The sequence below is a fragment of the Schistocerca gregaria genome, chromosome 7, assembly GCF_023897955.1.
Source record: "Schistocerca gregaria isolate iqSchGreg1 chromosome 7, iqSchGreg1.2, whole genome shotgun sequence".
Lineage (NCBI taxonomy): Eukaryota > Metazoa > Arthropoda > Insecta > Orthoptera > Acrididae > Schistocerca > Schistocerca gregaria.
The window spans coordinates 373,127,979-373,200,067 of NC_064926.1; positions in this window are offsets into that span (position 1 = coordinate 373,127,979).

A 72,089-nucleotide genomic window follows, 5' to 3' on the forward strand; every position below is an offset into this window, starting at 1 on the left:
ACCACTTCGTAGCAAGTCGATATGGCGCCTTCTAATATAATTTTCATGGCTGAATTTTCTCACAAGATTTTCCAGTTGCGTTGTAATAACCGAGGTGCCCGTTTGTTAGGAACTGGAATTCTTTCGAAAGCTATGGCCATTCTACGAACTATTCCTTTCTTCATGATGTCTGCTGGACTGTAGCTATTCTTGATACGATAATTTCGGGCGAAGTTTAATGAGTGTGAGATGCTGATAATATTAACGGTCGCTAGTTATGATGTCGGGAAATACTGTGTAACAGTGCAGCAACTGGCTATAAAGAGAGTACTAGCAGTTACTAGAATCTCCAGAATAAATTTGTTCATACTTTTGCAAATAGCCCTGTTTAATTCAATATAACATTGAAGTGTCTCCACACAGTATCATTTATTCTTATTTTTTTTTCTTTTCTCGAATAAAAATTGGCCAATTACGACTAGGGCTAGCGCTCATAGGGTTCCGTGCAAACTTAATTATGTATATAGGTAGTTCATCCATAAAGTGAATCGAAAATCTCGACTATTTTTGACTGTTATCAGTGTTGATATTGGCAAGATAAAGGTCCAGGTAACTCCAAGAATTTAGACTACGTTTGAATTTCAATTTTAATTTTTCTATAATTGCGCATTTACAATTGTGATTTTTCTTTTGCTCTCCTAATTCCAGGTATATATTAACATCGTATGCTAATCAGCAACACCAATTATTTTTTCCTTTACTCAAACTGGAAAAATTTGCTTTTCGCGAAATTTAATGACTCTAGGCCACCGGGAGATTCCATGTAGATTTTTATGAGTGAGTTCGAGAGTATGAAAATGTGTGACACAAATTGCTGTATATTTTGATTGCATTGAATGAGAAGCATAAATTTATTACACCACCAAGAGTCTATACACATTCAGTAATCGCGAAAGCGTTACGGAGATAATAGATAAACTTCAGTGGAAGACTATGTAGGAGAGACGCTCCGTAGCTCGGTACGGGCCTTTGTTGAAGTTTCGAGAACATTCCTTCACCGAGGAGTCAAGCAATATATTTCTCCCTCCTACTTATATCTCGCGAAGAGACCATGAGGATAAAATCAGAGAGATTAGAGCCCACACACAGGCATACCGACAATCCTTCTTTCCACGAACAATACGAGACTTGAATAGAAGGGAGAACCGATAGAGGTACTCAAGGTACCCTCCACCACACACCGTCAAGTGGCTTGGGGAGTATGGATGTCGATGTAGATGTACATATACACATTATTACGTGAAATAAATTTTAACTGGATACGTCTATACCATTCCTGACAACACACACAAAAAATTTAAAAAAATACCTTTCCTCATTCGATATAATTACAGATAATCATTTTATTTTTTTCTGTGTACGTCAATTTTTGTAAAATTTCGTGATTCTAGGTCAACAGGAGATACCCTACAATTTTCGATGAGTGAGCCTGCAAGATTAGATTAGATTAGATTATATTAATACTTGTTCCATAGATCATGAATACCACACTTCGTAATGATGTGGAACGTGTCAGGTTAATGAAAGATGTCTGTACAAGATATTACATTACACAAAATATTGCATGACACTAATGCTTAAGATAGTTTTTTTCCCTCCCTTGATTTATATTTAAAAATTCAGCCAATGAGTAGAAGGAGTTGTCATCTAGAAATTCTTTTAATTTATTTTTAAATGTTGGTTGACTATCTGTCAGGCTTTTGATGCTGTTTGGTAAGTGACCAAAGACTTTTGTGGCAGCATAATTTACCCCCTTCTGTGCCAAAGTCACATTTAACCCTGCATAGTGAAGATCATCCTTTCTCCTGGTGTTATAGCTATGCACACTGCTATTACTTTTGAACTGGGCAAGTAGCTAAGTCAGCCGTAATAGAGTTCTCGTGCTTGCAGAAAAGCGATAATGAATTAAGCATGAATCCGCCTATTTCCCAGTACACAAATTACGCTGCAGTATCGACAAAATAAAATTGCTTGACAAGAGATTGGTTGTATCTTGTGATGACCATTTTTTTATTGAATGCCTATATTTGTACCTGAAATTTAAATTCAGTTGAGAAATAATTTCACTAGCCGTGCCTAGGATTGTTTTGTTTTACAATGAGGCATTCATAGACTGACGTTTTTCAGTGCTGTGATTTTTATATTTGATGGGCTAATTTCCAATGGCTCAGATCTATAAAATCAATATATTGCCAGTTTAAATTTTTCATGTTATTGTTACATTTTCTTTAAATGAATTTTACCGGCTAAGAACAGGTTATTGTAGTCAGATTATCTATTCGGAGATCAGTACGTCGGGCAGTTATACTATTACGTTGTGATAAATGAAATTTGTTATTTAGAATTCTCTATAGACTTGGTGCTTTCACTCCCCTCTTACTTGAGACCTCCTAACAACATATCAGAAAATCGTCTGCATTGAGTTTTTTGGTTATTATCCAATCTTCAAAATGTATTTTCTTCTGGACCTCGTGACATATACCATTCTTTGGCTTGTTATTGTATCATTCTGTTAGTTCTTAACTGTGATAATTTTGTTTTTATTTACCAAACTTGTTTTTGCATAGCTGATCTGACCATGTGGACATAGGTAAAAGTTTTTGAAGATTAGATATGGAAAACCATTGCTTATAGTTTGATATTCATGGATTATGTATCATATTGTTACCGTATTTACTCAGAACATTGAAGAGTACTGAAAAGTAATAGCACTGAGAAATAACACATTTGCCGACCAGCTCATCAAAAACAATGCATAGCCCCGTGGCATAGAAACAGAACTCCAAACCCTACAACACGGTAACCATTTGTACCAACTTTTAACAACACAAGAAAACTACCATATCGGAAAAGCTACCACTTAGGGCAAAATGTTATTAATTACCAAACAGTACTATGTAGTACAACACTATTCAACACTCTAAATGTTTCGTCGTCCTAACAAGACGGTCGGCTGCGGTGGTCTCGCGGTTCTAGGCACTCAGTCCGGAGCCGCGCGACTGCTACAGTCGCAGGTTCTAATCCTGCCTCGGGCATGGATGTGTGTGATGTCCTTAGGTTAGTTCGGTTTAAGTAGCTCTAAGTTCTAGGGGACTGATTACCACCGATGTTTAGTCCCATTGTGCTCAGAGCCATTTGAACCATTTGAACCTAACAAGACACAGCCAGGGCAAAAGCACCACAGGCTCAAATATGCGAGCTGGTGGCATTGCCACAGAGACTCGTCACTTAAGCGAGTTCCACCACTGGCGGCGCTGATGATGAAAATGTCGACTTCGCCTCGGCCAATTGCCGGCCGGGTACAATGCGCCAATGACCGGACGACAGCGGACAGAAACCTATTCGGAAGATAGAAGAGCAGCTCTCACCCGCTTGGTTATAAATCATCGTCCAGGGCTGATTTAGATAGGGAACGTCGTTTAGAGAACTCTTACAAGTGAACAGACAGTTGTTGTAGAGTTTATTTGCAATTATTTTCATTTGACCATTGATGGCCTATTTTGTGTTGTATACATGCAGTGTTGCAGGCTTATTGTTCGACCAGTCACAAAGATAAGTAAACGTTTCAACCCATTGGTGTGACTTTGCTCCTAAATTGTTGGAGTGTTGCTGAACCTTTGTTCTCCTATCCTGTTACCTGAGCCTAGGGCACAGCTGTCTTATAGTAGCCGGGAGAAATTGTCTTAGCGGTGTACTGCATCAGAAGCCATACCACAAACTCACGAACACGGCCTATCGTAACAACAGTGACAACTCGACACCCACAGCAGTAGCGACGAGGCCTTTACAAAACTGGCGACAAGGGCTTACAAAAACAAACGAATTATAGGGCAACACAAAATAAAACACACACACAAACATACACACACATATAGAATGGAAATAAACAGAACAGATTCATAGTGCGCGGACGTCAAACCAAAACAAAAAAGTAAAAAGGCGACAGTCCGAAATGCACCAGGAATGTAAATTTGTGCAGTGAAACGTCTGTCCGAGTCACAGCAAGATAACAGGACGCAGTATTTACAGACGAACAGGAGAAAACGTGAGTAAACACTGTCAAAATATGAAACATTATCCATGAATAAACAACTACACGAAATTGTTCGCCCTATCTAAGCATCACAATACCTTTAGCAATGTTCACAGGATCAGCTCAGCTACACAAAAACACCTTTGGTACACAATAACCAACACGTCACAGCCAAGGACTCGCTAAATATTACGACGATAAGGTCAAAAACACGCGGTTTACGGGATTATCTGCGCTCTGTAATAAAAAAATTAGAAAAAAACTGAGTGAAAGGATCGAGATGAACTTAAACAGGTGGCAGGCTACGTCCGTCCTGAACAAATACAACAAACAATAACGAACAAAATGAGTTAGAAAAAGGGGGGATCGTCTTTGATAAGTAATAGAATCATCCTCGGTCTCGGGTTCAAAATCAGCCACCTCTTTAATTTTGATTAATAATCAACATTGGTGGCCGAAGACTTCCAGCATAAGAAATTCCCATCATTCTGCCAATGGCTTTGTCCAAGAGGGCGGAGGAGCTGACAGATGTTAAGGGCACTCTCTTGTCCTTGGGGTGGGAAACTGCTCCTAAAGGAGAATAAACCTGCAGTGATAAATGCTATGAGGGCGCAGAAGGCAATGGAAACCACTACTTTAAAGACATATAACGTGTATCCACAGGACATGTTGCCTGTAATTAAAAAGTACCACGATGATCTCTTCATTGGCAAAAGATTCGGGATTAGTTCCCCATTCGAATCTTCGGAATGAGATTGCCATGAGAAAAAGACTGAATAACCAACTATTCGGGGTGTGGAATGTCAAAAGAATGAACGTAGTAGGGAAGGTATAAACCCCAAAATGGGAAATGCAAACATCTTAATTAAGATATAGTAGGGGTCAGCAAAGTGAAATGGAAAGAAGACAAGGCTTTCTGATCAGATGAGTATAAAGCAATATCAACAGCATGATAAAATGGTATAACGGGAATAGGATCCTTTATGAGTAGGCATGGAGGGCAGAGAGAGTGTTACTATGAACAGTTCAGTGATAGCCTTGTTGTAATCCGAGTTGACAGCAAAAAAAAAAAAAAAAAAAAAAAAAAAAAAAAAAAAAAAAAAAAAAAAAAAAAAAAAACACCGACAGGTATACAGGTATAGATGCTGACGTTGAAAGCTGAAGATGAAGAGATCGAGAAAATATACAAGGGTATTGAGAGGTTAATACAGTACGTAAATGAATATGAATATTTACTAGTCATGGGAGTTTGAAATGCATATGTAGGAGAAGAAGTGGAAGAAAAGGTTGCGGGACAATATTGGCGTAAGGCATGGAATGAAGAGGAGTTAAACTAATTAAGTTATGTAATAAATTTCAGCGAATATTCCATTAAAAATCATGAGACTTGGAAAAGGCCAGGAGATACGAGAAGAGATTCTGGAATAAGGTACTGGATTGCAAGGCGTTTCCAGGTGCAGATATAGACCCAGATGATAATGTAGTAGTGATGAAGAGTAGGCTCAAATTTAAGAGATTGTTCAGAAAGAATCAGTATGAAAAAAGCATGATACGAAAGTACCAAGGAATGACGGAATGAGCTTGAAGTTCTCTGGGGCTATAGATATAGCATTAAGGACTGGCTCAGTAGACAGTACAGTTAAAGAGGAATGACCTTCTCTGAAAAGGGCAGTTACAGATATTGGTAAGAAAGACATAGGTACAAAGAAGGTAACGGCGAAGAAACAATTGATAACATAAGAAATATTTCAATTGATTGATGAAAGAAGGAATTATAAATGTTCAGGGAAATTCAGAAATACAAGTCGCTAAGGAATTAAATAAACTGAAAGTGTAGACAAGCTATGACGAAGTAGCTGCATGTCAAATGTGAAGAAATCGAAAAAGGAGTGATTGTCAGAAGGACTGACTCAGCATCTGGAAAGTCAGAACAAGGTTCAGTGAAATTAATCGCAACGCTGCTAACCAAAGAACGCAACAGGAATTACACTGGTGACGTCCTTAGGTTAGTATGGTTTAAGTAGTTCTAAGTTCTAGGGGACTGCTGAACTCAGAAGTTAAGTCCCATAGTGCTCAGAGCCATTTGAACCATTTTTGAATTCCACTGTTAGATGCAGAGGAGAGAGCAGATAGGTGGAAAGAGTACATTAAAGGCCCGTATGAGAGGGAAGATTTGTCTGATGTGATAGGAGAACGGTGTCGATCACAAGAGATAGGGGATCCAGTATTAGAATGGGAATTTAAAAGAGCTTTGGAGGACACAGGATCAAATTAGGCAGAAGGGATAGATGACATACTATCAGAATTTCTTAAATTATTGTGGGAAGCGACAACAGATTGGCTATTTACAGTGTGTAGAATGTATGAGTCTGGAGGCATAACGCATACTTTGGAAAAAAAAAAAACATCAACCACACAATTCTAAAGGCTACAAGTGCTGACAAATTCGAACATTATTGCACAATCGGCGTAACAGCTCATGCATCCACATTATTGAAAAGAATAACATACCTAAGAAAGGAAAGATAATTGGGGATGTGTTGGATAACGAACAGCTTGGCTTTTAGAAAGGTAAAGGCACCACAGAGGCAATTCAGACGTTTCGGTCGATAATGGAGGGAAGACTAAAGAAAGATCAAGACACTTTGGGATATAGTCTTTCATCGCTTCTGTTCAATTTGTACATCGAAGAAGCTCTCAGGAATATGAAAGAAAGGTGCAAGAGAGGGATTAAAATTCAGTGTGAAACGATATCAATGACCAGTGTCGTTGTTAACATTGCTATCCTGAGTGAATGTGAACAAGAACTGCATGATCTGCTGAATAGAGTGGACAGTCTAATGAGTGCAGAATATGATCTCAGAGTAAATCGAAGAAAGACGAAAGTAATCAGAAATAACAGAAATGAGAACAGCGTGAAACTTATCATCAGTATTGATGGTCACAAAGTAGATGAAGTTAAAGGAATTCTGCTACCTAGGTACCAAACTAACAAATGGCGGATGGAGCAAGGACACCAAAAGGACTAGAACTGGCAAAAAGGCCATTCCTGGCGAAAAGAAGTCTTCTAGTATCAAACACAGAAGGAGATATTTGCGGGAATGTACGTTTGGAGCACAGCATCGTAAGATAGTGTAACGTGGGCTGTTGGGAAACCGGAACAGAAGAGAATCGAGGCATTTGAGATGTGGTGCTACAGACAAATGTAGAAAATTATGTGGACTGATAATATAACGGACGAGGATGCTCTGCACAGAATCGGAAAGGGCAGAAATATCAGGAAAATACTGAGAAGGAGACGGGTCAGGATTATAGGACATCTGTTAAGATCTCATGGAATGAGTTCCATGATACTAGGGTGAAATGTTTAGGGCAAAAACGGTAATAGAAGGCAGAGATTGTAATACATCCAGCAAACAAATGAGGACGTAGATTTCGAGGTTTCGAATGCTACTCTGAGATGTTACATGAAGAATTCGGCACAGGAGAGCAATACGTGGCGTGCCGCAGCAAACTGGTCAGAAGACTGGTGCCTCAAAAAAAAAAAAAAATAAATAAATAAAAATATATATATATATATATATATATATATATATATATATATATATATATATATATATATATATATATATATATATTTCACCAGGAGATACATTTTAAGACTTGGATAATAAGTAAAAATTCAAGGTAGACGATTTTCTAACAAACATAACGTTTGGAGGTTGACATGGTGTACTGATTAAGAGCTGTAGCTGATTTTGACTGGCAGCCACTGTACACATACAACGTAATAAAGAAGGTAAAGTGCACACACAATTTAAGCGACAGAAAAACCTGATGTATCATATTCCTTAACCTGAAAATGACCTGTATGCATATGTATTTCAGGAAATTAATTAGAAAAAACACTGAGGACGCCACAGCTGTGGCGAAACATGTTGGGTGGGTGATAAAACAAAACTATAAATAATAGCTTGTAGCAAGTTCGAGTTATTCTTAATTCTTATCATCGATGTATGTGACGTAGATTGCCGTATCGTTTCACTGTATTGACCTAAAAGCAGAGGTATTTTACTCCCACAGAGGACCGCAGTCTGTGAGAAGGTTTCAATTTCATACGGCCACCTGTTCCTGAGAACAAGGGTTCCTTATAGTCGGCCAGACAACCGGAGATTCTATTTTTACGAACTGAAGTATGAATCCCTAAAATTCAACCGAATTAGATACATCATTTCCTGTGTATTTTGGATGAAGCGTACTTCAATCAACGCATATACAAGGTGTACGCAAATTCCCGTTACAAGCTTCTGTGACTTATAGAGGGGAATGAGTACGTAATTTTCTGAACAGGAACCCACGTCCAGAATCGTACCATTTCCGTTCACCGATGGCTTCATTTGGGATGTAACGCTTCCACGTCCGCTGGGATAAAGAGAAAAGTGTCGGAGTTATTGTACCGGTATGCAATAGGGTAGACAGAATGACGTTTACTACGTCAGACGGTCGCATGAATGTCCATCCGGTAATGGTGGTGCTCAACTTCATTTCACAAGTGCGGTTCGAAGACGTCGCAACAGACGATACGGTGAAAGATTGAAAGCCCGAGGTGGTGCAACCGCGTGACCACCAAGATAGCGGGGTTTAACTCTTGTGGACTATTTCCTGTGGAGTCGCATGCAAAGTTTGACTTACGAGACTCCTGCAGACATTCTGATCTGCAGGCATGACTTATGGCCGCTGCACTAGAAATTTAAGAGGCACCAGGTGGGATGGAGTGTGTGTACCAGAATATGCGTGGTAGGTACAATGTCTGTAACAGCATGGATGATTGTCGCATTGAGCCGCTGTTGTAATGCATCAGTCCTGTTCTGTAATTACAGTATAAAGCACTGCGTCTTCAGGCCACAAGTGGCCTGTCTTGACCATCCGACCGCCGTGTCATCCTCAGTTGAGGATGTGGATAGGAGGATGTGGTCAGCACACCGCTCTCCCGATCGTTATGATGGTATTCTTCGACCGCAACTATACGTTCGAGTAGCTCCTCAATTGACGTCACGAAGCTGAGTGCATCCCGAAAAATGTCAACAGTGCATGGTCGCCTGGATGGTCACCCATCCAAAGGCCAGCCACGCCCAACAGCGCTTAACATCGGTGATCTGATCGGAACGGTGTATCCACTGCGGCAAGGCCGTTGCCAGCCAGTACGTAAACACGTAATTTTTATGTGTTCATACAAAAGAAATATGCTTAAGTGATAAATGAACGTTTCGTTAGGTCTACTTTCGAATTGTTAGCTAATAATTGTGTGGCATCACGCCAAATTCAGTTCCTGAAGCAGAATTGGGTTAGTTAAACATCTGAAGTGAAACCCACGTAGAGCGGAAAAGGTATATTTCCGGACATGTGATTTTTTTCAGAATATTACGTACTCACTCTCCTCTTTAAGTCCTAGAAATTTGTAACGAGAATATCCGAATACCATGTGTTGTAACCAGTAACACCACTCGGCCAGCCACAATTTTTTAAATCAGGGGTGAAAAAAAAACATGGGGAAACATAGAAACAGAGGCGGTCGGATTGACAGATCGTGTGAAAGATGCTAATTTCTGGCTGGCGCCGCATACTGCCCCCTGGTTCGACACACCTGCTTTGAACATGCATTTCATTATTACGTGATATATTAAAAACTACATACAGTCAGTGGTATATGTGGGTACAGCTTGCTAAATGTGTTGCAGTTGGGGCTGTTAGAAATGATGTAATAAATTAAAAGTCATATCTGTCGCTGAAGTTTTACTGCACGAACTGTCAGCATGGTGTTAACGATGAATATTTTTCATTCTCTATTTCGTGAGGATGTCAGCAAGAAAAAAAAATTTCTAAACCCATTTGCAATTATTTATAAAGTTCGTTGGAGATCGCACAGTGTTCTCATTCTCAAATACTTTGTGTATAGTTTGTGGGTAATTTGTACACTGTGAGTTGCACTAGCTGAACACATATACTATACATGGTTTACATTTTTAATACCTGTGGTATTGTATTCAAAACATAATATCAACAATATCAATAATTATGTCAGCATTTAAAGTTTTACAATTCAATCAGTAATTGTACTATATTCTGTAAACGTAATTTATTTTGGTTGCTCCTAGAAACAGATCTGGGACGGCTGACCATTTCAGCCATATAGTAGTTTACATGTTGCTACAAATTAAAGGATTACTTTCTCGAAATCACTACATTATTAGTTTGTGAATGACTTGCGAATATGGATCTGATGAGTGGCGTGCTAGGGTTTTCCGTGCAGTAGCGGTGACCGCTGTGCCGGCCGCCCTCCTGTAGCCTGATCATGAAGGTGTGCATCGCTGGCACTTGTCTAAATGACACGGAAAAGAATACCTCCAATATCTCCAATTTGCCAACACCCTCTGTGTCATCCGCTCATCTTTAAATACGTTCCCGTACGGAGACAGCCAGTGACTGATCCACAGGTGCCGGTGTGACAAAAATCTGTTTCCACACCCCAGAGCTGCTTAACGCTACGTCGCTAAAGTAGCGCCTGCTGCCCACATGCGGGAACTGAAGAGTGTCGAAGAGGGAGCTTCTCACGCTCTCACCTAGAAATCAGTCACTGGATGCTTCTGTAAAGAAACGTTTTTAAAGTGTCCAACAAAGAGGCGCAGATGGCAGCGAGATAAATTGGAGGACCTTAGAGGCGCTCTTTTCCGTTTAATGTAAACGTCTGTTAATGCTGAAACCCGCCCTTCCCCCTCCCCTTCCTCGCCAACCCATAACCACGTCATAGGAGCGCTTGCAAAGCGTAAGCATCATTTGTTGCTTCGGATGACGTTGAGATTTCGACAATTGGTTTTGAAGGTCCTTGAGATTCCACGCTGTATTTTTCCTTTCTCATTTTTGAGTCATCATTCTTCTGACTGGTTTGATGCGGCTCGCCACTAATTCCTCTCCTGTGCCAAACCCTTCATCTTGATGCACTACTTACGTCTTACAACCTCGATTACTTGCTACATGTATTCCAATCTCAGTATTCCTCTAACGTCTTACCCTCTACAGCCCGCCTTCGTAGCGCAGCGGCACCAATACCGCCTACCACTCAAGAGTGCCTCGATTCGATTCCTCGAAGGGGATATCCTGGCCAGTAAATGCCAATCGATCATTTCATTTCAATTTACCCTCTACAGCTCTCTCTAGTTCAACGGTTGTCATAACCCTGCCGTTTCTTCTTTTCAGTGTTCCCCACATATTTCTCTCCTCTCCGATTCTGCTCATAACCTTCTCATTCCTCATCTTATCAGTCCACCTCTTCTTCAAAATTTGTTTGCTACACATCTAAAAATGCTTCAATTCTCATTCACTCCTGTTCTCCCCACAGCCCTTGTTTCACTACCACATAATGATCGCTCCGAACGTTCATTCTCTGAAACTTCTTCCTCACGTTATGGCCTTTGTTTGATAGTAGTAGACTTCTCTTGGCCAGGAATGCCCATTTTCTCAGTGCTAATTTACTTTCGATGTGCTCCCTACTCCGTCCGCCATTGGTTATTTTGCAGGTTGGACAGCAGAATTCCGTAACTTGATCTACTGATGTTACGTTTTACGATGTTTTCATATCTTCTGTTTTTTATTACTCTCGCCTTGCTTCGTTTTACTGTAAGTCCGTATTAGGCTAGTAGCGGGTCATCAGCCAAGCAATATTTTATTCAAAGGTAATAATTTGATTTAATTTAATGCTGTCACTTAAAAAGATAAATATTCAAAACAATTTCCTTTTACTTCTTTTGTTCTGTGTTGATTGCTTTGTATTAAGTATGTCAGCGTTTTTCAACGCTTAATATTTCACATTAAGTTTCAGTAGCCTGAAGTACTTACATTTCTAGTCAGATTATTCATTTACGAATATATTTGGTTCCTTAACTGTTAATGGTCCGCGTCATTTATATACTGTCGTGTTTAAGATAATTTCAATATTTAATCTCAGCACGTTTTATCATATTAAGAATGGTCTGTCAAAATAATTGAGAAAACTTGGTTTAAAAACCTTAAAATTCAGTAACAGCACGGAATATCTACTTCAGCTGGTGTCATATAGAATTACCTAATCGATTTTTTTCACATGACTGTAGATTATGTACACCACTGCTTAATCAAATTATTTTGCAGTGAAGTTTGTTCATTTGGCCTGGCGACCGTATTGTTTCCTAATTAACAGACTTTATTTCAACCAGCTAAATTAATCTATCAATGCAAGTACTTATTTAAGTGAGAAATCAGTACCACATTTTATTAATTTATTCATAAGTATTTCCATATCAGAAATACAATGCTAGTTGAGCTACTTCTCATTGCCATTCTTTGTAGTTCCAAATATTTCCCTATTTCGTTTCGTCACTATTCACAACTGCCAGGCTTTCTACCGAGACCCTCAACTACATGACCACACGATCAAGTGATTTAACATGTCGAAATGTATATACATTCACATTTACTTACGAGTTAGTGGCACTGAAAATGTCTGGAACTTGTGGAAAGAAAGTATCTAGAACATGTGGGTAGCTGTAACAGAATATTCTCCCAGAACACATCAATAAGACTGTCTAATGGAGTGTCCAACACAAAAGCATAATGCTTACCTGAGACCTAATGATTTGTGACATATCACCCCTTCAAGAAATAAGAAAGGCAAAAGTTATCAGTATACTTTTGAATTCGTTTGCTTAGGCAGAATCTGGATGGAAGAAAACCTCACCTACATGAAAACCATTTACCAATGATCAATTAGCTGCTACAATACGAATCCTACGCAAGTCCACGAGCTGTCGGAGTTACTACATGCTTGCTGTCGTGTGATATCTAATTGAGCAGATGAGGACTGTCCAGCGCGGAAATCTACTACAGCAATAAGTATGTTTCTATGCCATTCGAGCTGTTATAAAATTTATTGATAACAACATTTGTTAGCGACCTCCAAGAGGAGGAAAATCCTGAACACAATCAGCAAAAAAGATTTCTAAAAGTAATCCAGCTTAGGAATGGTGCTTTTCCAAAAGTTGCCACTCATAAATTTAACACTGCTTAATTAGTACTAAAATATATTACAGAGTACACAGAATGTGGTGAAAAGAGGTTAAAATTGTGTTACAGTAGGATATACCAAAGAAATGATTGGATATCCTAGGGGAAAGGGGCAAGGCACAACTTCCTTTAGAGAATAAATTAGGTAGAGAATATGTTACTGGATACAGAAACGGTAAGATTGCCGCTGAGATGATTGATACATAATGTGGTTTATTGGAATTCTGAAAAAAATTAACCTGACATTACTTATTAAACGCCCCCATATTTTTGTACTTAATTTATTTAGAAGTTTAAATTTCTTGCACCACCAAGGGACCATTGACCTCAACATGACACATAGACACGTCTCCCCTTTTTCTGAGAAAACTGAGGCAGACAAAAGCATTCCCAAAACGGTTCCTTTTTTACCGACTTAGGTACAAAACTGAAAAGAGGGATCACCTCCCTTTACCTATCGATTTCAGTGAGCCTTTTCATGCTGGTCGGTGGACATTAGAAAACAGATTTTGTGAAAGGCTTTTGGCACCCCGTTTCAGTTCTCTATAACATCGAGGCCAACGGTCATCATGCAGAATCATTATCTGGCTATATGAAACACCCTAAGATGAGGAAGAAGGGCTTGCACATATCATGTCAGTATCGAGGATTATAGCGGTGGATGAACTCTCTCTCGACTGAGACTGTGGCCAGGTGGCATAAAGCACCATGTTCAGATGAACATAGACAATTCTGCTGATTTTACTCACAAATTATTTCAACATGGAGATGAGAAACCGAAGACGGTATAGTAATAAGACAGGAAAGTTTTGACAAACGAAAAGAACTCACTTTCGAACGACAGATATAAGGGTAGCAATATTACAAAAATACTAAGAAACTGTGTTGGATAACGATGTTGGTAGTAAAATGAAACTGAGGGTATACCAACAGGGGTGTCCTCGATAGTAGGTTTTGTGTCAGTGGTGGTAAAAATGGGCACTTGCAACACATTAATTGTGATCTGCATTGGAATGCAAGTCATAAGCAAATTTAAGCTGTAGTACTTTCGAGTGTAGGCTGTAGACATGAGTAAACCAGATGTTGCTAATGAGTATTGCACCAGTCACGGAGCAAAAATAAATAAAAATCATATATTTTGCTAAGAAATTAGTGAAAAACTGTCTAGATCGGGATGGTCATTTTATTTAAAAAGACCGCTTATGGCCTTGTTTCAGGCCATCATCAAAATACCACTGTAGGAAAGATGAAAACGTACTAGTTAAATAGAGAAGCCAGTGACTTAAAGTAATAGATGTATATTAAAAGTGAATAATCGTTACCCATCAGCTGAAGCTGACGATGTCCACACCAGTCGGTACACCTCAGCTGCAGAAACAACTGCTGTTGGCTAAGCAGCATTGCGTCACGTATATCTGGTGAGGGCGTGTTTGTGTTGTATAGCGTCAGCGTCATCCAATGAGAAACGATTTACACAAATTATGTATTATTTAAAGATACAATTTCTTTAAAATTGAATAATTACAAAATGTAGTGTTTTTAAGACAGAAAAGATTCTGAAAAATATTGAGTAATGTAATTAGATTATTTAAAACCATTTCTCTTAACTCTTGTCGTACTAACTGGCGGAACTAATTTATTTCGCTAATATAAGACATTAGTATCATAGACAGATTAATCACTAGAATGTGTATATAGAATAAACCAATAGACTTACGTAAAATGATTATCATCTATGACAACTATGCAGTGTTTACACTATGTAATGAATGATACGAAATTTAGTGGAACACTGGCACACTCTTTCGCTCTGAACTTCCTATCTATGGACTGTCGTTGCAATGAAGACGTCGCAGCTAGATGGCCAGCAAGTATCAATGACGTACACGATGTGATCAAACATATCCGGACACCTTGCTGAAAATGACTTACAAATTTGTGGCGCCTCCATCGGTAATGTTGGAATTCATTATGGTATTGACACACCCTTAGCCTTGATTGACGGCTTCCACTCTCTTAGGAATACGTTCAATCAGGTGCTGGAAGGTTTCTTGTGAAAGTGCAGCCCCTTCGTCAAAGAGTGTTGAACTGAGGAGAGGTATCTATGTCGGTCGGTGAGGCCTGGGGCAATGTCGGCATTCCAAAACATCCTAAATGTTTTCTGTAGGATCCAGGTCAGGACCCTGCAGGCAGGTCCATTAGAGGGATGTTATTGTCTGTAACCACTCCGGCACAGGCTGTGCGTTATTAACAGGTGCTCGATCGTCTTGAAAGATGCAATCACCATCCCCCAGTTGCTCTTAGCAGTAGGAAACAAGACGGAGCTTAAAACAACAATGTAGGCCTGAGCTGTGACAGTGCCGCGGGAAATAACAAGGGCTGCAAGCCCCCTCGATGAAAAAACGACCACACCATGACACCACCGCCTCCGAATTTTACTGTTGGCCCTACACACTCTGGCAGATGACGTTCACCCCCCCCCCCCCCCATACCCCTACCATCGGATCACCACATTGTGTACCATGATTCGTCACGCCATACAACGTTTTTCCTCTGTTCAATCTCCCTATGTTTACGCTCCTTACACCAAGCGAGGCATCGTTTGGCATTTACCGGTGTGATGTGTGGCTTATGAGCAACCTATTGACCACGAAATCCAAGTTTTCTCACCTCCCGCCTAACTGTGATAGTACTTGCAGTACATCCTGATGCAGTTTGAAATTCCTGTGTGATGGTCTGGATAGATGTGTGCCTATTACACTTTACTACCCTCAACTTTTGGCACTCTCTGTCAGTCAACAGACGGGGTCGGCCTGTACGCTTTTGTACTGTACATGTCCCTTCACGTTTCCACTTCGCTATCCCATAGAAAACAGTGGACCTAGGATGTTTACGAGTGTGGAAATATCGGGTACCGAAGTATGCCACAGGTGATACCCAATCACTTGACCACTTTCGAAGTCCGCAAGTTCCGCGGAGCGCCCCATTCTGCTCTCTCACGGTGTCTAATGACTACAGTGGTCGCTGATATGGAGTACCCAGCAGTAGCTAGCATCACAATGCACCTAATATGAAAAACTTATGTTTGGGGGTGTCCGGATACTCTTGATCACATAGTGTATTTCATGGATGCCATACTTTTCCATAACGACTAAGGTCCATCGCAGCTGTCGACGATAATCAGGATGGTGACTTCTTAAGTGGCACCAGTAAAACTTTTGCTATACATTGCCAGCAGAAAGCTACCCATACTCGCAATACAGAGATGTTTTACAAAAGAAGAATAAAACTTGTAAGCTAATAAACTGTTATTTGTACTGAAATTACGTCAACGTATAAAATCTGATTATAAAACAGCGTCTGATCATATAAAAATGTTGAATGCCGGTCATACTGTTTAATAAGAAAAAGTTTTTTCACAAGAAAAGTACTTGGTAGCCCATAAATCGTTATTTGTCGAGAAATTACATCAGCGTATAAAATATGGTCATAAAAGAGCGTATGGTCATTTGATAAAACCGGAAATATCCTAGAGCAGTCAGTCACGACAATATTGTTTACTAAATCCACAACAAAAAATTATATGTAACTCTCTGAACAGGTATATTTCCGCGAAAAAGCTTTGCTCAAATTCTTTGAAGACGTCATTTAAGACAGCTGCTTTTTATATTTTATCTCAATTTCATTTTTCATATTGTAAACTAAAATCTCGTAACTAAGGGAAAAACCTTAAGGGCAAAATAGGAATATAGGTACAAATTACGGTTTATGGACTTTCAAGTACTTTTTTGTGAAAAAATAGTTCTGTATTAAACAATATGACCGGCATTTCAACATTGTTATATGACCAAACCCTATACAAACGAAAAGGTAAATCGAGGATGTTGGGTTAAGTTTGACTTTCGTGAACAGAATGACACTGGGGAAGAAGTAGCGTGAAAACAGTGTGAAGTTTGCTGACATAGTCCATACGTACCATTAAATTTATGTAATTACATAAGTATGTGTGCACATACGTATGAATATTCCACATCTCCTCCTCAACCATTGAACCGATTTCACGCAAACTTCGTACACATATCCTTTAGTGTCATATAATAATCACTGTGGAACTAAGAATCGCCTAATAATTCAGGAGATACGACGTCGCGAACAATGGGATGCTTGAAGCATGATGTGCTACTAACTCTAATCGCTATTAATTTCACAAACAATAGCCACATATACCGCTAAATGCACCAACTAAATAGCATCACATAGTTCTGGAGCTATGACGTCATAACTCTGAAATGCTGAAAAGCTGTCGCATAGTGCATGACGTTTAAATTTATGTCTTCCCTGCTGCTAACTTTATCCATAACACATTCTGCTCATACTATTCATATATGACGCTAAATGTACCTACAAAATTGTATCATTGCATGACAGATGGATCAGGAGGTATGGCGTGATAAACAATGAGATGCGTCTACAATCAGGGCATCATGAATGACGTTTAAATTCATTACTTCTTTGCTACTGACTGTTCACATCGTATTTCTCATACAATATCCACATACGCAGCTGAATGTACCTATACAAATACATCTTCGTACGATACATGGCACCAGAGGTATGAGCCACAAGCACTGAGATACGAGAAAAAATGTCTCATCGTGTAAGAAGTTTTAATACATTTATTCTTTACTGCTAAGACACACCAGAAGTCGAGTCACCTTAAGAAAATTCTAGACACATTACAGCGCTCTTGACAGCTTTCAACTGCGAAGCACAAACGGCTGTAGACGAAGACAAAAGTCATCTACAAAGCTATGAAGAGGTGTTGCCCCAAAGACGTTTACAAAACACCGTTGGAGTCACACGAAGCACCTGCGCCCAGCGGCCAGAATACGTCCGGGATCAACTCAAACCGAGTCCACTGCAGAAGTACTTACACGGTTTCGTTTCTAGTAAAAAGTTGGTAAAATGGAAACCCAGGCAATGCCGTATTTGTCAGCTAGTAAACGAATGAATAAACCCATGCAAAAGAAAGCACTGCTGCAAATTAGTCAAACTGAATCCGTCGATCAATTTTGGTGATGTTTAATAGAAAAAATCTTTATGCTGTGTGTATCGACATATGGGTCAAAAGGAATGCACATGTGAATGAGTGCACAATTCAGTTTAGCTAATTAAAATTATAGTGACAGGAAAGGTCAATTATAACAAATTTAATATATGTCATCTACAGATCTGATAGTAAACTTGTCAGTGATCTACTAATATGTACTAGCGTTTGAAAGTGGTGACACGGTCGAGTCTTATGAATTAATTCAGTAAATTTTCATGATTACGAATTTTCATTTTGCCGTGGCAAAGTTGTAGACGTTACGAGGCAATGTTCTGATGTCAGAAGCACCGCAATGTGGAACGTCGTACTACTTCCAAATTCATGGACAGTGTGACAACCTGCACAGGGTGGAACGGAAGTCGCGCAATCTCGCTCTAATTTAAATTGAAGGGGAAACTAAACTCCCACGTAGCAGTTGGCTACCCTGTTACATATTCCTGGTGGCAAGTTCCACGAAATTCATCAGAGAGCTTTCTCTTTAATCATTGCATGAAATATTCATACAAACTGAGACGAGCATCTGTATGTGTAATTCGTTCCGTTCCGAGCGTGTTAGTACTTTCAAGAACTTCATGTGGAAGCTCATATCAACAAAGCTAGTAGTGCTGTGTGCGGTACATGTGCATTCCTGAAGAAATCTGGATGGCAATAAATTTACGCCCAGGTGTCATAATGTTAAATTACACACTTCCATAAGAGAGACAAAGGTAGATATTTATGAGACTGACAAATCCTTTTTTGTTGTGAAAAACGTTCAGGCGCTTAGGGAGAATTGCTGATGAGCTACAGCTCCCTTGTAATCATATTCAGGAGTAAATATTTATTTCGTGACATCTTATGAACTACATACAACCATCAGAGAAAAAAAAAGTGTATAGATAATCTCGATGACTGGGATGACATCAGTGGCAATGCCCTAGTTCGCCGACAATAAGTTCAGAAAGAAGCAGTCACAGTCAGTTCCCCGGTAGATATTTATAGATAAATTAAATTCCTTAAAATGAGATGGCGAAGACGAACTGAAACCGTGGTTCCTTTTCGACTCCATCACTTAAACGACTTTCGATTCTCACTCAGCGATATAGTTCTATCAACTTCAGAAACTAGACTCAGATTTATCGTAAGAATCCGAAAGAAGGTGATTTGACGCTCGAAAGACAGAGGGCTGAAAACCAATGTTCGACTAATTTTTCAGTATTGTTTGGTTGGCTGGAACCCTTAATCTGTTAAGAGAACTGACAGAGAACATTGCAAATACATTTTTACAATTCTCCGTATTTGTATTATGCATGGAAGTGTTATAGAAATGATCAATAAATAGCTGTTAAGGTGTAAAGATGGTATGTGACTGTGTTGATAATTTTTATTAAGGTGAGAGGGCATTTGTAAGAGCTTATTCCACAAAGGAATATTAATATTTGTTTGGCTGCCACTTTCAGCAGTGATTTTATATATGTTAAGCACACCTTCCGCTTTATTAAAAAAATGGTTCAAATGGATCTGAGCACTATGGGACTTAACTTCTGAGGTCATTAGTCCCCTAGAACTTAGAACTACTTAAACCTAACTAGCCTAAGGACATCACACACACCTATGCCCGAGGCAGGATTCGAACCTGCGACCGTAGAGGTGCCGCGGTTCCAGACTGTCGCACCTACAACCGTTCGGCAACACCGGCAGGCTTTATTTACTCGCGTGTCTTTCAAAACTCCGTTAAAATCTAAGTCAGATATTGGACTCCCTGTGTTTCCCAAGCTGACTACCATTTCTTTTTACATTTTCTCAAAACAGATCCTGCTTGAAGCCATTTCCGTATTAAGCCTATACATGGAATTCCCTTTGCTGCCACTTTGACACTACTAAATTTCTCAGTAAACTACTAACCACACCATTTTCACGACTCCGTTGTGACGAAACTTTCCACAACGATCACTCATTGCTCCACTGTAAGTACCATTGTCACCCTTGCACTTCTGTACTCACACTAATGTAGCCCGCACTATGCGCTGAACCGGTGTGGATCACGTGGCGGGTGTACACGTGGTTTAATCTTCAAGAGGTGTGGTTATATACACTCCTGGAAATGGAAAAAAGAACACATTGACACCGGTGTGTCAGACCCACCATACTTGCTCCGGACACTGCGAGAGGGCTGTACAAGCTATGATCACACGCACGGCACAGCGGACACACCAGGTACCGCGGTGTTGGCCGTCGAATGGCGCTAGCTGCGCAGCATTTGTGCACCGCCGCCGTCAGTGTCAGCCAGTTTGGCGTGGCATACGGAGCTCCATCGCAGTCTTTAACACTGGTAGCATGCCGCGACAGCGTGGACGTGAACCGTATGTGCAGTTGACGGACTTTGAGCGAGGGCGTATAGTGGGCATGCGGGAGGCCGGGTGGACGTACCGCCGAATTGCTCAACACGTGGGGCGTGAGGTCTCCACAGTACATCGATGTTGTCGCCAGTGGTCGGCGGAAGGTGCACGTGCCCGTCCACCTGGGACCGGACCGCAGCGACGCACGGATGCACGCCAAGACCGTAGGATCCTACGCAGTGCCGTAGGGGACCGCACCGCCACTTCCCAGCAAATTAGGGACACTGTTGTTCCTGGGGTATCGGCGAGGACCATTCGCAACCGTCTCCATGAAGCTGGGCTACGGTCCCGCACACCGTTAGGCCGTCTTCCGCTCACGCCCCAACATCGTGCAGCCCGCCTCCAGTGGTGTCGCGACAGGCGTGAATGGAGGGACGAATGGAGACGTGTCGTCTTCAGCGATGAGAGTCGCTTCTGCCTTGGTGCCAATGATGGTCGTATGCGTGTTTGGCGCCGTGCAGGTGAGCGCCACAATCAGGACTGCATACGACCGAGGCACACAGGGCCAACACCCGGCATCATGGTGTGGGGAGCGATCTCCTACACTGGCCGTACACCTCTCGTCATCGTCGAGGGGACACCGAATAGTGCACGGTACATCCAAACCGTCATCGAACCCATCGTTCTAAAATTCCTAGACCGGCAAGGGAACTTGCTGTTCCAACAGGACAATGCACGTCCGCATGTATCCCGTGCCACTCAACGTGGTCTAGAAGGTGTAAGTCAACTACCCTGGCCAGCTAGATCTCCGGATCTGTCCCCCATTGAGCATGTTTGGGACTGGATGAAGCGTCGTCTCACGCGGTCTGCACGTCCAGCACGAACGCTGGTCCAACTGAGGCGCCAGGTGGAAATGGCATGGCAAGCCGTTCCACAGGACTACATCCAGCATCTCTACGATCGTCTCCATGGGAGAAAAGCAGCCTGCATTGGTGCGAAAGGTGGATATACACTGTACTAGTGCGGACATTGTGCATGCTCTGTTGCCTGTGTCTATGTGCCTGTGGTTCTGTCAGTGTGATCATGTGATGTATCTGACCCCAGGAATGTGTCAATAAAGTTTCCCCTTCCTGGGACAATGAATTCACAGTGTTCTTATTTCAATTTCCAGGAGTGTATATAAAGTTAAAATGTGAGCACGTTTCCTAAAAATATGTGTAGCTTTATCTCAGGCGGAACGTGGGTATCAACCATCTATTTACGTAAATGTTTTTGAGAAAACGCTGTAAAACAACAGCTAGCCTGGCTGGGCCTTCAGCTTTCGATCAGGGGCGTTCTCGCCATCCCGTATTCCTACAGCGTCTATTCGTGCTTGGCTGACCCGGTGAAGCGAAGACCATAGACACAAACAATTTAAACAATATGAGGGAGTGTGTTTTAACGGAATTTTCCTGGCGTGTTGGACTAAGCTACTTTTCTTTCCTGTTATGAAAGGAATATCTATGTTACCTGAAAGATGTGATAGTTACTAATAGCTACATAGCCACATTAAAGTTTTACAGCTATTGAGGAAATAATTGTATCATAATTACAGACGCATACCAAAAATTTCATAAGTAATGTTATAATGTTATTAATTTCACTCAATTACGAACAAAGCTGAGGAGACAAGCAATGTGACTAATATACAATGTCCACTCAGCTCTGAAGATGGTCGTGAATGACCCCACTGATAACTTGATTTATTAACAATTTTGGTCTGTGTATGGAATTAAAATAAAGTAAATATATAATTTTATTTTTATGTAATATCTGTATACGTATATTTGGTTCCAAGTCCTGAAAAATTAACATCAGTGTTATATCTGGGGAAAGGATAGCTGAAGTTTGAAAAAGAGAATGAGAAAGGGGGTTGGCTTTAGATTTTCCTTTTAGGAAGAGCACATATCCCTGACATTAAACAAGCAGCAACACAATTAACTAATGTTCTGAATACGTAGTGCAATGTTCAGCCTTCCGATGTCGAATGCAGTTGCCTCATGAACCTTGTACACTATGCTTGACCACCAAACGAGGTCTCAAGTATTTCATATGTATTACTGACTGTTGTTGTCTATGACTTCCCAGTCGGCGTTGCACTTCCATTAACGACTCTAAGACAGAATCGGCTCACGTTTCATCACTCTGGTTGCGTCTCATGGTGAACTCTCAGAGGCTGACCACACGATGATTTTCTAGAAGAATCTTGCGGGTGAATACACTAACTCGATACCCAACGATACCCACCTGGTAACAACTATGTTTTATCCCTTACATAGCAACAGGCCTCAGGAGCCCGATTGTGATCTTCATTATCTTCTGTGTTAGAACCTGTACATTATATTTCAATTAAATATACGGCTTTTTTTAATTTGACAATTTAGTGAAGACATTGGCAAAAAATTAGAAAAATTTACCAATGGTTTGCGTTAAAGCATTGGTGCACCTTTCTTTCCGTATGGGCCTCGCAGACCCGAGCAGCTAAAAATAATTGTTCAAAAACCAGATGTTAGTCTGTGTAGCGTCTGTTAATTCACTTACCGCTGTTGATTTGCACTGCTGTTCTTTCAGTCTTCAACAGTCCTCCATGTGATAAATTCATGTTTATTTTGGTGTAGTATCTAACAACAGTTGTCTGCTATACAAACTGAAAATATTACAGATAAGAGGACTATTGGATGAGAAGATAAGGGAATTGTGGGGGCAGTCTTATGACACTTAAAACCCAACTTGTGAATGTGAATCTTCCAGTGACGATGATAATTTGGTAGACGAGACTGAAAGCTCAGAAATGAAAGAAGATTATCGTCATGAAGAATCTCTTTACGAAGATGGAGAAGAACAATTCATTGTGACTTATTGTTTTCGCGTAGTGGGAATGAAATTTGGGCTACATCTCCTGAAGCTGGAATTTCTAGCAGGCAGAGTGATAAGCGTGTACTGAAAGAAATCTAGGGACCTAGAAGTTGTTGCATTAGGAACTGTGATAATAAATGCTCTTGGTTTATGTCGTTCTTTCGTGTACCCTTAGCTCAAAAAGTGTGTATGTGGACCAACAAGGAAGGCCGAGTCATTTACGAGGACTGGATGAATATAGATATGCATGAAATAGTACTCTGATCTGTACTGGACTTAACAAGTGAGCAAATGAAAATGTCAGTCAGCATTGAAGTGCTACGAATTGCGAACCACTGTTCAGTGAAACTTTGTCTCGCAACCGCTTACATGTTATACTGAGGGGGTTGCGGTCTGAAAGTGCAGCACCCTAACGTGAGCGCAAGTCAAGTGACAAACTGTAACGAAACATAGAGGTTTTTGAGATGTGGAAAATTACACTTAGTGATGCCTACATTCCAAGATGATGCAGGACCATGGATGAACAGTTGCTCACATTTCGTGACATTTCGAGGTCAGTTTCCGTTTCGACAATACATCCCATGAAAACCTGGTAGGTACGGCATAAAGTTGTGGGCAATTTGTGACAATGCAGCAAGCTATTGCTGGAAGATAAAAGTGAATTTGGAGAAGGAGGAAGAAACCAGAGCCGCGCGACTTAGAAAGACCTGGTGATTGAACTTGAAGATTTTGGACGTAATATCTCCTCTGGTAATTTTTTACATGTCTCAGTTTAGCTCATTATTTGTAGCCGAAAGATCTGACACTAGATGGCAGTATGAAAGAAAACAAATATGATCTGTTTGGCGGTTTTATTACTCTACTACTTCATTTGGCTTTCAACGAGATGTGATGATAGCCTCTCATGTTCCTAAGAAAAAGAAAGGTGATACCTTACTTAGTTTTCTGCATGACCAGCCAAAGGTGTCACCATCGCAAGTAAAGAAATCTGTGATTATAATGACATGCAGTGCTGCAAAGGGCACCAGTCACCAGAAGACATTAAGTTTTAGCGTGAAGATAAAAACCAGGCGCTGGCAATTGACGTTTTTTTCAACATGATTGATGGTAATAAATGCTTACATAATTTGAGTGATGTTGACTACCAACAAAAAACAGACGGTTTTTCATAATCAATTTAGGAAAGAAGTAGCAGTGGTAAAGAAGTCAATGATATCTGTTGTGTCTGCATAGTCCTTTCGCAACAATCAAACAAATCGCGTTAATGATTTTAGTTATCACAAGACAAGTACAGATGCTCGTACTTAACTTTGAATCAGTTTTCTTCAAAACAGACAAACACAACTCTGTGCTATGTAGACACTGTTAATGATAGTGACTACGATGCGTCGCCTAACGATGTGGCTAACGTTGAACTGCTATCGAAGTGTGCTGCCAACATCTTGGCGCGAAGCTTATGTCCTCTTTACATAGGGACCCCTGCTGCTGCGTTGGCGTCCTGGAAGGAGGTCGGTCAGCATGCGATTTGCTAACCTGTTCTCTCAGCCTACTCTTCTCTGTCGTTCTCTACTGGCGTGCCAGTGCTGAAATTACGCGGTGACATTCCTCCACCCCAAAGCGATGGACCGGCGATGTATGTGGAGCACGACAAAAGGGTGTTGGTGGTGGGGGAGAGAGGTGGAGAGACAATTGCTTGGACGCTCTATTGGACCAGAAGCTGTGGCTGTAGGGGACGTCAGGCTTCTGGTCGTAGCCCACCATCCGGCCTGGGCCCAGGTGGAAACCTGCCCTGGGAACCGCCCAAAAGGGTACACGTCCACCTCCTGAGGCACAGGTAAATATGTAGAAGGTGTCGGCCGGTGTGCTGGGATCGGGTAAAGCTCAATTAGTAGGACGAGAGGAGGTAGAGGAGGCGAACGTTCCTTCTCCACGGAGTCATCCCGCAGTGTCGTGGTGATTCCCCCTGGCAAGTGCTGCAGCCGCAGTGTGCTCGGGGTCCTTGAATCGAAGGAAAGAGATGCACAAGGATCACCGTACACAGGAAAGTGGCGAATTTGATGATGGTGTCGGCGCTGCAATAGGTCTGAGACTGAAATTAGGTACATGAATGCGTCAAATTGACGAAGGATCTCGCCTCGCGCCCGCGGTCTGCTGCCGCTAAAAACCCTGAAAAACTCAATTTCATGCGGCGCGGAGCCATACTTACGGCCTTCCTATGGAGCTGGATGCTGAGGAGGGTGGAGCAGCTGGAGCAGCGTCCGATGGTGGCTGTCGTGAAGCAATTGCGCTGGCGATGGTCCATGTCTGCCAACGATAGGAGGCGAGTAACAGTTGGAATGCTTGATGCCTGTTGTCTAAGGAGAGAAATTTGGTCGTCTGCTGCTTGAAGGTTCTGACAAAACGTCCTGGTTTGGGGTTTCACTGTGGATGGAACGGTGCACTGGTTAGAAGCTTTTTGCCATTGCGTTGTAAGAATCTTTAAAATGCATTTGAAATGAACTGAGGTCCGTTGTCTGACACTATAGCTCCAGGTAAAACATCGAGGCAAAAAAAAAAAGGGGAATTCAGAATCCTGAGCATCGATGTGACAACAAGATTCTTCAGAAGCGTCAGACTCTGTATCAGGGCCAATCAGAAGACGTGAAAGGGCGTCTGCATTACCATGTTGAGCTGCCGGACGATACACAATCTCGTACTGCTTTTGAGACCACAACAAAGCTCATCTTTTCCATTTCTGGGAAATTCATATAGGAACCGGTTTCGTCGGATGAAACGAGGGCTTCAAAGGCTTGTGATTCGTTACTAAGTAGAATTTTCTGCCATAAAATTAGTGATGGAATTTGATGACACCATACACAACAGCCAAAGCCTCTTTCTCAATCTGTAAATAGTTACACTGAGCTTTGGACAACACCTTTAATGTGAAAGCAATAGGCCTGTTTTTATCACCGTTTCTGTGCGAAAGCATTGCGCCGATTCCGTAAGAGGAGGCGTCAACTTGCAATACAACTGCCTTGTCAGGATCGAAGTGAACTAAGCATCGGTCACTGAGCAATGCATCTTTAAGTTTCTGAAAAGTTGCTTGGCACTGATCTGTCCAAACAAAGGGGACATTCTTGCGACGCAAGCGATGCAATGGAGCTGCGACTTGTGTAGCGTTCGGTATGAACGGTACTTAAGACTTCATTTTGCCTAAGACTGACTGCAATTCTTGGCATGTGGAGGAACTGGAACATCACTTACGGCTACCAGTTGTGAAGGAAGAGGAGCTACACAATTACTGTTTATAACATGACCAAGATACTAAAACTCAGTTCTAAAACGATCACTCTTGTCCAGTCTACACCTTAGTCCTGCATCAGAGAACACAAGAAACAAAGCACGTAAATTTGCGATATGTTCTCCAGGTGTACGACCTGCTACGACAATATCGTGCAAATAGTTTGAAGAGTTTGGCACTTGCGCAGTCAGCGGTTCCCAATTCCGCTCGAAAATGGCGGGTGTGGAAGCACCGCCAAAATGCAAACGCAGATATTTAAACAAGAGTAAATGAGAATTAACTACACACACTTTTGGAGATTCTTCATCAAGTGGTGGTTGAAGATATGCACTGAGCGAATCAATTTTTGAAAAATAGCGTCCACAGCCTAATCTGTCCATACGATCCTCTAAGCGTGGTAATAGATAACTACCAATTATAGTTTGTCGGTTGACCCAAGGCTTAAAAGTCAGCACAGAGGCGAAAGCAGCCTGAAAGTTTGGGAGCAAACCCAGTGGACGTACCCATTAACTAGCTCGTATGAGCGCAATAGCAATTGTTTACGTTCAGTCACGACTTTGTCCCGTGATGCAAAGGGAAACAATTCTTAGCCTTGCCTAAACCTTCAGGAAAGAATTCAGGGAATTCTTTCAGCAAACTACACTGTCTTTTGAACTAAATGCAGACTGTGACACACTGTTCTGAATTTGAAAGACAAACAAATCAAACGAATCAAGGCCAAATATTTCTCACAATCTCGTGACTGTAGTACAGTGAAAATTACAATTCACGCATGTGATCCATACATGGCAGGCAAAGTACATTTTCCGAGAATGAGAATGTCTTGTCCATTATAAGCTTTCATGTGCATGCTACTTTTAGACAGGCGGGGGAGCCTAACGGTTCATTTTTTTTTTTTTAACGATTCTGCAGTATAAAAGATGCAGCCGTGTTCAACTGAAATCTCACATGTTTTCCACTAGGATGCAAATGAACAAAAAGTTTGTTGAACTTGCGTAGCACTGAAGAAACTGCTTGCTAGTTTTGCTAATGCCGGAAGCGGGCTTTGAATGTACTTCACTGATTTCATGGGCCTTGTGAATAGATTTCTGTGAGTGGACAGAATTCGTATATTTGTTCCACTGGAAACATACAGATTGTACGTGACCTTCCTTGACGCAAGCGTAACGTTTTGCTTGTTTTGACGAGCAATTTTATCGTTTGTGCCGTGAATAGTACCGAGGGCCGGACAATTCTGTTCACCGATGTAGCGGCCTGTTTAGAAAACTGTCAATACACCATGTCGCGTGTGTGCTATTGCTTCCTACTGGGCCGGTAGTGAGCAAGGGATGACTCAAACCCACAAATTGGTGGCTGCTGAAATTTATCGACAGATACAGTGCCTGAATCACACTTATCTATAATTTTCACTACATGTTGAAACGATGAATCAGACTGTTTCAAAATCTGTTCTCTAAGTTTGACATGAGTTACATTGTACATGGTCGCATCATACAACATAACATCTGAATATAAAGCACCGCAAGCACATTTGAATTTGCATTTCTTCACCATACGCTGCAAATATGTTACCCACTCCCAGTAAGTTTGTCCTGACCTTTTCTTGCAATGAAAGAATTGGTACCTAGCCACCACTACATTCACTGGATAGTCATAAAACCTACAACCTGATCATAGGAAAGTTCACTTGGAGTGACGTTAGAGAACAATCTCTGAATGAGGTAAAAGACAGCACTTCCTACCTTCGAAAGAAAGTAATCTAGTTTCACAGTACCTGGCACTTTGTGAGAAATTATGTGGGCTTCATACAGTTGCAACCACTCGAGCCATTTGTCTTCTTTTTCGTTAAACTTGCGAAAAGGCAGTACGCCACTCCGAGCTACACTTGTTGCATGTTGGTTGGTTGATCGTGCTACATTCGTTATTTGGTTGGCGAGCAACTGCAGTACCATGTTTGCGTCTGTAACTGAAGCATCCGTGTTAGCCGTGTTGTATCTATCACCTGCAGCTGAGATGTCAGAGCAGAGGGTGGGAGAGGTGGGTTGCTCGTTTTTGAATACGCAGTGAATAAAAATAAGCACTCAAGCAAAGAAAATTTCTGCAACGTCCACCTGAAAACACCGAATAGAAGAGAACACTGTAAGAGACACTGTTAAAACGTGTAAGCACATCCCTGCAAAGGAAAGACAATGTAGAATTAAGGCGTCATCAAAACACAACAGCCGTCGACAAAACAAAACAGACACAATCAATATCAGCTGGTGGCTCGTCGTTCGAAGCGTTAACAGGTTGTCGCTATGTTATTGCTCCTATATCGTTGGCACCATGTTATTCGGACATCTCGTCGCCATGTTATTCACCCACCTTGTCGCCGTGTTATTGATCCACCTTCTCGCCATGTTATTCGTCCATCCCGCTGCCAAGTTGTTTTGTCAGGGAATACTGCATACTCGGTTCACTAGACAAACAATCAAACAACTCGTAATAAAGAATTTTATAATAACTGGAGAAGTACAAATACATAACGATGGATCAGTATTCTTTACAATAGACAAAATCTGTGCTATGTAGAGATTCCTAATGATACAGGCTACAATGCGTCGACTAACGAAGTGGCTAACGTTGGCGCTTTTGTCCTCTTCCCCTAGGGGCCGATGCTGTCACGTTGTCGTCCTGCAGGGAGGAGGGAGGTCGGCATGCGATTGGGTGACCTCTTCTCACAGCCGTCCCTTCCCTGTCGTTCCTGGCTAGCGAGCCGGGGCTGACTTAACGCCGTAATAACTTCATTAGTAGCACCAGATCCAGAAAGAACAGTGAAATCGCCAGCTAGTAAAAGGAGGAGATGTGCATATTGTGTAGAGGAGATATATATAAAAAGTCAAATGAGATGTAATATGTGCACCAAATCTGGATGCTCCGAACATTCTGCTACTGTCTATAGCCCCTGCTTGAGTTTGCAATAAGAATAAAATCCGCCAGTAAAAGCATGAAAATTGTACTTTTCCAAATGTAAACATTAAAAAAGAAAATTATTTCAAAAGTGTTTATTCCTCAAAAATCGTTCACATCGTAAGCTGTCAAAATAGTGTCAATTTATGTCAATTTAAACAACATGGGCCTGAGAGACCCGACTGATAGGCAACGCTATACAGATTTTTTGCTAAGCAGAGGGTTAATTGGTACACTGGGTGCAATATTGGCTCTAATGTCCACAGTGGATCACTGAAACTCAACTATATGTTATCGAAGTGGTAAACACAGAGGAAACACTGAAGACGACATAATCAATCGAGAACAGTTCATATTCCTCATGACAAATCGCACTCTTAAATAAAAACACGCGGGAAAAGCAATAATAATAAAATAAGGAAAGGAGCATCACGGAGGATTTATCCCAACGGGACGGAAATCGTTTGATAATTACATCCTTTTTTTAAGAAAAAGGTAATTTATTAAAGAAAATAACTTCGTAAACTGAGCAAGTTAATAAATCGTTGGTCCATCTCTGGCCCTTATGCACTCTAGCGTTAGATCGCCAAAAACCCAACCAGGTTGGAGGGCTCTGCCGATAATGCTCCAAACTTTCTTAATTGGGCTGGATTCTGGCAACCTTGATGGCCGAGGTAGGGTTTGGCAAGCTCGAATTCAATCAGTAGAAACTCTCGTCGTGCGCGGGAGGGCATTTTCTTGCTAAAGTGTAAGCACAGAACGGATTGCCATGAAGGACAATTAAATGCGGCATACAGTGTCGTTGACGTAGCGCTCCGCTGTAAGAGTGTCGCGGTTGAGAGGATGACAACCAAAAGCACTCTTCTTTGAACAGGAATGGCAATCCAGACCATCACTCCTGGTTGTCAGGTCGTATGGCGGGCGACAATCATGTTCGTTTCCCGCCGTTGTTTCCCACCGTTGTCCGGGTCATTTCCAGACACGTCTTCGCTGGCGTCGGGGCTCAATACGAAGCTAGACTCATCAATGAGAACAACTCTATCCAGTCAACGAGATTCCTTGCAGAAGACATGTGCTTTCATGCTGGCCACGAAGCAGGCAAGGAATTGACGTCGGGTGTTCCGTTTCATTTCTCCTCTGCCGCGACTGAAAAATGCAGGAAGGTCATTGGTGTATGTGACGTGGCGTTAGCTGTGTTATTCAGTGGTTTGGTATTTAACTAATTTGCAAATGAAAATGATATTCTTTTTTTATTACATTAAGTAATTACTAAATAATTTTTCTCCCGGCTACAGATTTGGTCCAGTTGCTAAAGAACTCCAAGTTAACGTCGTGTTAAAGTGTTGTCTGTAAGTTGTGTAAGTGTCACTAAATCACAGTTCATACAACATATTCTATACGACTATGGATTATGATGGAAACAGTTATCTTCAGCAAAATGATAATTGAAACCACCGAATATCAGCCGCGCACAACACTGATGTATGTTACCTGAAACAATATTCTTCGCAACTCGTGCGTAATTAATTTCGGCTCCATACATCAGCTAGAAAAGTTTGTTATAACGATCGTGCTATGAGCACTATTTGTAAAGAACCAATCTGATTCGAATTATTTTCATTCAAATGAGTTCGGGACCAATGGTGCACATTTATTTTTACACATTTGTATTACTTTCGGCATTTATGTCTGCAGAGTTGCGTAATTTGAATTTGCCGCTGAGACAAATGTTAAGAAGGCAGCAGACAACTGATAGAGACTTTCTATTGTCAGAGCAAATAAGTAAATATTTAAAATGTTTATTAAACGCTATAAACTATACTTTCATATTGTGCAGTATTTAGACCTCATCAAGCAAATATTTGATTTGTTTCTAAGGAAAACACAGACAAAAACGCGATACAAATCGCTATCATCAATGGCTGCGCTCATTGCAGCGGAAAGAAATAATTAACACAGATAATGCTTACTGAGAGAGGAATTAAAGTTACGAATAATTATACACTCATATTTATAATAATAATGAACTCGATTTTCAAGTAATAATTAACAAATAATTACAATTTCTTAACAGACTTCAGTTTGATATGCGTCCGCAACTGACAAAAGCCAACCAACAAAAGGTAAAAACAACGGAAGACAAACCCAGATCATAAAAGGAAATTACAATTATCATTGTCTTTGTATGATACACATCGATATGTCCAATTATATCATGGAATATTACATAAATAATTAATATTTGTATGTTTTTACTGTTTTTTCATACGTAGAATAGATAATGTTTATAACTGTTAGAGGCATAATTTCCTCTCGTCGCACTGTAGCCTAAAATTTATCACGTGGATGTTACAGTGGAGATGCTGCAAAACGTCTCCCCAACGCTTCCACGCATCGTACCAGCACTCGACGTCTTATATATACTAATCGCTATTAAAAATGCTACACCAATACGAAATGCTGACGATAAACAGGTATTCACTGGACTAATATATTATACAAGAACTGATATGTGTTTATATTTTCATGCAATTTGGATGCATCGATCCCGAGAAATCAGTACCCAGAACAACCACCTCTGGCCGTAATAACGGCCTTGATACGCCTGGGCATTGAGTCAAACAGAGCTTGGACGGTGTGTAAAGGTACAGATGCTCATCCAGCTTCAACACGATACCACAGTTCATCAAGAGTAGTGACTGGCATATTGTGACAAGCCAGTTGCTCGACCACCATTGACCAGACATTTTCAATTTGTGATACATCTGGAGAATGTGCTGACCAGGGCACCAGTCGAGCATTTTCTGTAACCGGAAAGGCCTGTACAGGGCCTGCAACATGCGGTCGTTCATTATCCTGCTGAAATGTTGGTTTTCACAGGGATCGTATGAAGGGTAGAGCCACGGGTCATAACACTGAAATGTAACGTCCACTGTTCAAAGTGCCGTCAATGCGAACGAGAGGTCACCGAGACGTGTAACCAGTGGCGTCCTATACCATCACGCCGGGCTGTTCGCCCCTATGCCGATGACGAACACACGCTTCGAATGAGCGATCACCGCGATGTGGCCACACACGGATGTGACCATCATGATGCTGGAAACAGTACCTGGATTCATCCGAAAAATGACGTTTTGCCATTCGTGCACCCAGTTCGCTGTTGACTACACCATCGCATTCGCTCCTGTCTGTACTGTGATGCAGCGTCAAGGGTAACCGCAGCCATGATTTCCTAGCTGATAGTCCTTGCTGCTGCAAACGTCATCGAACCGTTCGTGCATATGATTGTTGTCTTGCATCTCCCCCATCTGTTGACTCAGGGATCGAGACGTGGCTGCACGATCCGTTACAGCGATGCTGATAAGATGCCTGTCATCTCGCCTGCTACTGATACAAGGCCGCTGGGATCCAACACGGCGTTCCGTATTACCCTCCTGAACCCACCGGTTTCCATATTCTACTAACAGTCATTGGATCTCGAGCAACGCCAGCAGCAATGTCGCGATTCGATAAACCGCAATAGCGATAGGCTACAATCCGACCTTTATCAAAGTCCGAAACGTGATGGTACGCATTTCTCCTCCTTACACCGGGCATCACAACAACGTTTCACCTGGCAACACCGGTCAACTGCTATTTGTGTATGAGAAATCGGTTGGAAACTTTCCTCATGTCAGCACGTTGTAGGTGTCGCCACCGGCGCCAACCTTGTGTGAATGCTCTGAAAAGCTAATCATTTGCATATCACAGCATCTTCTTCCTGTCGGTTAAATTTCGCGTCTGTAGCACGTCATCTTCCTGATGTAGCAATTTTAATGACCAGTAATGTATATATATGATTCTCTTTTTAGACAGATGGTTGATGCGTAATTATTTAATTCGATGAGCGCATTATAACGGGTGATTATAACTAAAATGCAGCTAATCACGGAGGTCCACTGTGAATTGTAATTATCGTATGGCAGCGAATTTTGGTCCACATTCTAATGCGTTAATGCGGAATCGATTTACGCTTGAAGGAAGTAGTTCAAATTTAGGCCACCAGGTACAAATCTGGCACTGTCAGTGCAAGAAAGGCGAATAGATGTGTTTCCGTATGTAATGGATTAGGATCGGGAGATGGGCAGGAAAGGTCAAACAAGTGAGAAGAGATTTAAGTTGAGTTCAGTATTGACCGTCAGGTACTAAAGTTATTCAGTATGGGCTCTGCAGACGTGGACAAGATGCTGCAGCTAGAAAACGACCTGAACAACAGTTGCTCGCAGCACTACGGGTGGGATATGAGCAGTCTGTTCGACAGTCCTGGCTGAGTGTGTCCCTGGTAAATGCGTTCTCTGATATCCCCAGAGCCCAAAAATACATGGATTAAGATCAGGTGATCTTGCGGACAAAGCATGTGGAAAGTATCTGGAGGTAACACGTTCATGGAAAGTTGCATGAAGCCTATCTTATAACACCTGCCACATACTGCATGAAACTGCGGTACTAAGCAGTTGCGCCCTTCCAAAACAGGAATCACATGATGTACAAGGAGGTATCGATAACATTCACACGTCACGGTTCTACACCTACATCTACATCTACATATACATTTATACTCCGCAAGCCACCAAACGGTGTGTGGCGGAGGGCACATTACGTGCCACTGTCATTACCTCCCTTTCCTGTTCCAGTCGCGTATGGTTCCCGGAAAGAATGACTGTCTGAAAGCCTCCGTGCGCGCTCTAATCCCTCTAATTTTACATTCGTGATCTCCTCGGGAGGTACAAGTAGAGGGAAGCAATATATTCGATACCTCATCCAGAATCGCACCCTCTCGAAACCTGGCGAGCAAGCTACACCGCAATGCAGAGCGCCTCTCTCGTAGAGTCTGCCACTTGAGTTTGTTAAACATCACCGTAACGCTATCACGGTTACCAAATAACCCTGTGACGAAACGCGCCGCTCTTCTTTGGATCTTCTCTATCTCCTCCGTCAACCCGATCTTGTACGGATCCCACACTGATGAGCAATACTCAAGTATAGGTCGAACGAGTGTTTTGTAATCCACCTGCTTTGTTGATGGACTATATTTGCTAAGGACTCTCCCGATGAATCTCAACCGGGTACCCGCCTTACCAACAATTACTTTTATATGATCATTCCACTTCAAAACGTTCCGCACGCATACTCCCAGATATTTTACAGAAGTAACTGCAACCAATGTTTTTTTCCGCTATCATATAATCATACGATAAAGGATCCTTCTTTCTATGTATTCGCAATACATTACATTTGTCTATGTTAAGGGTCAGTTGCCACTCCCTACATCAAGTGCCTATCCGCTGCAGTTCACGGTGCATTTCGCTACAGTTTTCTAATGCTGCAACTTCTCTGTATACTACAGCATCATCCACGAAAAGCCGCATGGAACTTCCGACACTAGGTCATTTATATATATTGTGAAAAGCAATGGTCCCATAACACCCCCCTCTGGTACGCCAGAGGTTACTTTAGTGTCTCTAGACGTCTCTCCATTGATAAGAACAAGCTGTGTTCTATTTGCTAAAACCTCTTCAATCCAGCCACACAGCTGGTCTGATATTCTGTAGGCTCTTACTTTGTTTATCAGGCGACAGTGCAGAACTGTATCGAACGCCTTCCGGAAGTCAAGAAAAATAGCATCTACCTGGGAGCCTGTATCTAATATTTTCTGTGTCTCATGAACAAATAAAGCGAATTGGGTCTCACACGATCGCTGTTTCCGGAATCCATGTTGATTCCTACAGAGTAGATTCTGGTTTTCCAAAAACAACATGATACTCGAGCAAAAAACATGTTCTAAAATTCCACAATAGATCGACGTCAGAGATGTAGGTTTATAGTTTTGCGCATCTGCTCGACGATCCTTCTTGAAGACAGGGACTACCTGTGCTCTTTTCCAATTATTTGGAACGTTCCGTTCCTCTAGAGACTTGGGGTACACGGCTGTTAGAAGGAGGGCAAGTTCTTTCACCTACTCTGTGTAGAATCTAATTGTTATCCCGTCAGGTGCTGTGGACTTTCCTCTGTTGAGTGATTCCAGTTGCTTGTCTACTACTTGGGCACTTATTTCGATGTCAGCCATGTTTTCGTTTGTGCGAGGATTTAGAGAAGGAACTGCAGTGCGGTATTCCTCTGTGAAACAGCTTTGGAAAAAGGCGTTTAGTATTTCAGCTTTACTCTTGTCATCCTCTGTTTCAATACCATCATCAGCCCGGAGTGTCTGAATATGCTGTTTCGAGCCACTTACTGATTTAACTTAAGACCAGAACTTCCTAGGATTTTCTGTGAAGTCGGTACATAGATTTTTACTTTCGAATTCACTGAACGCTTCACGCATAGCCCTCCTTACGCTAACTTCGACATCGTTTAGCTTCTGTTTGTCTGACAGGTTTTGGCTGCGTTTAAACTTGCAGTGAAGCTCTCTTTGCTTTCGCAGTAAGTTCCTAAATTTGGTGTTGTACCACGGTGGGTTTTTCCCGTCCCTCACAATTTACTCGGCACGTACCTGTCTAAAACGCATTTTACGATTGCCTTGAACTTTTTCACCTGACAGGCCCTCTGGTTGCATTCTCTCCAAAGAAGGACGGACGTAGAACGAAGGTGCTTTTGAATCCACTCCACACAATCACATACGGCAGGTGTAAGGGCTCCTCGTGCACAGCACGCATTTTAACAGCACACCAAAGTAAGTAGTTCTGTGTAGTCACTGCACACCGTAGTGTAAAATGTGCCTGTCCTTCAATAGAGTATTGCCTGGCCACATGTTGTAGACTTTGATCTGAACCAGAAACAGAAGAGCAGATTCAGAACGGTAGTGCGGATCATGAGCTTTCAGTTGCTGCACTGTATGGATCTTGCACACGTACCAGCCTAAAACAGCCCCAAAATTTCCATACTGTTAACAATCGATTGGACAACTTTCGTGGCACTGCACGAGCACCAGCACTACGCCGGTCACTTGCTGCATGGTCAGTTACAGAAACAGAAAGCTGATCAATAATTTCCACCGGGATACGATGCCTTCCTCTTTAGGTGCCATACCAAGCTCACCCGAGCTTTCGAATTTCATTATCAACTTGTTCAAGAGAGCTAATAACATCGGTCTTGTCATGTGACATTTCAGTCTGTGATATTCTTTGTATGCTGCACGGTATTCGCTGCCGTTCACGTAATGCAGTAGCACTAACAGCTCACTGTCTTTCTTCTCGACAGATATGCGGTTCATTCTCGTCAAGTTTTGTCGAATGGAGGCATAGCTATCATCGCGTCATACAGACAGTGTGTAGCGCCAGATTTGCACATGGTGGCCACAGCTGAAGCTAATCTGTTTTCCATCGAAAATCGGTTAGTTAACGCATTAGCATATGTACGAATTTTCGCTGCCATACGATAATTACAGCCACATTGGACCTCCTAGGGTAAATACACTTTAATTTACATCCACTGAGCCTGTATTGAAATTTTCAAACGATAATGTGTTGTAAGTTAAAATCATCAATAACTCTTCGGTTGCTTTTGATTGTTTCACTAAGATTTTCGAGTAACACAATGAATTTTATATTTTCACAGGGAGACATCTCAACGGATTTTTCCTTCTCCAAGTGGATATGCTCTTATAATGCATAAATGTCGTCTATATATTCCAAATATTGTGGTTCCCAAACTTACATTTATGCAGTCACAAAATTCTTTCTTTTCCGTGTTCAATGTGTAAGAATGCCTATTCTATTCACTGTTAACTGCATGATATATATATCACGAAATAAGCGTCAAAGAGCGAAACTTGTCTAGCTTGAAGGGGGAAACCAGATGGCGCTATGGTTGGCCCGCTAGAAAGCAATGCCACAGGTCAAACGGATTTCAGCTGCGTTTTTTAAGGTAGGAACCCCCATTTTTATTACATATTCGTCTAGTACGTATGTTCTAGCTGGGCCACTTTTTTCCCTTTATGATAGATAGTAATGTAATAGTCACAAACAAATGGCTCATAATTTTAGAGGAACAGTTGGTACCAGGTGCATTTTTTATCTTAAAATACAGATCGTAGGTACGTTTGAACATTTTATTTCGGTTGTTTGAATGTCATACATGTGCCTTTGTGAACCTATCATTTCTGAGAAAGCATGCTGTTACAGAGTGCCGGCCGGAGTGGCCGAGCGATTCTAGGGGCTACAGTCTGGAACCCCGCGACTGCTACGGTCGCAGGTTCGAATCCTGCCTCGGGCATGGATGTATGTGATGTCCTTAGGTTAGTTACGTTTAAGTAGTTCTACGTTCTAGAGGACTGACGACCTTAGAATTTAAGTTCCATAGTGCTCAGAGCCATTTGAACCATTTTTGTTACAGCGTGATTACCTGTAAATACAACAGTAATGCAATAAATGCTCAAAAGATGTCCGTCAACCTCAGTTCGTTTGGCAATACGTGTAACGACATTTTTCTCAACAGCGAGTAGTTCGTCTTCCGTAATGTTCGCAAATGCATGGACAATGCGCTGACGCATCTTGTCAGGCGTTGTCGTTTTGTCACAATAGCAAATATCCTTCAACCTTCCCCACAGAAAGAATTCCGGGGACGTCAGATCCGGTGAAAGTGCGGGTCATACTATGGTGCTTCGACGACCAATCCACCTGCCATGAAATATGCTGTTCAATACCGCTTCAACCGCACGCGAGCTATGTGCCGGACATCCAGAATGTTGGAAGTACATCGCCATTCTGCCATGCAGTGAAGCATCTCGTAGTAACATCGCTAGAACATTACGTAGGAAATCGGCATACACTGCACCATATAGATTTCCATCGATAAAATGGGGGTTAATTATTCCTCCTCCCATAACGACGCACCATACATTAACCAACCATGGTCGCTGATGTTCTACTTGTCGCAGCCATCGTGGATTTTCCTTTGCCCAATTGTGCATATTATACCGGTTTACGTTACCACTACTGGTGAACGCGCTTCGTCGCTAAATAGAGTGCGTGCAAAATCTGTCATCGTCCCGTAATGTCTCTTGAGCCCAGTGGCAGAACTGTACACACCTTCAAAGTCGTCCCCATGCAATTCCTGGTACATAGAAATATGGTACGGGTGCAATCGCTGTCGATGTAGCATTCTCAACACCGACGTTTCTGAAATTCCCGATTCTCGCGCAGTTTGTCTCCTACTGATGTGCGGATTAGCCGTGACAGCAGCTAAAACACCTACTTGGGCATCATCATTTGTTGAAGGTCATGGTTGACGTTTTGCATGTGGCTGGACACTTCCTGTCTACACAAATAACGTAATTATCCGGCGAACGATCCGGACACTTGGATGATTTCGTCCAGGATACCGAGCAGCATACATAGCACACGCCCGTTGGGCATTTTGATAACAATAGCCGTACATCATCATGATATCGACCTTTTCCGCAATTGGTAAACGGTCCAGTGTAACACGGGTAATGTATCACGAAGCAAATACCGTCCGCACTGGCGGAATGTTACGTGATATCAAGTACTTATACGAAACTTCCTGGCAGAATAAAACTGTTTGCCGGACCGAGACTCGAACTCGGGACCTTTGCCTTCCGCGGGCACTCCTGAGGGAAAGGATATTGCGGAGACATGGCTTAGCCACAGTCGTGTTCGAGTCTCGGTCCGGCACACAGTTTTAATCTGCCAGGAAGTTTCATATCAGCGCACACTCCGCTGCAGAGTAAAAGTCTCATTCTTCAAGTACTTATACATATGTGCCTATTACAGCGCCATCTATCACTTAGCGAAAAACGTCGTCCGACTAAAAAATTCATATTTATTTATGTACTACACGAATATAAAATAAAAATGGAGGTTCCTATTTATGAAACGCTGTTTATATCAGTTTGACCTATGGCAGTGCCATCTATCGGGACAACCATAGCGCCATCTGGTTTCCCCTTCAAGCTAGAGAGTTTCGTTCCTTGTAGTTTTTCCGTTGGATACTTATTTCGTGAGATATTTGGCCGGGTCACGATCAAGGAACCTGGTATATATATATTATAATTAACTTATATATATATATATATATATATATATATATATATATATATGGACAGGGAGAGTCACCTAATATTACCGCTGAATATATTTCGTAAACCGCATCAAACACTGAGAAATCGATCCCACAGCCCGAACGTGAGGAGAGGGGCTAGTGTAATTGGTTAATACAAACCATAAAAAAATGCACGGAAGTATGTCTTTTAACACAAGCCTACGTTTTTTTTAAATGGAACCCCGTTAGTTTTGTTAGCACATCTGAACATATAAACAAATACGTAACAGTGCCGTTTGTTGCATTGTAAAATGTTAATTACATCCGGAGATATTGTAACCTAAAGTTGACGCTTGAGTACCACTCCTCCGCTGTTCGGAATCGGTTCGTCAGTATTTATTGCTCTAAGTTAATTATTCATTCATCAACATGAAATAATAATTAACTTAGAGCAATGAAATTTCGGGAATACATTTGTCTAGGTAACACATTTAAGTGAATATGACTGCAAGATCACAGGTTATTAAGAGTGTGAAATAAACCATTGTATATGTGAGATGCTGGTGCTTTAATAACCAGTATAACCGTTACAATACTGATCATAAGTATCCAAACGTTAATGCGTTGTGTCGTACAGTTTCCTGCTATCAGTTTGTGGGAAAGAGTTCTATGTCTTTTGCACCTGATTGGTCAATACAGGGACAGTTAATGCTAGAGTGTCGTCCGATAATGTCCCATATGTGCTCGACTGGAGACGTATCTGGTGATTGACCAGGCCAAGTCAACATGCGATCACTCTGCAGTCGAAAGTGGTCTGTGCGCCTGTGTTACACTGTTGGAAAACACGTCTTGGAATGCTGTCCATGAATGGCAGCGCGACACATCCAATCTCAAGACTAATGTACGATTTTGCAGTAACGGTTCGTGGGATAACCACAAGAGTGCTCTTGCTCTGATAAGAAATCGCAAAAAAATGGTTTAAATGGCTCTGAGCACTATGGAACTTAACAATTGACGTCATCAGTCCCCTACAACTTAGAACTACTTAAACCTAAGTAACCTAAGGACACCACACACATCCACGCCCGAGGCAGGATTCTAACCTGCGACCGTAGCGATCGCGCGGTGCCAGACTGAAGCGCCTAGAACCGCTCGGCCACCGACGGCCTGCCGAAATCTCACCCCAGACCATGATTCCAGGTGCAGATACCTCCATTGTGCCTAGCACGCAGACAGGTTGGATGAAGGCCCCCATCTGGCCTGGTTCTACCCATCACTGGCACCGAGTTCGAACCATCTTTCATGAGAAACAACAAAAGACCTCCATCCTGCCCCTCACCCACCACCCACCCCACCCCCACCACCACTCAGTGAGTTCTCGCTTGACACCATTGAAGTCAGAGATGACGGTGGTTTGAGGTCTGTGGAGCGCCGCAACAGGGCGTCCGACTCGGAGCTGTCTTTGAAGTTACCGATTTCTAACAGTTCACTGTGGTGCCGAATGAAGCTCATATTGGTGTCGCAGATGGAGTACGATCCGTCACAGCCATATACCGATGACAAAGATGTTCGCTCTCGGTAGTGCCACGTGACTGCCGTGAACCTGAGCTGCTTGCGACATTACATTGTCGTGAATACTGCTGACAATAATCACGTTCAGTAGGTATATTGATTTTCTGTAATTCTGCAATATCGTAGAACGAACATCAGCTTCGTGTTGCCTTATTACACCACATCATTCAAACTCAGTGTATAACCGACCTACACTTTCGTATAATTGAAATAGTTGCTAACACGTGTTCCTAATGTTCCTGTTGTCTGGGAAAACGTTTGGTACTTTGCAGCGTGCCGGTCCATATTCCGCTAGTAACCACTACGCCAGAGTGCTTTTGTCAGACTGTATTGCACAAGAGCTCGCACCAGACTCACCTGTACTGTACTCGTCCCGACCAGCAGCAGTGCCCAGTACTTCATATATACTCTTTGACTCCTGACAACAGCAAATCGCCCTGACTAGACCGGCGTCCTTATCCTATATTATTAGATAATTCTTTTTTAGATACTGCATTTACATCACATATTCATTTTCATTCATTAGAAAGTATTTACAAAATAATGACAAAATATTACGAAAAGTTACTCAGTTGCCCAAAACTACAATATTAATGCCGCGAAAATTTCTTATGTTAGACACTATGTTTCTGTGTTACAAGTAAGTTTTAATAATGGCGTCTTTGTCGCCTGATAGGGATTGTTGACAGACATGAGAGAGCCGTGGCTACTGGCGCTAGTTATGCTCCACTTGCGTCCCTGAAATCGACACTGCTCTGGTCTTGTATCTCTGACTGTTCCGCTTTTGGTTTTCCGGCATGGCGTGTGGCCGGGGTCTTTCTCGGGTCGTCGTTCAACGAGGCAACATGTCTGGAAGGCAGGCTCTCGTCTCTATCCGCTGTGCCTGGACCTCGCCATCCTCGCCGTCCTTGCCGTTTTGCCGCGCGCTGGGTGTACGGTGCTGATTAGTCGGCGCGTTTGCCTGCGAAACGGAGGCGGGCCCGTCATCTCATGCTGGACATCTTCTCATCGCGTAACTGGAAGCATTAAGTTACGTATGATTCATATCCTGCTGTCAACTTGTGAAGATTTGTAAAACTTATGGTGGCATGTTGTATCTACCAGAGATCAGTTACGGATGGTTTTGAATAAGAGATTTTTAAACGGAACTTACGAAGTCTGAGGCTTCGAAGAGTTGTTCCCGCGAAGCGAAGTGTAATTATTTTGCAAATGCAAAACCGAATAGAGTGTTACTTTTTGTTTTAAACGTTCCTTGCAGTATTAATTATATGTAGTATGTTAATTAGTGTGCTCTGCGCCTAGTTTTGGTTTTAAACTGTCTTTTAATATGAAGGGCAGGCCTTTGTTATGTCATTGTAACTTTAATTGTCCTTTTATTCGGTAAATGTCTCCTTTTGGTTTTCACTTATGTTACAGATAGTGAAGTAGATTTTAAGTCACGCATGGTTTTGAAAAAGCTTAATCACGAGTTGATTTTGTTTGCCACTTTGTAAGTAGGCTGTTTAGGATTTTTTATTGGTAACGCCGCCGCCACGTAGCGCTCTGTATGAAAATCCCTGGCTGTGCCGTGCGCAGTCTGTGTTTAGTCTGCATTGTTGTCTGCCATTGTAGTGTTGGGCAGCGGCAGCTGGATGCTAACAGCGCGTAGCGTTGCGCAGTTGGAGGTGAGCCGCCAGCAGTGGTGGACGTGGGGAGAGAGATGGCGGAGTTTTGAAATTTGTAAGAATTGGTGTCGTGAACTGCTATATATATTATGACTATTAAGGTAAATACATTGTCTGTTCTGTATTAAAATCTTTCATTTGCTAACTATGCCTATCAGTAGTTAGTGCCTTTAGTAGTTTGAATCTTTTATTTAGCTGGCAGTAGTGGTGCTCACTGTATTGCAGTAGCTCGAGTAACGAAGATTTTTGTGAAGTAAGTGATTTGTGAAACGTATAGTTTAATGTTAGTCAGGGCCATTCTTTCGTAGGGATTTTTGAAAGTCAGATTGCGTTGCACTAAAAACTATTGTGTGTCAGTTTAAGCACAGTCTTGTATAAATTTTTCTAAGGGGACGTTTCATATGTCGACCCTTAGCCGAGGATACCTCACTGGAATCTTCTGATTTTTTCCTTGTAGTTTGTGTAATTAGTGTAGCTTTTGTTTATTGCTAGCGCGTAATCTTAGAGTGAATTTCCTTTGTAGTTGTAGTCTTTCATTGTTGTACAGTACAACAGTTGTGGCATGCATGTAGAGTTGCACCAAGTATTTCGCAGCTGCGCTTGCAGTTAACTAGATATTATTTTCAGTGCTATGTTAATGTGTTCTCTTATTTTTGCTCTTCAAATTGTGCTTTTCTGTGTTATCGTGTGAAATATTGTGACAATAATGGCGTGTGAAAAACGTAATAGTAGGCTACAAAGTAAACTGAGAAATGACAGTGAAGACGGAAGCAATGTGTTAGCGCCACCATGTAATGAATTCACAAATGTTCAAAGTAGTAATTTGGTAATAGTGCATAGGGAAATGGAGCGGGCTGCAAATAATGGTGTAGGAAGTGAAACAGTTAGTGAACAGGGAAGCATTATCGATCGATTGGTCGGCAACAGCTCGCGTCAGGAATCCGATATGACAGGACACAATCTTGCAAATACTGTACATTCAGGTTTTGCGTCCTCACCGTTTTCTCAAATAAGCCGAGACACATTTTCTGCTTGTCAAACTGTGAATGTTGCCAGTGCAAATGCACTGCCGAAAAGCATAGATGATCAGATTCCAGACATTAATACATTATTATTGCAATTAATGCAACAAATGAAACAAAACCAGAGACAAACACAGCAACAGTTAGACACAATGGAACAAAATCTTCAAAAGTTAGACACAATGGAACATAATCTTCAAAAGTTAGATACAATGGAACAAAATCAGAGACAAACACAGCAACAGTTGGACACAATGGAACATAATCTTCAAAAGTTAGACACAATGGAACAAAATCAGAGACAAACACAGCAACAGTTGGACACAATGGAACATAATCTTCGGAAGTTAGACACCACACTTGAACAAACACGTGAAGATTCAACTACTGAGTTACATAACATTGAATCGAAATGTCAAAAAATCTGTAATGACGTAAAAACACAAATTTGTGAGCATTTTCAACCTATTTTTTCGCGGCATGAAAACTCATTACAGAATCACGAAGCAGCCATAAAAGAATTGCCAACTGTTGTTCGTGAAAATCACGACACCTTGCAAGCTAAAATGGACTCAGTTGCATCCACCGATTCGGTTACGCAACTTGCAAGAACTCAGGAAAACTTAAAGGACACAGTAGATTCGATTTCAACACAAATGGACACTCTGAAATTTGGTTCAGAAAAACACACTGAGGAAATGTGTCCACTATCGGAGAAAGTAGCCGAACTTTCGGATCAGTTCACTAATTTATCTACGAAGGTAGATGATAATTTGAATGACACAAAACCAGTAGTCTTTAATGACACAGAAGAGTGCGAACAAATTAGGAAATTCAAACAAAGTCTGAATCAAATTAGTACGCAACACCAAAGAGAAATCCGGGAAGTACAAGATCAGCTGACACAGGTAATACAACAATTACGTATTTCAGAGGACACTCGCACTCCAATACGGAAAGAGGGACGTAGAAATACGGAACAGCCACAAAATAATAACACAGGGCACTTCGGAAATTATGAAAGAAATTGGCAAGTTACACAGAATTCTGAGATGGAACCGCCGACACGACGCAACAATGACCGATATGCTACCCGCCGACACGATGATTTTGACTATAAGCTGTTCATTACTGCACGTAAATTCAAAACATTTAAGAATTCTGGCAACGACATTCATCCACAAGCGTGGCTCCATCAATTCTCTCATTGTTTTCCTCCCAACTGGTCACTAGAGCACAGATTAGAATTTATGTGTGGCTACTTAGAGAATGAACCAGCTGTAAGAATGCGATCGGTCACTCACGATTGCCACAGTGAAGGAGAATTTTACCACGCCTTCCTCTCAGCATATTGGTCTCAAGCCACACAAGACCGAGTAAAACATGGCATCATAATGATGAAAAACTTCGAACAATCTGAATTTTCAAGTCTTGTGAAATATTTTGAAGACATGTTACATAAGAATAAATATCTTTCAAACCCATACAGCCCCACAGAACTCATCCACATTTGCTTAATGAAATTGCCTGAACATTTACGACATATTATTTTGGCAGGACGTTGCAAAGACAACATTGAAGCTTTTCAGGGACTCTTACAAGAATTAGAAATTGACACTGACAATCGCGGAATGCGAAAACAGAAGCACAATAATTACAGGTCATATCCGTTGCAATTCCGCGATGAAAGAAATAACAACTGGTCACGACAAGGCTATTCTCACAACACAAATCGTGACCAAAACAGACACCACCCGTATGACAACCACTGGCAGAGTAATAATTACAGAGAAAAATCGCATTTCCGAAGTAATGAATATGACAGAGACAATCATAGAAACAGACAATATGGCAACCAGAACTATTATCATCACAGGAGACGGAATAACTTCAGACGCAACGGTCCAGCCCGCAGTTACGATTCAGGGAGAAATTCTCCACCATGTGACCGAAAAGAAATTAATTACAGAAATTACCGACATGACGACAGACGATATGATCGTAACGACAGACCTGAATTGCATCAGAACTGGCTGGATTCAAACAGACCAGGGCCCTCTCGGCAAGGTGAATTTGTAGAAGTTAGGTCTCCTAATCCCAATAACGACGCCCGCCAACAAAGAGACAGACAATGACCCGCACCGCAGGCAGCCACGTGCGCCGGCTGGCTTAGAGAAAAATAACATAGACGTTAACCTTGAGAAAAATTCCAGTATTCTTTACCGACGTATACCGCATGATAATTGCATTCAAGTTGAAGCTCTGAGTACTATAAAGGGTAAAAGGTTTACACCACATTTCACATGTAAAACCGTTTATTGAAATATAATCTGCTTTTTAACTTTGTCTTTGCCATAAAACATTTCACTTCACATTTCTAGTATGCTTTGTCACACTGAGAAACTGTTAACATGCAACAATGTTTTGAAGTTAACTATACAGTCTAGAACCTAGGGAACATTTTTAAACAGAAATTACGAATGCATTGTTATAGTGAACAGACGACACAGTGTTGTTATTTGTACATTCTTGCTTGTTAGTTGCACGATTACGTAACGACTATAGGGCGTACATACTATGAACATATACTGTTAATGAGGTTTTAATGCAACATTTTGGTTCAGTTGAAAAGACATTCTTTATTTGAAGTTCATTCGGTGAGATTAAAGATGACTTAGCATTTGGTTTCTCTAATAGCTACACGATTATATCACGACACTACTAATATGTGACACGATTTACATTGTTGCTTTTGCGGTGTATCTGTTTTATATGTGCACAGTTTTTCTGTATTATTCTGGAAAGTAAAACATGTTTTAGTAGTAACATATGTGGTATAGCTACAATGAGACAGCCTTTTCTGTAGCACAACAATACGTACAGTACAGTACTTACTTCATCACGGCAATAAGCGTAATAACTAAGATATCTATACGCAAAGCATTTCAATTTCGTTTATCATGAGGTAAGTACATTGACTTCTGCAGAACTTAGCTTTTGGAGGACAACAACTACCACACTTCCACAGAGATTGTCTTACAGCAAGACGCACATTTAGCGCTACAGGACACGCATTAAACTATTTATTTTTCAACATATTTGAATTACAAAGAAAGTTTTCTGTGATACATTTCATTCCATTGCTGTAATCTGTAACACCTGAGGATATAATTACATTATCCTCAGGGGGGTACACGCCTACTTTGTGTACCATGTGTTTGGCAAGCACAAGGAGCCCTAGCTAATATGGTATTTGCTTATACAACTTTACGCATCGGTACCACATTTCTCTAACACATTAATTACACAGCTATCTGATCATTTAACAGGGAGAGACAAACATTCATTTTACTACATCAGTGAGAGATGTTTACGTAATTACACAGCTGGATAACTTCACACTTATGAAATTGTATATTGTTTGTACTTTGTGAACTGTTCAAACTTTTTCGGAACCATTGTGATACTATGAGAGCTTTGAATGACGTATTTGGTATGGGGTCATGATTTTTAAAGTACGTTTGAGGCAGATGACACTTTTGACATGAGCAGAGAATTTTTTTTAGGTTTTGAAGTTATTGGAGGAAGCTACGACAATTTTGAGAATTTGAGGTGTTATGATGTTATTATTACGACGACGATGTGAATTATGCTGCTGAGGTATGTTTAAGCTGATGCTATATGAGTTATTTGATTATGCTACGTATCTGTTATGATGAAAAATTGAAGAAGTGTCTACGAATATGTATATGTCTAATAAGGTAAGGAATAATGAGTAGTGGTTAGGGACTCTGGTTTGTGAAAAAGGATGTTCGAAACCAAGAATCGTACTTTAAGAGTTATGAAATGTATGTAAATGCTTGAATGTATTACAATGCCGACTAACATTTTTTGGACACTGTTATATCAATAGGATTTTGTTTCTACAGATGAATAACGCAAATTCTTGACCTGTGAAATTATTTATATGAGACTGCCACTGTAGCGGAAACTGCTGTCGTAAATGTTTCGTTAATAAAGTTAAGTGACGAACTGCACGTAATGCGTCGTGGGCACCCAGCTGCGCGACAACCACCTGACAAAAGAAAGCCATTAGTGTGTGCCTTTCAGAGGCACAGGTAAAAAAAAAAAAAAAGGTGTCATTATCCTCGCTGTTGACATTTCTTTGTAGAAAGCGTCGCAAATACGACACGGTCAAACTTGAAAACATATGATTACACTGTGGAGCTCTTCATTTATGATATTTACTGAAATGCCTAATGAAACGATGAGAAACATTTCACGGCTATTGTCCTGCTAGTTGAGAGAAATGACATGTGGCTTGCTTTATGCATTTATTTACTCATTTTGTTTAATATCTAGTTTCTAAATGCACTGAAGCATTGGTTAAAATAAATTTTATGGATGTACTAATATAAATATTTTATGCCTACAGATACAGTAAATAATAACTTTATGATGTACTTAAAAAAAAGGAAGTAGCACAAAAAGACATTTCCCTTCACAGAAATTGCATACAGAATTGTCTTTTCAAGTACATGGTAATATTTTTTTACAATAAATTTTTGTGGTGCACCACTTTAATTGCATAGACATTAAGATGTGAATAGACATTGTCCTTATCTGTATTGTTGTCTTTAGTGTAACATTTTTTCTGATTGAGCTTTGTCATGTTTAGGTATAAGTTATAGCATTTTCTGCGGCTGTTTGCCATTCATAGTGCTACTGAATGTCACTTTGTATTACTAGGTTAAGCCAATTTTATTACTGATTTATTTTTCTTGTTTGCTGTGCATTGCCTTATATTAGTTGTAATATTGCTGCCTTTTTTTGCCAATTTCCATTTTTTAACATTGCTGTTTGTGTAAATTGTTTTGTGCTGCTGCATTGCCTCATCCCTTAGTTAAGCATCTGAGCTCAGTAGATTTAAGTTAACTTAAGAGGGGGTAGCCTATATAAGAGAATGATTTGCGATATATTGGAAGAAATGCATTGAGAAGTTATACGAAAAAAGTACAGAAATCAGGTATAGATAGGACTTTTTGGAAATAATGAAGAACGAAGGCAGATCTCCGAGAAGTAAAGAAAGTTTTTTTTTGCAAAATACTGCAGTAAAACAAACCCTGTCCTTTCCTTGTGTTATCCCACTATGTGTTTGTGTACCCTTTGTATTTATGTTCTTCCTGTCTTTATATGTTTATCTGATAAGACTTATGTTGCAGAATTTTTCTAATACTAAGCTACATTCACTATGATGAGAAATACTGTTATCCTCAAATATAATTTGCATAAATAACATGTTATTTACTTTGTAAAGATGTTTACACATTATTTATTCTGTTTTGTTCTAACGCTCATGTGTGAAGTTGATGTTTCAAAAGTTATTCTTATCTTTTATGTATGTACTTATGTCGTAATATTTGTAACACTGATGTATTTGCTATTTCGATTCTTTTGTAAAGCCTGTACTACTGCAAATGTTATCTGTATTGTTATGTTCTTTAAAGGTGTATTTTGTACCTTTGTTTATTGTATTCTTATGTTATAAAATTGTAATTGACACCAGTTCATCAAATTAAGTAACTTGTAAATTACATTTCACTGCACACGTTTCTGTTGGTCATAGTGTATGGACAATATGTGAGAAGTAGGGACTGATAGTGTTTGCACTTGTGTTAATAATTCAGTAAGGGACTGGATAACAGCATTGCTGGTTGTCAGAACATTTCAAAAACATTTTTTGTGAGTGCACAAGTGGTGGTTATGGACTTGCTATATTATCCGCAAGACTCTTCAATGGTGATTGTGAGCCTGCACAGTCAAACAGATGGCAGGTGGCCATCTCTACAAGGACTACAGTGGGTCTACACCTTTGATGACCCACCAATACCATTATTTCTACAAGGACTGCAGTGGGTCTGTACCTCTGGTGGCCCACCAATACCGTAATCTGTACCAGGACTACAATAGGTCTACTCTGTGACGACCTACGTACCAATATTCTTTAAAACTTCGACTGACTCTGCTGTGGGTTTGCTCTGTTGTGGCCCATTACCTGTCTGCATATCAAGAGTCAGCACTGTCTCTCCGTTGGAAGGACAACACTACTTCTTCAAGACTGCATGGAAATACACTACTTCCATGTGCATTTTCTTTTACTACTCAGACTTTGAGAAAAACACTGCAATTTTACTTTGATGAATGATCATGACTGTCTCTATGGACTGTGAGAAAATTTTAGCTTTTGACCAACATTGTATCGATAAGTGTGTGCATTTCATTTCTTTGTTATTGTAATTATGAAAAAAATTTTCAAATCTGTATTGGACACTGCCCAAAACAATTTGTAAATTTTTTTTGTGGGGAGCATGGGGGCTATGTAAGTAGGCTGTTTAGGATTTTTTATTGGTAACGCCGCCGCCACGTAGCGCTCTGTATGAAAATCACTGGCTGTGCCGTGTGCAGTCTGTGTTTAGTCTGCATTGTTGTCTGCCATTGTAGTGTTGGGCAGCGGCAGCTGGATGCTAACAGCGCGTAGCGTTGCGCAGTTGGAGGTGAGCCGCCAGCAGTGGTGGACGTGGGGAGAGAGATGGCGGAGTTTTGAAATTTGTAAGAATTGGTGTCATGAACTGCTATATATATTATGACTATTAAGGTAAATACATTGTCTGTTCTGTATTAAAATCTTTCATTTGCTAACTATGCCTATCAGTAGTTAGTGCCTTTAGTAGTTTGAATCTTTTATTTAGCTGGCAGTAGTGGTGCTCGCTGTATTGCAGTAGCTTGAGTAACGAAGATTTTTGTGAAGTAAGTGATTTGTGAAACGTATAGTTTAATGTTAGTCAGGGCCATTCTTTCGTAGGGATTTTTGAAAGTCAGATTGCGTTGCGCTAAAAACTATTGTGTGTCAGTTTAAGCACAGTCTTGTACAATTGTTCTAAGGGGACGTTTCAACTTGAGTTATTTGCTGTTGTAGAAATGGTCTGGTATATGGGGCAGCTGGGGTTTGTCGCCTTAGCGGGCAGGCTGACATCGCTTGTGTCTTCGTCGTGTTTTCTACCCTGGCTTGGAGCCTGATTATCTTCGAAATTGCTTGGCGGTTGCTTCCTACTCGTTTGTTCCGAGTACCACCGTGTATAAGCCGCGCTTCAACCCGTTAGTTAAATATCCGGACTGTCTCCTCGGTCAACCCGAGTATAGGTCGAACGAGTGTTTTGTAAGCCACCTCCTTTGTTGATGGACTACATTTTCTAAGGACTCTACTAATAAATCTCAACTTGGCACCCGCCTTACCAACAACTAATTTTATATGACCATTTTAATTCAAAGCGTTCCGTACACATACTCCCAGATATTTTACACAACTAACTGCTACAAGTGTTGGTTCCTCTATCATATAACCATTCAATAAAGGATCCCTCTTTCTATGTATTCGCAATACACTACATTTGTCTATGTTAATGGTCAGTTGCCACTCCCTGCACCAAGTGCCTATCCACTGCAGATCTTCCTGCATTTCGCTGCAATTTTCTAATGCTGCAACTTCTCTGTATACTACAGCATCATCAGCGAGAAGCCGCATGGAACTTCCGACACAATCTACTAGCTCATTTATATATATATATATATATATATATATATATATAGTGAAAAGCAATGGTCCCATAAGACCCCCCCCTCCCCCCCCCCCTATCCCTCCGGAGTCGCGCCGGAGGTTATTTTATGGTCTGTAGACATCTCTCCATTGAAAACAACATGCTCTGTTCTGTTTACTAAAAGCTCTTCAATCCAGCCACACACTTAGTCTAATATTCCGTAGGCTCTTACTTTGTTTATCAGGCTACAGTGCGGATCTGTATCTAAAGCCTTCCGGTAGTCAAGGAAAATGGCATCTATCTGGGAGCCTGTATCTAATGTTTTCTGGGTCTCATGAACAGATAAAGCAAATTGGGTCTCACACGATCACTGTTTCCGGAATCCAAATTGATTCCTACAGAGTAGATTCTGAGTTTCCAGAAATAACGTTGAGAGGTGGCAGGAGCCCCCTCTCATATTTCTTACTATGAGTAATTCGTTTCTCCTCTCTACTTGCATACGGTGAAAAGTTGCTATTTCTTCACACGTGGACTTTCCACGCAGCGCGTCTCGTCACCCAGGTGGTCCGGTGACAGGCGAGTTCTGCTGAGCTTGAAAGGGTTAAGCCAATGGCTGTGAGAGAGTCGAGTGGATGCTTTCCAGACGTCGAAATTGTCACAAGAGCGGGAGGGACACGCCCAGAGGGGCCAGAAGGGGCGGCTGGGCAAGAAGTTCCGTTACTTCGCTGAAACTTTGTGAAAACACTCTCTGGCGGGGTACCAGCGTGGCGTGGGAACTTGTGTTCCCAGGCAGTCTTGGCGGGCAAATTCCCGCGTTTTCTGCAAAATCGTAACTGTGATTGGCTTGTTCAGGGCATAGCTCCGCGACGTAGCAAAATCGGCGCAGAAATTGGCGCCAAGAATCTCCATTGGTGGACTAGGAGCGCTTCGGCAATAGAGTGGAAGTTTCCGCCGGTTTTTGAGTTGCTGATTGGAACGTTTAACCATGGCCATTGTCATGGAGGCGGGAATGTTCTGTGTTTGGCTTGTACGGGTGCTCTTGAGAGGGTCGGCTCTCGCCTTTCGGTCGAAGTAAGTTACAATACTGAGCTCTCGCTCCTCTGGACAGTCTGCCTTCCGTTTGCTGTCTAATATACTTTTATTTAATTGTAACTGTTTGATGAAGTTTCTGAACATAACTTTCCGAATACAGTTGGCAATTGAGCGTTCTGCGTAGAAGTGGCCCATGTTGTCTGTCTTGAGCAGTTTTGGGTAAAGTTGAATGTATTGGAGTTACTGTGTGACTTCACTTGTTAAAATCAATCACTGTACCATCAGTGATTGTGTGCGAGCCTTCTTCATCTCCCTCAGAGGCGCATTTGTATTCCTGGGAATCTCTTGGGCCGGAACAACCAGACTAGGGTAATTTGTGTCGGGCTATACTCGCGACATTTTCATCACCACGATGGGACGTCGAAGCAACCAGCCATTGGCACCGGTACGCCAGATCTTGTTCTTGCAGTTAATAAGACACCTTGGTAATGTATGTCCGCAGCACCGGCCGATTAGGGATTTTCCTATGTGATAATCAGAGCGCTGCAGAGCGCACCTGTACGTCTTTTTCTAACTTTGTTCTGTCTTGGGTGTTCATTGTCTGAGTTCTCACTACTATAGCAGCAATTTATGTTGGGTTGGCTGTGTGTTTCTCTTAAGATTTGGGTTGCAAGGAATTCGTTCCACATACCACTTCGTCATAAATGTCAAATCTAGTTTAAGGACAACTTCACCTTCACAGCATTTATTTGAGTATCCAATTGGAGCCAGTCTGATGTATTGTAAATGTTTCATGTGGTTTGTTTATTATTTAGAGTTTAGTCATAATAAATCATATTGTTATTTTGGACAGAACTTTCATTCTGTTCATCGGTAGAGCAACCCTTTCATTTCTCACTATTTTAATGAATATTTCTTTATTTAACTTATTTATCAAATTAAATTATTGCAGGTGCCAGACTCTTTTCTACTCCACTTGCAGGGTCGATTACAGTCAGTTCGCGTTTCTTTTTAATCCATGTGCAACAGCAAAAGTCGGAGTTAGAATAGGGGGGAGGGGGGGCGTTAGACCTTCATATGAAGATTCTAGAAGAATTTAGTGTTAAATACACTGCTAGCCCCGGCACCTTGCAACATGATACGCGAGCAAAAAACATGTTATAAAATTCTACAACAGGTCGATGTCAGATATATAGGCCTAGAGTTTTGCGCATCTGCTCGACGACCCTTCTTGAAAACTGGAACTTCCTGCGCTCTTTTCCAATCATTTGGATCCTGCCGTTCCTCTAGGGAGTTGCGGTACACGGCTGTTATAAGGGGGGGGGGGGGCAAGTTCTTACGCGTACTCTCTGCAGAATCGAATTGGTATCCCGTCAGGTCTAATGGACTTTCCTCTGTTGAGTGAGTCCAGTTGCTTTTCCACTCCTTGGACTCTTACTTCGACGTCAGCCACTTTTTCGTTCGTGCGAGGATTTACAGAAGGAACTGCAGTGCGGTCTTCCTCTGTGAAACAGCTTTGCGAAAAGGTATTTAGTATTTCAGCTTTACGCGTGTTATCCTCTGTTTCAATGCCATTATCATCCAAGAGTCTCTGGATACTCTGTTTCGATACACTTACTGATTTAACGTAAGACCCAAACTTCTTAGGATTTTCTGTCAAGTCGGTACATTGAATTTTACTTTCGAATTCACTGAACGCTTCACGTATAGCCCTCCTTACGCTAACTTTGACATCACGTAATATGTGTTTTCCCGAGAGGTTTTCGCTGCGTTTAAATTAGCAGTGAAGCCCTCTTTGCTTTCGCAGTAGTTTCCTGACTTTGTTGTTGAACCACGGTGGGTTTTTACCGTCCCTCACAGTTTTACTAGGCACGTACCTGCCTAAAATGCATTTCACGATTGCCTTGAACTTTTTCCATAAACACTCAACATTTTCAGTGTCGGAACAGAAAATTTCGTTCTGATGTGTTAGGTAGTCTGGATAAACAGATAAACTTTCCTCTCTTTTTTACGTTCCTATTTACTTCCATATTCAGGATGCTGATTCCCCGTTCTCCGCTTACAGAGTCGAAAAGTTCGGATATGTTTGTTATCAGTAGGTCCAAGATGTTATCTCCATGAGTCGGTTCACTGTTTAATTGCTCGAGGTAATTTTCGGTTAGTGCACTCAGTATAATGTCACTCAATGCTCTGTCGCTACCACCCATCCTAAACATATGACTGTCCCAGCCTATATCTGTTAAATTGAAATCTCCACCTACGATTATAACGTGATGAGGAAATTTACGTGAAATGTATTCCAGATATTCTCTCAGTTGTTCTGCCACTAATGCTGCTGAGTTGGGAGGTCGGCAAAAGAAGCCAATTATTAATCTAGCTCGGTTGTTGAGTAGAACTTCCACCCATAATAATTCACAGGAACTATCCACTGCTATTTCACTATATGATAAACTACTACCAACAGCGATAAACACGCCACCACTGGTTGCATGCAATCTATCTTTCTAAACACCGTCTGTGTCTATGTAAAAATTTAGGCAGAATTGATCTCTGGCTTTAGCCAGCCTTCTGTACCTATAACGATTTCAGCTTCGGTGCTTTCTATCAGTGCTTGAAGTTCCAGTACTTTACCAATGCAGCTTCGACAGTTTACAATTACAATACCGATTGCCGCTTGGTCCCTGCATTTCCTGACTTTGCCCCGCACCCTGTGAGGCTGTTGCCCTTTTCGTACTTGCCGAGGCCATCTAACCTAAAAAACCGCCCACTCCACGCGACATAACCCCTGCTACCCTTGTAGCCGCCTGCTGTGTGTAGTGGACTCCTGACCTAACCAGCAGAACCCGAAACCCCACCACCCTATGGCGCAAGTCGAGGAAGCTGCGGCCCATAAGGTCACAAAGCCGTCTCAGCCTCTGTTGCAGACACTCCACTTGGGTCTGTACCGAAGGTCCTCAGTCAGTCCTGTAGATGATGCTGCAGATGAGCTCTGCTTTTATCCCATTGGCGAGACTGGCCGTCTTCATCAAATCAGATAGCCGCCGGAAGCCAGAGGGGATTTTCTCCAACCCACAGCGACACACATCTTTGGTGCCGACATGAGCGACCACATGCACATGGGTGCACACTTTACCCTTCCTGGCATCCGGAAGGAGCCTTTCCACATCTGGAATGACTCCCCCGGTATGAACACGGAGTGCACATAGGTTTTCTTCCCCTTCCTTGCAGCCATATCCCTAAGGGGCCCCATTACACGCCTGACATTGGAGCTGCTAATTACCAGTAATCCCACCCTCTGCGACCGCCCAGATCTTGCGGAGTGAGGGGCAACCTTTGGAACAGGACTGACAGCCATGTCTGGCCAAAGATCAGTATCAGCAGGAGACAGAGCCTAAAACCAGTTTGTCAGAAAAACTGGAGAGGCCTGCCGTACAGCCCTCCGGAATGTCTTTTGCCCCTGCCACACATCGAGACAACCTCTCACTCTACCACAGGTGAGGGGTCAACCTCAAAGTGGGAAGTATCCCGAGCAGCCACAGCTGTAGCCCGATTGGGAGATGCGTGGGACGAGTTGGTCGTCCCACATAACCCCCCGTCCGGACCCCCACAGTGATTCCCATTGGCAACAGCCTCAAGCTGTGTGACCGAAGCCAACACTGCCTGAAGCATCCAAACACAGCAGTCGCAGTCCCTTTCCATCCGAAATACTGCTGTGCAAAGAACATCTGACGTAATCTACGCCGCCTGCAGTGGTCTAGCGGTTCTAGGCGCGCACTCCGGAACCGGTAGACAGCTACGGTCGCAGGTTCGAATCCTGCCTCGGGAATGTATGTGTGTGATGTACTTATGTTAGTTAGGTTTAAGTAGTTCTAAGTTCTAGAGGACTGATGACCAGAGTAGTTAAGTCAGAGCCATTTTGAACGTAATCTACAGAGAGCACAAACAATTCGACACAAAATTTAAACTGTTATTAATATAAAAGTCAGCCTAGTAAAAGCAGTAATGCTGTTACTTCCGCTCTGTTGACACACTGCTCGGCAACAGAAGGCATCACGGCCGTAACAGCGTGAATGTAACGCTAAATTGATCTGCAACCTAATAGTGGTGCTACTAGTACCTCTGTTATGCAACTGGCGCGAAATCTGAATATAAATTATCATTCAGATGTAGAAACACGTTTATAACGCACGGATCCATGGTTTTTCTAACACACACACACACACACACACACACACACACACACACACACACACAGCGAGAGGGCAGTACAAACAATGATCACACGCACGGCACAGCGGACACACCAGGAACCGCGGTGTTGGCCGACGAATGGCGCTAGCTGCGCAGCATTTGTGCACCGCCGCCGTCAGTGTCAGCCAGTTTGCCGTGGCATACGGAGCTCCATCGCAGTCTTTAACACTGGTAGCATGCTGCGACAGCGTGGACGTGAAACGTATGTGCAGTTGACAGACTTTGAGCGAGGGCGTATAGTGGGCATGCGGGAGGCGGGGTGGACGTACCGCCGAATTGCTCAACACGTGGGGCGTGAGGTCTCCACAGTACATCGATGTTGTCGCCAGTCGTTGGCGGAAGAAGCACGTGCCCGTCCACCTAGGACCGGACCGCAGCGACGCACTGATGCACGCCAAGACCGTAGGATCCTACGCAGTGCCGTAGGGGACCGAACCGCCACTTCCCAGCAAATTAGGGACACTGTTGCTCCTGGGGTATCGGTGAGGACCATTCGCAACCGTCTCCATGAAGCTGGGCTACGGTCCCGCACACCGTTAGGCCGTCTTCCGCTCACGCCCCAACATTGTGCAGCCTGCCTCCAGTGGTGTCGCGACAGGCGTGAATGGAGGGAAGAATGGAGACGTGTCGTCTTCAGCGATGAGAGTCTCTTCTGCCTTGGTGCCAATGATGGTCGTATGCGTGTTTGGCGCCGTGCACGAGAGCGCCACAATCAGGACTGCATACGACCGAGGCACACTGAGCCAACACCCGGCATCATGGTTTGGGGAGCGATCTCCTACACTGGCCGTACACCTCTGGTGATCGTCGAGGGGACACTGAATAGTGCACGGTACATCCAAACCGTCATCGAACCCATCGTTCTACCATTCCTACACCGGCAAGGGAACTTGCTGTTCCAACAGGACAATGCACGTCCGCATGTATCCCGTGCCACCCAACGTGCTGTAGAAGGTGTAAGTCAACTACCCTGGCCAGCAAGATCTCCGGATGTGTCCCCCATTGAGCATGTTTGTGACTGGATGAAGCGTCGTCTCACGCGGTCTGCACGTCCAGCACGAACGCTGGTCCAACTGAGGCGCCAGGTGGAAATGGCATGGCAAGCCGTTTCACAGTACTACATCCAGCATCTCTACGATCGTCTCCATGGGAGAATAGCAGCCTGCATTGCTGCGAAAGGTGGATATACACTGTTCTAGGGCCGACATTGTGCATGCTCTGTTGCCTGTGTCTATGTGCGTGTGGTTTCGTCAGTGTGATCATTTAATGTATCTGACCCCAGGAATGTGTCAATAAAGTTTCCCCTTCCTGGGACAATGAATTCACGGTTTTCTTATTTCAATTTCCAGGAGTATATATATATATATATATATATATATATATATATATATATATATATATATATATATATATAGATGAGACACGTGAATTTGAGAGTGAGAGCACTTAGTGACTTGCAACAAAAGTTATAGATAATGTCTGTTTCTTAAAAATATTTTTCCCGTTGATACCGCTCTGAAGCTGGCGAAAGGAAGAAATTTTACCATTTACTACACTTTTGTTGTTTATGCAGTAAAATTTCCCTGTAATGCAGGGCCTTTTAATTTATTATCTTTATAATACTTTATTCACAACCTATTTCTCATACAGTATCCACATTTACCGCTGAATGTATTTAAAAAATTATATCATATTACGAGCGGTACTACGTCATAAAACTCAGTTGCGTGAGAACGAAACTGCGGCGCCAAATCTGCAAGAGGTACAGGTGAAAGATGTAATATGAAATGTGTGTTAAATAAGTGTTATATCTGCATACGCTGGCAGAACCTGTACAAAACAAGACCTAATCGCCTGGACCAATTTCAGCTAATCATATTACTATTTGGAAAGATATAGTGTGACTCTGAGAACCAGCAACCACCTATTTAGGTGGAGGGGGGATAACTTAGAGAGAGAAGAGGGAGGAAGAAATAGACAGACAGAGAGCGGCAATGTGGGCATGGTCGCAGAGGGGAGGGAGGAGGCAATGGACAAACGAGGAAACAGGGTTAAGTGGACAGAAAAAGGGATTAAGAGGAGATGGACAATGAGAGGGGTAGGAGGTGGTAGACATAGGAAGGAAACAAGAGGAGATAGAGGTAGGAGGATGGGGAGGTGGACTGAGGCAGTGTGGAGGAAGAGATGGCCTTGAAACATGGAAGAGGAAATGGACAAAAAAAGGCTCTGAGCACAATGGGACTTAACATCTATGGTCATCAGTCCCCTGGAACTTAGAACTACGTAAACCTAACTAACCTAAAGACAGCACACAACATCCAGTCATCACGAGCCAGAGAAAATCCCTGACCCCACCAGGAATCGAACCTGGGAACCCGGGCAAGGGAAGCGAGAACGCTACCACACAACCACGAGCTGCGGACTGGGAAATGGTCAAAGACATGGAAAAGCAGCAGCTTGGCAGGGAGAAAATTGAGGATGAGATGGTGTGAGGAAGACGGAGGAGGAACTGGCCAAAGATAGTGTGTACCGAAGATGGACAGAGAGGGGGGAGGAATAGATATAGCACGTTGGTAGAGAGAGGGAAATAGGTGGAGATTGTGACAGAGGATGGTATGGGAGATAGGTAGAGTCAGGAGGAGCAGATTTATAGAGAGGGAGGAACAATTAGATAGATGGGAGTGCCAAATAACGTGGGAGGAACACATAGACACTTTGGAAAGGAACAGATAGTTGGGGGTGGAGCAGGTGGACAGAGAGAGGGGACCAGTAAATAGACACAGAAGGGGCTAGAGGATAAAGAGTGTGGAGGGCACAGGAAGGGGACGAAGAGAAGGGGAAGGCTAAAGTGGACTTAAGGCAGTATTTAATGCTTCCAATTCCTTAACGAGATGCTTACTATGTAATTGTGATCCTTTACGTTATCTAGACGATCTTCGAAAAGCCTATGGCGAATAAAGCATTTGAATAATAGTAAATCGTTTAATTGATATACACTTTCTAGAGTGAATGAGCGGCGCCGTTTCATCCATGGCAACGATAAAAAGAAATCGTTGTATACATGTACTCTTTCGGTAACGAAAGAAACTTATCCCATATAGTGGTGTACCTGGCGCAGGAGGTGGACGAAAACAAGGGTAAGGATAAAGTGGACTAAAGGAACTGTAGTAAATAGACACCGACATTCTTTTGGTAGTTTCATCCATTGACTAATGTTTCATGAGCAGTTTTAAGGAATTTTCTTCAATTAAGAGCTATACGTTTCACATGCACACCCAGTAAGCATTTCGTTAAGGAATTGGAATCCTCACATGTACAAATTTGATAATGGATTTTGTTGTCAATAGACAATAGATGTGTTGGAGAAACGGTAATATTCCCAAATACACTGTTAAAATTAAGCATGATCTACCTCTCCCTCTAATAATTAATAATTTGGATTAATTTACTTTTCTTCTTCTTCATAATAAATTTTTTAGGTAATACAGTGAAATACAATGCTATAAGGCTTTGGTCTCTGTCCAATGACGTACATACTCTGATAGGTATGAGACGTGATATCAGATTTAAAGTTTGTTATGTTTATATTGTGAGGGTATTCTCATAAAGAAACCACTGAAAAATTCCGGACCTGCAGTGTTTCCAACAAAATAGATTTCTCTTATTTTAACTGCTGCTTTGTTTTCTTCACTTTTGCTTCCTAAACGAAGGTCTAATCAAATAATTTTTATTAATTTTGTAATCGTGATCCTTTACGTTATCTAGACGATTTTCGAAAAACCCATGGCGAATAAAGCCTTTGAATAAATACTAAATCGTTTAAGTGATACACACTTTCTAGAGTGAATGAACGGCGCTGTTTCATCCATGGCAACGAAAAAAAAAAATAAAAATAAAAAAATTCGCTGTATACATGTACTCTTTCGGTAAAGAAGGAAACTTATCCCATATAGTGATGTACCTGGCGCTTCGCATATACAACATTGTGGTGACTTATTAGCTAAGGGACAGCCGCTGTTAAATCTCAGTCCTTAGTCTGATGAACACAAAGTTCACAAAACCGTCGTTAAGACGTGGAATACATTCATGAAGCCTAGTGTATCAAATGAAGAGCTTTATGATGATGTCTGCGTTGTCTGTCCAATGTATACAATTAAAAACGTGACTCTTCTGACATAAATGTGATAATCTCCACACAGGAAGAATAGGGAACTAGATGACTTGGCCTTCGACTCCAAATTCATTAAAAGCCGTACAACTGACCATGCACATAAATATCACGATAATCTGATGTATTTCCTAGTCCCATTTCCACATTTATTGTAATAACATCAATCAATTGCAACATCCGAAACAGTTTAAAACAAAGCCTTCAAACCTACCAGCCATGTAACTTGTGCTTTTCCATCTTGTTGTTGTGGTCTTCAGTCCTGAGACGGGTTTGATGTAGCTCTCCATGCTACTCTATTCTGTGCCAGCCTCTTCATCTCCCAGTACCTACTGCAACCTACGTCCTTCTGAATCTGTTTAGAGTATTCATCTCTTGGTCTCCCTCTACGATTTTACCCTCCATGCAGCCCTCCAATACTAAATTGGTGATCCCTTGTTGCCTCAGAACATGTCCTACCAATCGATACCTTCTTCTAGTCAAGTTTTGCCACAAACTTCTCTTCTCCCCAATTCTATTCAGTACCTCCTCATTAGTTATGTGATCTACCCATATAATCATCAGCATTCTTCTGTAGCACCACATTTCGAAAGCTTCTGTTCTCTTCTTGTCCAAACTAGTTATCGTCCATGTTTCATTTCCATACATGACTACGCTCCATACAAATACTTTCTCCGAGCGAGGTGGCGCAGTGGTTCGCACACTGGACTCGCATTCGGGAGGACGACGGTTCAATCCCGTCTCCGGCCATCCTGATTTAGGTTTTCCTTGATTTCCCTAAATCGTTTCAGGCAAATGCCGAGATGGTTCCTTTGAAAGGCACGGCCGATTTCCATCCCAATCCTTCCCTAACCCGAGCTTGCGCTCCGTCTTCAATGACGTCGACGGGACGTTAAACACTACCCACCACCACCACCACCAAATACTTTCAGAAACGACTTCCTGACACTTAAATCTATACTCGATGTTAACAAATTTCTCTTCTTCAGAAACGCTTTCCCTGCCATTACCAGTCTGCATTTTATATCCTCTCTACTTCTACCATCATCAGTTATTTCACTCCCCAAATATCAAAACTCCTTTACTACTTTAAGTGTCTCATTTCCTAATCTAATTCCCTCAGCATCACCCGAGTTAACTCGACTACATTCCATTATCCTCGTTTTGTTTTTGTTGATGTTCATCTTATATCCTCCTTTCACGACACTGTCCATTCCCTTCAACTGCTCTTCTACGTCCTTTGCTGTCTCTGACGGAATTACAATGTCATCGGCGAACCTTAAAGTTTTTATTTCTTCTCCATGTATTTTAATACTACTCCGAATATTTCTTTTGTTTCCTTTACTGCTTGCCCAATATAAAGATTGAATAACATTGGGGATAGGCTAGAACCCAGTCTCACTCCCTTCCCAGCCATTGCTTCCCTTTCATGCCCTTCGACTCTTATAACTGCCATCTGTTTTCTGTACAAATTGTAAATAGCCTCTCACTCCCTGTGTTTAATCCCTGCCACATTCAGAATTTGAAAGACAGTATTCCAGTCAACATTGTCAAAAGTTTTCTCTAAGACTACAAATGCTATAAATCTAGGTTTGCCTTTCCTTAATCTAGCTTCTAAGATAAGTCGTAGAGTCATTATTGCCTCACGTGTTACAATATTTCTACGGAATCCAAACTGATCTTCCCCGAGGTCAGCTTAAACCAGTTTTTCCATTCGCCTGTAAAGAATTCGCATTAGTATTTTGCAGCTGTGGCTTATTAAACTGATAGTTCGGTAATTTTCACTTCTGACAGGACCTGCGTTTCCATCTTAATTGACGGAAAATTAGCCATAAATAACTAAGAAGTGTGATAAATGTTAACCAGTTGTCTCAAGAAGTTGTTAAGTGATGACGAAACAAGAGAAACGTTTCTATAGATAGGTATTGACAGCATTTACACGAACTTCAATTACACAAACACAGAACCGCTCTAATCCCCCAAAATTGATGAAATCGTAAATGTCACTAAAGAGTTGAAGAATGGTTACGTCCACAGGGAATATTCATTCACTGCAGAAATTAGGAAAATAATAGGTGCAGGCACAGTAAAAAAACTACAAGGAGGAAATAAAACTGATACCAACAACTACAGAGGAATTTCTATCCTTTAAGTGACTTATATAATTCATTCAGAAGCTTTACTAAATTTTACGGAAAGTAGACTGGATCAGCAGCTAGGATAGTTCAAACGATGGATTAGGAAAGAGCGGTACTGTTTGCAAAAAATCGTTAATCTGAAATTTATAGGCCGTCCGAGGTGGCCGAGCGGTTCTAGGCGCTTCAGTCCGGAACAGGGTGACTGCTACGGTCGCAGGTTCGAATCTTGCCTCGGGCATGGATCTGTGTGATGCCCTTAGGTTTGTTAGTTTTAAGTAGTTCTAAATTCTAGGAGACTGATGATGTCAGATGTTAAGTCCCATAGTGCTCAGATCCATTTGAACGATTTGAAGTTTATATTCAGTTACAGATGAGTGACAGTCGAAAACATATATATAACTTTGGTCTTTGATGTGACGTCATAAGCGAGTGACTGCGTGTGAGATCGCTCTCTAAGTTTTTATATATTTTTACGTTTCAAATAAATATTTTAACGGTTTTAGTGATAATATTTACTATATAAGCGACTTATTAGTGGTTTCTTCGTTCACCTCTGCCTTTCTTGTGTTGTGACGTGATATTTGTGAGTGTTTCGTATCGAGCAACGTAACCTCTTAGCTGTGTTTACACTCCACGCTGACCAGTTGCAGCTGTAGCGGCGAATCGAGAGCTAAGTACTGATTAGTTGTTTGTGTATAGTGGTTTATTTAGGAACTTTAGTAGTATTCAACCGGTGCTTTTGTGTTTTCTGGTGAAACAATTTCAGAAGAACCTATTGGGAACTGTTTTCAGCTGTAAGTAGACTGTTTAGGTTTTTTTATTGGTAACGCCGCCGCCACGTAGCGCTCTGTATGAAAATCACTGGCTGTGCCTTGTGCAGTCTGTGGCTGGTTTGCATTGTTATCTGCCATTGTAGTGTTGGTCAGCGGCAGCTGGATGCTAACAGCGCGTAGCGTTGCGCAGTTGGAGGTGAGCAGCCAGCACTGGTGGACGTGGGGAGAGAGATGGTGGAGTTTTCAAATTTGTAAGAATTGATGTAATGAACTGATATATATACACTCCTGGAAATGGAAAAAAGAACACATTGACACCGCTGTGTCAGACCCACCATACTTGCTCCGGACACTGCGAGACGGCTGTACAAGCAATGATCACACGCACGGCACAGCGGACACACCAGGAACCGCGGTGTTGGCCGTCGAATGGCGCTAGCTGCGCAGCATTTGTGCACCGCAGCCGTCAGTGTCAGCCAGTTTGCCGTGGCATACGGAGCTCCATCGCAGTCTTTAACACTGGTAGCATGCCACGACAGCGCGGACGTGAACCGTATGTGCAGTTGACAGATTTTGAGCGAGGGCGTATAGTGGGCATGCGGGAGGCTGAGTGGACGTACAGCCGAATTGCTCAACACGTGGGGCGTGAGGTCTCCACAGTACATCGATGTTGTCGCCAGTGGTCGGCGGAAGGTGCACGTGCCCGTCCACCTGGGACCGGACCGCAGCGACGCATGGATGCACGCCAAGACCGTAGGATCCTACGCAGAGCCGTAGGGGACCGCACCGCCACTTCCCAGCAAATTAGGGACACTGTTGCTCCTGGGGTATCGGTGAGGACCATTCGCAACTGTCTCCATGAAGCTGGGCTACGGTCTCGCACACCGTTAGGCCGCCTTCCGCTCACGCCCCAACATCGTGCAGCCTGCCTCCAGTGGTGTCGAGCCAGGCGTGAATGGAGGGACGAATGGAGACGTGACGTCCTCAACGATGAGAGTCGCTTCTGCCTTGGTGCCAATGATGGTCGTATGCGTGTTTGGCGCCGTGCAGGAGAGCGCCACAATCAGGACTGCATACGACCGAGGCACACAGGGCCAACACCCGGCATCATGGTGTGGCGAGCGATCTCCTACACAGGCCTTACACCTCTGGTGATCGTCGAGGGGACACTGAATAGTGCACGGTACATCCAAACCGTCATCGAACCCATCGTTCTACCATTCCTACACCGGTAAGGGAACTTCCTGTTCCAACAGGACAATGCACGTCCGCATGTATCCCGTGCCACCCAACGTGCTCTAGAAGGTGTAAGTCAACTACCCTGGCCAGCAAGATCTCCGGATCTGTCCCCCATTGAGCATGTTTGGGACTGGATGAAGCGTCGTCTCACGCGGTCTGCATGTCCAGCACGAACGCTGGTCCAACTGAGGCGCCAGGTGGAAATGGCATGGCAAGCCGTTCCACAGGACTACATCCAGCATCTCTACGATCGTCTCCATGGGAGAATAGCAGCCTGCATTGCTGCACTGTACTAGTGCCGACATTGTGCATGCTCCGTTGCCTATGTCTATGTGCCTGTGGTTCTGTCAGTGTGATCATGTGATGTATCTGACCCCAGGAATGTGTCAATAAAGTTTCCCCTTCCTGGGACAATGAATTCACGGGGTTCTTATTTCAATTTCCAGGAGTGTATATCATGACTATTAAGGTAAATACATTGTTTGTTCTCTATTAAAATCTTTCATTTGCTAACTTTTCCTATCAGTAGTTAGTGCCTTCCGTAGTTTGAATCTTTTATTTAGCTGGCAGTAGTGGTGCCCGCTGTATTGCAGTAGTTCGAGTAATCTAGATTTTTGTAAGGTAAGTGATATGTGAAACGTATAGGTTACTGTTAGTCAGGGCCATTCTTTTGTAGGGATTATTGAAAGTCAGATTGCGTTGCGCAAAAAATATTGTGTTTCAGTTTAAGCACAGTCATATACAATTTTTCTAAGGGGCGTTTCACAGCTTCGTTACTGTGTCATTAGACGTTTGATTCTCTTTCTGTATTAGTCTTTTGTTACATTCACATTCGTTGTTTATTAATACTGTTAATAATAGTAGTTACTTCCCTTGTAGAGTAAGTTTGTGATTATTATAGTCAGGTTTTAACATCTTATTGCAGTAGCGGAACTTAAAAAAAGTAAATTTTACCATGAGTGAGAAGTGTGGGCTTTGCCGTAGGTTCGTGAGTAGTGAATTGCGGTGTGAGACTTGTTCGAAGTATTTTCACTGGGGGGAATGCAGTGGGGAAGCCAGTGGGCATTCTGGTGAGATCCTCTCCTAGAACTGTAGGATATGTAACGAGAGTAAGTTGTTAGAGGAGTAGGAGCGTAAGATCTGAGCCCTTCAGGTGCAGTAGAAAACCGCACAGGGAGAGCTAGATAGGAAGAGGAGGGAGCTGGCTGTTGGTAAGAGATCTGCTAGGAGAAGGAGATTTTCAGATAGTTTTACTATTGGTGTTTGCAATAGATATGACCAACAGCTACTGGGATCTGATGTGGGGTCACACATTGGTGTGGTTCCTGTTGATTCACTGTGTAGGTGGGACTATACTAGACATGGCCTACACCTCAACAAGAAGGGGAAGGGTAAACTGGCTGGGCTGATAGCAGGAAATTTAAAGGGGGGAGGAACTACATCTCATGGTGGTAACTCTTTTTTTAGTGTAGTGTAAGATCAGTCTCCAGTGGGAAACTCAGCCAGGCAAGTACTAAAGGTGTTAAAAAAGTTCAAGATACTCACAAAAGTAAAATGAAAAATGTTAGTATATTTCATCAAAATATTGGGGGATTGAAGAATAAAATTGATGAGCTTCTGCTTTGTTTAGAAGATATAGAAACTGAGAATGTAATAGATGTACTATGCCTGTCTGAGCATCACATTGTCACTGATATGCAAAAGGTTAGCATCAATGGGTACAAATTAGCTGCACATCCAAGTAGAGATAATATGATGAGAGGAGGAGTTGCCATATATGTCAAAAGCTTCCACAGCGCAAAACATTTAGAAACTAAAAAATTTTGTGTAGAGCAACATATGGAAGTATGTGCCACTGAACTAAAACTAAATGATGGCACTTTCATAATTGTAACAGTGTATAGGTCCCCCTCAGGGAATTTCCAGCTATTTCTACAAAACTACTACAATGCTTTGTTGTGCTATTTGTCAGACAGGGGGGAAGCAAATTATCATTTGTGGGGATTTCAATGTTGATTCCCTGAAAGAGTGTGATAGGAAGAATGACCTTGTAGTATTACTCAGTTCTTTCAATTTGAGCTCCGTCATTGATTTTCCTACTCGGATAACAGAGAATAGCAGGACATTGATAGATACCTTTTTTATAGACCAAGATAAGTTTAAGGACATAAATGCTTATCCTGTTGAGAATGGTCTTTCAGATCATGGTGCACAGCTGGTTACAGTACATGGCATAGCTCCATGCAGTATATCAAATCAGAATTTCAAAGCAGTGCGTTCAATTAACAATATAGATACTGCAAACCTTAGGGAAAGACTAAAGTAGCTAGACTGGGATGAAGTGTATATGGAACCCAATGCAAACTTGATATATAACTTACTTCAAGATAGATTTTTAAGGGTATTTGAAAATTGTTTTCCCAAGAAAACAGTGAAACATAATTCCAAGAAAACATATAAAAAACCTTGGCTAACTAAAGGAATAAGAATATATTGCAACCGTAAAAGAGAACTGTATCTAAAAGCAAGAGGGAGTACTGACCCCGAAATTGTTCAACATTATAAAAACTATTGATCGGTAATAAGAAAAGTTGTTAAAAAGTCCAGAAGCATGTGTATCATGTCTGAGATCAGTAACTCTGATAATAAAATTAAAGCAATTTGGAATATTATTGAAAGGGAAACAGGGCAACCAAGAGCACAGGAAGACTTTAGAGCCATAAAACTGAATGACAAGTGTACTAACAAACAATCTGAAATTGGAAATATTTTCAATAATCATTTTTTAAATGTTGTGGAGAAAGTAGGATCTAGATCTTCACTAGGAGAGGCAAGGCTTCTAATAGAAGAGGCCATACCTGTGCAGTTTGAAACAACTGTATTTCCACGAACCTCTCCCTCGGAAATCAGTAAAATAATAAACTCACTGAAAAGTAAAAGCTCTTACGGAATTGATGGCATTTCCAGCAAGATTCTTAAAGCTTGTTCCCCACAGATAAGTAGGATTCTCAGCCACGTATGTAATACCTCTTTGGAGCAGGGTGTTTTCCCCGATAGACTGAAATATGCCTTGTAAAACCATTGCATAAAAAGGGGGATACGTCGGATGTCAACAACTGTCGCCCAATATCTCTTCTGACAGCTCTATCAAAAAATTTTGAGAAAGTAATGTATTCAAGAGTAGCCTCCCATATATGTAAAAATAAAGTACTAACAAAGTGTCAGTTTGGTTTTCAGAAAGGCTTTTCAACAGAAAATGCTATATACACTTTCACTGATCAAATATTAAATGCTCTGAATAACCGGACATCACCCATTGGTATTTTTCATGATCTCTCAAAGGCCTTTGACTGTGTAAATCATGGAATTCTTTTAGATAAGCTAAATCATTATAGTTTGAGGGGGGCAGTGCACAAATGGTTTAATTCATACTTAACTGGAAGAATGCAGAAAGTTGAAATAAGTGGTTCATGTAATGTTAATACAACAGCTGATTCCTCAAACTGGGGGGGGCTATCAAGTACGGGGTCCCACAGGGTTTTGTGTTAGGTCCTTTACTGTTCCTGATATACATTAATGACTTACCATTCCATATTGATGAAGATGCAAAGTTAGTTCTTTTTGCTGATGATACAAGTATAGTAATAACATCCAAAAACCAAGAACTACCTGATGTAATTGTAAATTATGTTTTTCACAAAATTATTAAGTGGTTATCAGCAAACGGACTCTCTTTAAATTTTGATAAAACACAGTATATACAGTTCTGTACAGTAAATGGCACAACTCCAGTAATAAATATAGACTTTGAACAGAAGTCTGTAGATAAGGTAGAATTTTCAAAATTTTTAGGTGTGTCCATTGATGAGAGGTTAAACTGGAAGGAACACATTGATGGTCTGCTGAAACGTCTAAGTTCAGCTACGTATGCTATTAGGGTTATTGCAAATTTTGGTGATAAGAATCTCAGTAAATTAGCTTACTATGCCTACTTTCATTCACTGCTTTCGTATGGTATCATATTCTGGGGTAATTCATCGTTGAGTAGAAAAGTATTCATTGCTCAAAAACGTGTAATCAGAATAATTGCTGGAGCCCACCCACAGTCATCTTGCAGACATCTATTTAAGGATCTAGGGATCCTCACAGTAACCTCACAGTATATATATTTACTTATGAAGATTGTTGTTAATAATCCAGCCCAGTTCAAAAGTAATAGCAGTGTGCATAGCTATAACACCAGGAGAAAGGATGATCTTCACTATGCAGGGTTAAATCTGACTTTGGCACAGAAGGGGGTAAATTATGCTGCCACAAAAGTCTTTGGTCACCTACCAAACAGCATCAGAAGCCTGACAGATAGTCAACCAACATTTAAAAATAAATTAAAAGAATTTGTAGATGACAACTCCTCCTACTCATTGGCTGAATTTTTAGATATAAATTAAGGGAGGGAAAAAAATAACTTAAGCATTAGTATCATGCAATATTTTGTGTAATGTAATATCTTGTACAGACATCTTTCATTAACCTGACATGTTCCACATCATTACGAAGTGTCGTATTCATGATATATGGAACAAGTATTAATCTAATCTAATCTAATCTAATCTAATCTAATCTAATCTGACAGAGTCTAGTGGAGAGGAATCTCTAGTAGCTGTAGATGTAGGAAGTATGCAGCAGACCTCAGTAGTTACGGTGGCTAGAACAGTTGCAAAGTCGAAGAAGATGGAGAAGGTTCTGCTGTTAGGTAGTTCTCATGGCAGAGGTGTAGGCCAGCAGTTGCAGGAAGTGCTGGGGAGTTAGTACCAGGTCACCAGCATTGTGAAGCCTAATGCAGGATTGGCTCAGGTGACTGTTAACATAAGGGGGGTTATGTAGGGATTTTACTAAAGAGGATCAGGTAGTGACTGTGGGTGGGGCTGGTAATAGTATTGATAGGGATGGGGAGTATGAAATAGATGGTGACCTGGAAAAGATAGCCACTCAGACTGGCAACACGAATGTGCATTTCGTGGAACTGTTTCAGCGTCACGATCGGCCTCATCTTAATACAGCCGTCAGGCGTAATAACATGAGACCTGGGGTTGCGCTGATGACAGATAGCATGGGTCACATTTCAGTGGTGTCGGTGGAGTCTATCAGCAGGACGGGTTCCACTAGAGAGGGCCTGCACCTCAGCAGGTTTGGGAAGGGAAGGTTAGCAAAGCTTATAGGTGACAGCATAGGTGTGGTTGGTGGGATCACTCACGGGAAAATTCCTGCAGTAGTGAGTGTTAGAGCTGCACCTTTTTTTTTAGATTGAAGTCAGCTCATAGGTGTTCCTGCTTAAGGGAAGCCTCTCGAACAAAGGAACCACTTTTGACAAAGCTTAGCTATCCAAGTAATGAGGGAATTAGTATATTTCATCAAAACATACAAGGTATTAGAGATAAAGTTAGTGAATTGCTTATATGTGTTCACTCTGATATTATTGGTGTATCTGAACACTTCTTAAATAATGAGATAATTCAGAGGCTTCCTTTACCAGGAATACAGGTTGGCTGGCATCTTTTCGAGGAGCTCTTTGCGGTGTGGGGGAGTAGCCATGTATGTGAAAAACGGAATCCCATTTGAGTCAATTGATGTTTCAAAGTACTGCACTGAAAAGGTGTTGGAATGTTGTGCAGGTGTGGTTAAATTTAATGGAGCTAAACTTCTAACTGTTGTTATTTATAGATCCCCAGACTCTGATTTCACAACAATGTTGCTAAAGCTAGAGGAGGTCCTTGGTTCCCTTTATAGGAAATACAAAAAGTTACTAATATGTGGTGACTTCAATATTAATTGTATAAGTGATTGTGCAAGGAAGAGGTTACTGGTAGACCTCCTTAATTCATATAATATTTTGCAAACCGTATTCTTTCCAACGAGTGTGCAAGGGAACAGTAGAACAACCATAGACAACATTTTTGTTCATTCCTTATTACTAGAAGGGCATTCTGTTAACAAAAAGGTAAATGCCTTTCAGATTATGATGCACAAATTTTAAGTCTAAAAGATTTTTGTGCAGCAACACGTGTTAAATATAGTCATCAGCTGTTTAGGAAAGCTGATCCAGTTGCTGTAGACACCTTTGTAAACCTTATAAAGGAACAAGAGTGGCAAGATCTTTATAGCGCTGATACAGTAGACGATAAATATATGCTTTTCTCAAGACTTTTCTCGTGCTCTTTGAAATTTCCTTTCCGTTGGAACGTTCAAAACAGGGTACTAGCACAAACAGGCAGCCAGGGTGGCTGACTAGAGGGATAAGAATATCTTGTAGAACAAAGTGACAATTATATCAATACGTTAGAAACAGTCAGAATCTAAATGCAGCAGCCCATTACAAACGGTATAGTAAGGTGCTTAAAAATGTTATTAGGAAGGCAAAAAGTATGTGTTATGCAGATAGAATAGCTAAGTCTCAGTATAAAATTAAAACAATATGGTGAGCCGTAAAGGAAGTGGCTGGTCTGCAGAAACAGGTCGAGGATATAGAATCAATGCGTAGAAGGAATATCTGTGTTACTGATAAGTCTCATATATGTACAGTATTTAATAATCACTTTCTGAATATAGCAGGTGAACTGAATAGAAACCTAGTCCCAACAGGGAATCATATAGCGCTCTTAGAATAAAGTGTTCCGAGACTGTTACCTGAAATGCTCCTCCATGATACTGATAAGAGGGAGATTGAGTTAATAGTTAAATCACTAAAGACCAAGAAATCTCGTGGATATGGCAGGGTATCTAACAGAATACGGAAGTATTGTTCTATGTATGTTAGCCTAGTACTTAGCCATATCTGTAACTTTTCCTTCAGAAGTGGTCAGTTTCCTGACCGATTAAA